This window comes from Musca domestica, unplaced genomic scaffold (genome assembly GCF_030504385.1).
Source record: "Musca domestica strain aabys unplaced genomic scaffold, Musca_domestica.polishedcontigs.V.1.1 172, whole genome shotgun sequence".
Taxonomy (NCBI): domain Eukaryota; kingdom Metazoa; phylum Arthropoda; class Insecta; order Diptera; family Muscidae; genus Musca; species Musca domestica.
In genome coordinates this window covers 297800-369888 of record NW_026712232.1, presented here as the reverse complement: position 1 = coordinate 369888, position 72089 = coordinate 297800, and the positions used below count along the sequence as shown (strand labels likewise).

The 72089-nt window shown below is 37.4% G+C and overlaps 2 protein-coding genes and 1 long non-coding RNA gene across 3 annotated transcripts in view; 1 reads left to right on the top strand and 2 right to left on the bottom strand.

The window, feature by feature from the left end:
* Positions 1-775, bottom strand: part of LOC131801785 (bestrophin-4-like) — a 1958-nt gene extending 1183 nt beyond the window's left edge. The window contains exons 1-3 of the mRNA XM_059120729.1: positions 617-775; positions 453-563; positions 1-390 (exon numbers count right to left, since the gene is read on the bottom strand). The exon at positions 1-390 is cut by the window's left edge and continues 361 nt beyond it. Of these exons, the coding sequence (XP_058976712.1) occupies positions 1-390; positions 453-563; positions 617-687 (572 nt within the window). The 5' untranslated portion in view covers positions 688-775. The remainder of the gene's footprint in view (positions 391-452; positions 564-616) is intronic.
* A 36436-nt stretch (positions 776-37211) lies between these two features.
* On the bottom strand, positions 37212-39561 carry LOC101889910 (uncharacterized). The gene is made up of 7 exons (XM_005177209.3): positions 39460-39561; positions 39224-39397; positions 38594-39161; positions 38279-38523; positions 37892-38063; positions 37433-37836; positions 37212-37362 (listed from the first exon to the last, which is right to left on the bottom strand). Exons 1-7 carry the CDS (start codon positions 39526-39528, stop codon positions 37255-37257), a joined length of 1740 nt encoding a protein of 579 aa, XP_005177266.1. The 5' UTR covers positions 39529-39561; the 3' UTR covers positions 37212-37254.
* A 22513-nt stretch (positions 39562-62074) lies between these two features.
* LOC109614516 (uncharacterized) lies at positions 62075-63392 on the top strand. The gene is made up of 4 exons (XR_002195589.1): positions 62075-62314; positions 62414-62528; positions 62587-63073; positions 63159-63392. It is a non-coding gene; the product is annotated as an uncharacterized LOC109614516 (long non-coding RNA).
* The last annotated feature ends 8697 nt before the right edge of the window (positions 63393-72089 follow it).

Sequence of the window (72089 nt, the reverse complement as noted above, 5' to 3'; positions counted from 1 at the left end):
CAGACAATGGGCATCCAGTGCTTTGGATGTTTGGCAAATTTTTCATTCATAGATTTTAAGATTTGTTTCTCGTTCTCCACCAAAAGACCGGCATCGACCAAATGGTCCAGGGTTGGAAAGCGTTTCTTGACACGCGGTGATATTCTCGTCAGTACCATGGTGAGACTCAGGCACACATAACGCATTATAGTGCGGCGCATCTTACGACCATTATCATCCTGGCCCCTAATCAGCGATGAGACATAGACGGCAGTACTGTCTGGCCAGGGCAGGGTCATATATTGTTCCCACCAACGTTTTACAACGACAGAGACATAGAATCCCAACACAAACATAATGGGAATCAACGATATGCTGCTGTAGCAATAAACGACAATTGTTTCAAAAAATCTGGAAAGAAGTCGATACACAATATATTGAGAACTCTATCGTGATAGAGTCATTGCACTTACTGCTTTTGTGATTCATTCATGTAGAAGCGATAGGTGAAATTGAGGGCATAGTAAATGCTTAGATATATGCATAGGTCCAGCCATATAAGTTTATAGATGCTGGCACGCCACCTAAAGAAAGAAATAACAACTGTATTTGGAGAACCTCCATCCACAGAGCTTACCTGAGTAGAAGTTTTGGGAAACACCCAAATCCAGTACACTGGGCCACTTCAGCTGCATAGGAGACTGTCATTTGGCTCGCCCTCCTTGACTATTGCTCGAGTATAGAATTTCCAGACATCGACTCAATTTACTGCAATTTCCCAGCCTATTATGTTAGACAATAAAACACAACTCCACTGGAATTGCCAACAACTTTAAATTTAATATGCAAAGTGTTGATGCGGCAACTTCACCGTTGTTCTGTGCTGGTTGCGTCGTTGTTTTTGTCGTTGTTGTTGTTGGTAATTATTTAAATAACATCAGTTGTAGTAGTACTCTTGACTTCCGCATTCTACATATGCCAGGAAACCACAACGCACACATCCTCAGACTAAACACAGGTGTAACATTATGCGGCTTTTAGCCTCTTCAAGACATCTGCATGTCTGCCGCTCGCTTCGAGTTCTCGGCTGGAAAATGAGAAGACAAAACAGAAACAAGTCGAATGGAAGGTATTTTTGTTATATTGCTGTTCTGAAAGCCACAACAAAAATTAATTTGGTTTTTCCTCTACCATCCAATGGCGGGGTGTGGAATGGTGGAAATAAAATTTACTGCTCCACAACCGACCACGTGCCTTGGCCACAAGTATGCAAGTGCTGAGACGAATATGTGGTAAGATTGGTGCAAAAGCAGCAGCAAAGATTTGTTGCCATTACAGAACACATCCTGACTGTTGTATACGGATGTACGCATATGCACCTCTAAGGGCGCTTGAAGTAAAGAAATAGTGTTGTGATGATGACTTTGCCACTTTTCTAATTTTTAAACTCTGGCTATGAAAAATACTCAAATAATTACAGTAATTTTTCCTGAGTCGGTATTCTTAGCAAGTTCCCCTTTAAAGGGCTATTCTGTTGCCCCTACAGGGTCCTTTCAATGATTACTTTAATTGTGTATTAGTATCCTTTCTGAGCCTAGCTGTACTCTGGCAGATGGTCTTGTGGTTTTCCATACATAATAAGGAGGTCTATTTGCATTTCCTGTTATTGGATCCCTTTTGCCATGGATGCCTGTCTAGGTGTGTGTGTGCGTGTATGTGTGTGTGTGTTTCTGCCTTCTAATGTGTAAAACAAGTACATAAATTACTTATGCCTAAAGTTAATTGACAAAAACCACAATCGAAGAGAGTGAGTAATTGAGATTTTGTATTAACAGAATACATTATATCAATACAAGCAAATATCGACCTTTACAATACACAGATACATTTTGAAAAGCCAAGACAAGTCGGTGTGTTGTTAGAAGGAGCAGGGCAAAAAAATATTGGTTTTTGGAATTTGTTAACATTTGTATGGAAATTTCTATGCAGGGACAATATGAGTCATTATTCTAATTCACCTTTAGTTTTTGGTTGAAATTTTAGTGACAAATAAAAAAACTAATTTGCAGAAACTAAAAATTTAATATGAAAAGTCATTATCTTTTATTTCGTATTTAACAATATCTGAAAGCTACGAAACTAAAAAACTCCGACCGAGTGCAATAAAGGCAAGTGGGTATGCTCGAAGAGTGGGAGTATTATGTGGAGTCCACTCTTCACTCCTTTGTTTTGTGAGGGAGCTCTCCCAAATCACTACTGTTTGCAAAAATTAGAGTGGGAGTCGAATTGCTCGAAATGGAGTAAGAGTTTGTTCTAAGAGCGAAATAGATATAAAATCTCACTATCCCTTGAAATCGACATTCCAAATTTCAATCGACTACGTTCGGAAACCCCTACTTCTACTTGTAAAGAAATGAAGCCTCAACAAATTCTCTGACAGATCCAGCCTACCACCTGAAATTTACCCCACACCTCAGTTTTGTTGAAAAGAAACATAAAAAAACGCTCGTCTTAATTAGAAGCTAATCATTAATTTCCATTTGATTACAGTGACCGACCAATCACCGGATCCCTGTAATCAATTCCGTTCTTTAGACAAATATCCTTTCCATTGTCAAGTAACGACAGTTCCCAGCAGTGTTTGTGCATCTTCTTCTTCCCCGTATTTTTCAGTTGTTGCCACCGGCAATTTGGCTTTGTGGTGGCAGTAAGTATTAAGTGACAGCCGGAAAAGTTTTCCAACGGATAGCCGATTGTGGAATTTTAACTTTTTAACGGTTCCTTGTGCAAATTAATATTGACACAATTCTCCGCGTCCTGTGCAACTTGTACAGTAATAATAATGAAGTTTGCTTTCTTCTCCGCTTCGTGAAATGTTGTAGCGGCCAAGCAAAGCAAAGCCTCTGCCAAGCAAGCAAGCAAGCAAACAAACGAAAGAAAATGTGTCAATATCCATTACCACTTTAGGCAGTGTTACTTTTTTTCTTTCGCTTCTTTTCGCATTAATTTTCTTACTTCGACATGAAAGTCAAACTTTGAAGTGAATAATTAAAACATGCTACAGCGAAATTGAAATGAATTCATTCAGTTAGAGCTTGCCATTGGATTGTAATTGTGAGCGTTTTTTCTTGCGAGCTGCTTTCCGCTTGAGCGGACATGTCCGTGTCGTAATTTTATTATTTGCCCAAGGAAATTGATCAATTCTTATTCTCGTTGAAATGTCAAGTAGGTATAAGTTTTCAATGCAAAATAAATGACGGATCTAGAAAAAGGCTGTGGAATGGAATCGAGTCGAGAGCGAGAGAAAAGGAGAAGTAGCTGTACACACCGGAAGTCTTGCGTTTTGTGCAAAACCACTTTCATGTGCTCTATGATATTTATGAGTCATAAATGTATTCCCACTGCCACTAATCATGTGACACTTTATAACACTCAGCTAATTTGCATACATTTACACGTTCGCTTCTTTATGGCATTGTTTCAACGGCAACGACACCCAAACTAATGGAATTTCACGTTAATTTGCACGCACCTAACTGAGCCAGCCACCTTTGAAATGTGTGCTGTGTCAAAGTTAGCAGCTCTCGTTTGTTTATTTGCGTTGTGTCTGTAGTTGTGGCTGGGGATGTGGCTGTGGTTGTTGAAGAACATTAGAACCCTTTTATTTGCATTTGTAATTAATACGTGTTAAACAACATCATAAAACACTACATTCAAGCCATAGTCACACAGCCAAACAGAAATCACACTCACACACTCTTGTATTCTAACACCAACAACTATAAAACACACTATTGCCAACACATTAAAATAACAATATGATGTAAAATATTAATATAAATATATGTAGGTATGTATGAGAATAGGATTAGAGTAGGAACAGAAACATGGGGTGTAACGATCCAAAGCTTGAATATCTTTCTAATTCCACAATAGGAGAGTAACAGCTCCAATGAAGGTACCTTATTCGTTCAATGAAGAAGTTAAAACAGGGGAGCTATAATTGGATTAAAACAACTTTAACTTATTTAACTGTTTTTCTTTGAAATTTTTGTTCCTTAAACTAATTCGGCAAATGACTTTGTAGGATAGGCAATTTATGCTTGTAAATATTACGTTACGTTTAAATCTAAATTTTTTTACACTTGTGAAAACTTGATTTATAGCCCAATCACCTAATCTGAAATCCCTAAAATGTGGAAATTACGTTATATAAGGGCCATACCATACCTGTATAGAATATGCAGAATTTGAACTACCCGCCGCTGCTTCAAACTCACAAAATAACTATTATTCTAATATTCGTTACAACCTAACTTAGATTTATGCTGATGATAGTTGCCTTATTTAACTACGAAATTTTCATTTCCATATTAATAATTATGCACACAAGCCCCCAAAGGACAACCACATTTAAAGGATCACCCAGTCATGGATATACAATTTCCAGTAGAGCTAGTATGTGCTCACATTCATCTATATCATACTACTTCACCTTTGCATATATTAACATAAAATCTGTTTTATTAACAACCTCATAAAATAGACTTTTAATACAATTTCTGTAATAAAATCAAAATGATATGTTTCTCTTTCTTCATAGCTGTGAGGAAGTTTGCCAGGCAAGACAAAACTCTCACAGGAATAACCTTTACATTCATCCATAAAGGTCCTTCATTTATGTTGGTCTGGGGATTCAAAAACTTGTTTATAATTTAAATACAAATTTTTATTTTAATTTAAGAGCATTTTTATGGACACTTCAGGGATTTTTCAGTTTTGATGGATAACATTGTCTACAGGCATTTGTATGGAATTTCTATGAGACACGTCAGATTTGTAAACTCAAGCTCAAATATGCAATAGCACAAAAATATGTAAAGGGAATTGACATGAGTTGTTTTTCAAAATCTTTTTGCATATCGAAGGACATCATAATGGAAGATTTATCAAGGTATCTGCAATCTCATATTTACGACTTTTTTCAAAATTATACCTTCGACAACATCTCATTGTCAAAATGTATATACATAAATCCAAAGGTTAAATAACTTATGAAGTAAATTTACTATGAAATAATTCCAGTTCGATTTTTATGCGTGGAACAATTAACGTTCACTAACGTACAACCTCCATGCTTCTTCACTGATATAAACTTGATCTATTTATTTACCCAACCGCAATTCCTGAATATTCTAATCAATTAAAAATATATTCACATTTCAATGGACCGGCCCGAGGCAGACATTGTTTGGTGAATAAACATTTGTTGGCAGTGTTGTTAACAAAACTAGAAAAACTGCCCAAGTATGACCTGAGGGGAGGCGAGGGGGCAAAAACAATACTAATACTCATTTGAATATTTGAAACTCCAACTCGAGTCCATAAAATATATCAAAAATTTGCAAAGCCTATTCATAGATATGAACTAATTTCAGTAACAATACGTGTATGGCAAATTGCTTTACATGCTTGGTATCGTTGCCCGTTCTCCTCGATACTGCCATTACCATTTATGTAGAACAGCAATAACATTATTTTGGGCCATTCACAAAGAACAAGGATGTTTTCCAATTTTACATGCTCGCATTTGCATTTCAGTGATGCCGCTCTTGCCCTACTTGCCAAAGAGTTTCAGTTGAAGTGTGTGCGTGTGTGTGTGTGTTGGTTCTACTTTTGCAATTGCAACGAAATGATGCTGATGAGGCCATGAAACGCTCGCAGCAACAATCAACAGAAAACGGCAATATCCTTCGTTAACTGATCTATACCTTTAGCAGTTTAACCTCTGATACCTCAGAACGACTGATATGAGCTGCAGGTCATCTTAACGGGGAAACATTTTTTTCATGCTTCCATCTTCTTCTTCTTCTCCACATCCACGAACTGGACATATGAACACACTTGCATTTTGGCCAATATCGGTTATCGTGTACAAATCATCATCATCATCGTTGTCGTCGTCGTCATCTGAAACCATGTTGGATGGGATATGTCCCTGTATCCGTGTGGAAAGTTTGCTGTTTAGGTTTGTTTAGGCAAAGCGTTGTGATGTTGTTGCGGTATTGCATGTTCCGTGGTTGATGCTTGTGGCAAGGCCACTGCATGCATCCTGTAGGCTAGGGTCATTTGTACATCCTTGTCGTTGTCGTTGTCGTTGTTATTATTGTTGTTGCTATTTCCATTTCAGTTTTTCAATCAAAAAACTGATGCCTACATCTCACACATACGAGCTACAGAGTTCAGAACTCAGTGTGTGTTTGGTTAACCCTTGTCAAATGAAAATTTGCATAAAATTTTGCATAGGCCTCCTCTGCTGTCATAGTTGAACATTCTCCCAGTAAATGATGACATTAGGGTGGGTGAGTGTTCATTTGAACACAATTTTTCTGGGTCATTTTAAGGGCCACATTTTTTAAATTTTTGTATTATTCAAAAAAATTAAGAACATTTTCTTTGTAAACATTTTCATTTAATTTAAAGAATTCCTTCATATTTTTAATTTCTATGCTTTATAGAAAAGGAATAGAGCCCCAGGTCTGAATTTTTAAAAATACTGATTCCAATTTCTAATTTCAGCATATTCAGGCATATACATGGCTACCTTGATAATTGTACCAATGCCTCATTACCTTTTCTACAGACATAAACAGGCCTCAAATTACTGGATATTTATTTATGAGAATGTCCACGCAACCTCTGAAGATTCTGGACCTTGGTGATAATTTGGTCTGTCGAGTACTAACACAATTTTACTTGATAGAAATGAAAAATTCTCCCTGATTTTCCTCTGGAAGCACCTTAATAAACATGCCTTTGTCCCATTTGCTGTCACATCAGAGTCGTTGGCAATTTTGCCAGGGTATGTGTGCTAGTGTGAAAGCCTATGAGCGCCAACGTCGTATGTGTAAATAAAGTGACTGTAATGCATGCTGCATGCATGCATTCTCTCATTCACTAAAACCCAACCCACATCTTCCTGATGTGTTTTGACTGATCGACTTGTATTTTAGCAAAATATTTCGACAGAAAATTCTCTTTTAATTTCCCCCCTGCCCCCCACACACACACCCACCCAAAACTCTCACTGCCACATCACATGTCTCGCCATGGGGTGGCCGACCAAGCTATCCGCACACTGACATACCCAAAGTCAGAGCCTATTGCCAGAGAGACGAGGAGTGTGTCAGAGACCAGGAGGGGAGGCAGGGATATGGTAATTTTATGCAAGTATTGTAAGTTTCAAATCATCGTCCAGTTAGTTTTGCAGCAGGCAAGGATGGTGGCAAATTGTTTCTAACTTGTTTGTGTTGTGTTTACATTGCTGTTTTTGAAAATGTTTACAGAAGTTGTGGCAATATTTTTTGTTGTTTTTTTTTTTTGCCTCATCATCACTACCCTGGTCCATGTGCAACGCATAACATTGAATATGAAAATAACATTGATTATGAAGTAAAAGTAAAGGGAGAATGGACGAAGGGTTGGAGTTTTAATGCGGTCTGAGGTAGTCAAAAGAAAGCCACAGAAGGTGGGTGGGTGAGTTACCGAATATTAAACGCCACCCTGTCCATGCAGTCCGGCAATTGATTAACAAATTTCTTTACGGCCAAGTGCAATACCAACAGCAACAGATTGTTTAGCTGTGCCTGTTTTGGCATTCGCATAAAATGTTGTTGGGCAATTGTTTATGTTGTTGGTTGGTTGGCTGGCTGGCTGGCATCGAAGTGAAAATCCCCCCTCTTCCATTATATGTCCACCCCCACACCCAAAATGTAATGTGGGAAGGCAACGGCAGAAATAGTTTGTTTACTCGGTTTGTGGCATGTTGTTGACATATAACAACAGACCAAGCAACCAATCGACCGACCGACGACCAACAACAGCAGCAACATTTAACCACCAGAATACCGAACCCACATACATTATATACTTACATCAACGCATGCCATTTGACTATGAGTGTGTGTGTGTGTGTCTCTGTGCACATGTGTGTGTGCTGGTTTGCGGATATTCAAACATGCATGTGTACTTGTTGTAAATACATTTCTTTTGGCCAACCCTACCAATAACAACAAGGAAGATAACAATGTTTTTTCTGGTCAGTGGTAAAACGAGCAACAGCAGCAACTGTAATTTCCATCAGCAACAACAGCAGCAGCAACAACAACAACAACAACATTAATTTCTTTATTCTGGATATGTGTATTTGCCACTCTTTGGTTCTCCCCCTGTTCTGGCCCATAGTCGGCATTTTCGTTTCTCTTAACAATTGATTTTATCACAGACCCACCACACTTTTAACACAGTGGTATTTTAATTGAAAGGACATAACGGCCGGAGAGTCACTTCTGCTTAATTGAAAGCAATTAAGTGTAAAATTGCAAACTTTGATTGCAGCTGTTGCAAGTTGCAACTCAAAAAATGGCGGCCATGTGATGCCCATCTCGCTTTGCTTTAGACGTTTCTTTTGTCAATGTGATGCTGCGTTTGCCGATGCGTAGTTGGTCGATTTTTAAGAAAGGCCCGTGGAGGGATTGCAGCTGTACATATCAATCAATGTCCGCATATGACATTAAGTTGGTTGGAAAGTTATTTTGGAATGGGGGCGGAAAATGAGATTTATTAGCAGGGAACTTTACATAAAAGCAATGGATACACAGCCAAGCAAGCTAAAGATTGAAAGAGGTTGTGAGCAGAGCATGAATTACCAGAAAGTCGAAAATTATGAGTAATGTCATAACTTGGAATTTACATAATGCATTTTTATGAACCTCAAACCGCGAATTACAGCTATTTTTGTTGGAAAATGGAGAGAGAGCCTTACAAATATCAATTAAGGTTAGGGGCGAGTAGGAAAATGTGAAAACTTTTTGCAATTAGGTTAGGTACCAATAATGAATCCCAAAGGCTGTATTCCATTGAAATTTTGGAAAAATCATTCAACATATAAGCAATGAATTTCCATTCATTGAGTCTATTCCAACATTTGGAGTCATTCTTACCACATATGGACAACATTTCAGTTCCCCACCTAATGGACAGCTAGACAAAGCTAAATCGTCGTAAAATGCTAATCTTACATACACATTGAAGAGCTTAACATATAAGATTTTATTTGACGATTAGGATAAGTAAAATTTAACAGAAAATTATTTAATTTTTGTTCAATATTGACCTATATTAACCTAGAACTATGGACATTCTCTTCCAAAGCTACTTTGAATTCAAAGGGCGATGAAGATTAAAAAAGAAATATAATTTAAATAAAAATTGACTTTTTTCTTGAATATATCATTTCATTTTATTTATTTATTTATTTTTTTTTTTTTTTGCAAATGAAAATTTAAAAAATAGCAAAAAAATTGAATATCACTTCCCACATGGCAATGCGAATGAAAATAAAACAATTTCACCATGGCCAAGTACAAAAGGCACGCACGCACACGCACACAAATATTATAACAAGCTCCAATAATAGAACAAAGGCATTAATGCTTTAATAAAAACTGCATTGAAGAACACAAATGTAAAGGCCATTTCCATTTTTTGCACTCTTAAATGGAATTTTTATAAAATATTGGAATTTATTTGGAAAATATGAAAAACGTTCTGGCTCGTGTTGCGGCCCACAGAATGCTCTTTAATCACAAACGAATGTTGGGAGTATTGCGGGAATTGAGTCAATATTGGTAGACAGTGCTACCCTGAAACAGGCGTACGTACCAGCTGATTGGTAACAGAAGCAAATAAGTTCACATTTAGCCCCTTCATTTAATGGGCTTTAATAGACGCATAAATTACCCACTGAATCTGTATGTAGGTGTATGCATATTTTTAAAATTTTATTTTAATGGCTGTGTTCTTGAAATATATTTGTGCGTGTGTGTTTGTGGGTAATGGAACAATCTACTCTTTATTAATTTATTTCTGTGCATAAATTCAATACAATTCCAAAAACACAACCCTCACTCTGACTCATCGTCCATTCGGCGATATTCTACCGCCACGATTGTCCTGTACAATCTATGCACTCTCATATTCTTTCAAATATTCCCTTTCATATGTACATATTTTGTATACATTTGAATGCAAATAAATACGTTTATAGACTTTTATTAACGTTTTGCAAAAGCATTTTTTGTAGAGAACAATATTTTTTGATATTTATTGAATAATTCATTTCCATTATGGCTGGCTAAAATTACAATTTGCAGAGCGTTTTTGGGAAGAACGTATAAGCGAACATGTTAGATAACATTTTTGTCAAAATTATATTCATGATTTAAAAATTGAAAGTAATAAAATTGTACTGTATGTTAAAATAAGCAGGTGCAACTCAAAGGACTCTGAACTAACTACATTATTCTCTGCCATTATCAAATCGTTAATTTGTACATAGCGCCACCTGTTGAGAACATCGGAAATGAATTATTTTATTTTGGAATATCATACTTTTTCTACAGCTTTGCTCATTTTATAAAATTTATCGCCGACACACACCAATAATGTGATCCTTAAACCATGCTAACATCAATTTTAATAATTTAATGTGTGACAAATGATGCTAACAGTCTGAAACTATGCTTTGAATTTTTAAATGTAACATCAAACTGTTCCTATCTTGTATTATCAGTTTCTCTTGATTACCAGTGTCTTGGCTATTGTTAGCCCAATTTTACAACCATATTTTTCGGTGGTTCATAACCAAGATAATCTCTGATGATTTATATGATTCATTTTGTCGACAGGAGATGGCGTTAGTATGATAAATATACAATTTATAGAGCATAATTACAAGCACGGTATTATTGTGCAGCGAAAAAAAAAAAACAAAAAAATTAGTTAGTGTGTAACTCATCGATATAATAATTTTAGACCAAACAAAGTATATATATTCTTGATCAGCTTAAAATTCTAAGACGATTTAGCCCTATCCGTCTGTTTAATCACGCTACAGCCACAACAAATAAATATAGGGCGCTAAAATTTTGCACAGATTTGTCTTTTGTCTGCACGCAGTTCAAGTTCAAAGATGGGCTATATCGGTCCACGATATCGTATAGCCCCCATATATCCGTACCCCCCGATATTCGGTATCTTGATGATTTTAGCAACATTTTTCAATGGAATTGTCTGAAATTCCACACAAGGAGTTTCTTGTGAGTAATTTAGCCCCTAAAAGAGGATTGTTTAAATAGGTCCACAATATCGTATAGTCCCCAAATAACGGTACCCCCAATATTCGGTATTTTGATGATTTTAGACCCATTTTTCAATGGAATTCTCTGAAATTCTACACAAGGAGATCTTTATGATTACTTTACCCCCTATAGGTTCACAATATCGTATATCTCCCATATATCGGCATATTCCGATATTCGGTATTTTAAAGATTTTAACAGAATTTTTAATGGATTTTATTTATTTTTTTTTTTTGAAAATTTACTAATTCGTTCCAAATGGTGGAGGGTATTCAAAGTTCGGCTCGGCCAAACTTACTACTTTTTTACTTGTTAGTCATGTTACTGATAAGAATTTGAGGACTATTTTAGTCGAAAATTTTAAACGCCAAGCGAGTTACCAACGCGGCCACCATTGGGTGGATAATGCAGTTAAACTTTAAAAGAAAAAACCATAAAGTGGGTAAGACCGTTAAATAGGGGCTATACCACAACGAGAACCTATTAAGACAATATTAAACTGCAAGGATTGTTATTTATTGTGAATCTTAAATACCAAATTTGAAACAATTTCGTGGGTAAATGGAACTAGATTTATCAAAATACCGAATATCGGGAGGTACGGTTATATGGGGGCTATATAAACAGGTTAATTTTCAGTTTCAACCCTCCTAGGTACAACACATATTGTTGTGCCAAATTTTGAAGCTCTGCGTCAAATAATGTGGGCTGCATGGTGATTTCAATACACAGACAGACAGGTAGACTAACATCGTTAAATCAACTTAAAACTTTATTCTGAATATGAATATTTATACTTTATACCCCTTTTTTTAAAGGTATAAAAACACACCTTCGTTCCCATAGATTTTTTTCGGATGTTTACTTACACGAATTTTTCAACTCTGTAAAAAAATAACTTTTTTGTATTCAAGTTAAAATCTTTAACTAAATTTGAAAGAGTAGTTCAACAAATTAATTGTAAATAAAAAATACCAAAAAAATGTCCAAACTCTTAAATTTTTAGTCAGATAAGTCCATGTTTACACCATAATATCCCAAAACTTAAAACACACTTCTGATATAATAGTTTGGAATCTATAAACGCATGAATTCCACCCAAAGACACACACATTCATATTTCGGTTGAAAAATATATTTAAATTGCTAATTAAATATTTGTTATAACTAATGACATTACAATTATTGAAAATAGCCAGCAATTAATTTGAAAAAAAATATATCGCCACTTGTTTTGAACGAACTTGTTACGATTTACGAAAAAAATCATTGACATAGTTGCGCCTCAAGGGGCCAAAACTTAGACCTCAATGTATGATGAGGTTAATAATAACTTTGCCTGCCACTCCCCATGAAAAAAAACCCCTCGTGGACCAGCCATCCTGCGTTCCTGCTGGCATCAATTTCAAATTCAATAATCCCCAGCAAATATTTAAACTATTGTCTGTCACTACCACCATTGTTTGCTTAATTAAAAAGCATAATTTTATAATTTTCTCATGTTGATTTTAAAACGATCAAATGATACTCTCAAATTGAAATTGAATTAAAAATCAATGAATAAATACATCGTAATTGTAAATAATTCATGCAGCGAACAAATAAAATGTTGCAGCGGGGTGGGGGTGGGGCGAGTAAACAGGAATCAATTCAATTCAATACAAACATTTCCAGTGTAACCACTATCTTGAAATGGCATAACACCACTTTGGTCGGTTTGCATAGAATTTTGGGCAAAAAACAAATATTCATTCTTTGGCGATGGCGCCCAATCGAAGATTGAAACAAATGCCCTCATTCTAACCGTGATGATATTTTTATCAATTGGGTAAAAACATAGAATTAGAAACGGTGACACTAATCACCACCAGCTCCCCTCAGGATCCCTGCAAAGTGACAACAACAAAAATTGTTTTGCGTTAAACCATTTACACATAGTTGTATGCATCATTCGTTCGTTCGTCCATTCATTCATTTATTTATCCATACTTTCAACATAAATAATTTCGTTTTCCAAATGATGATTGAGCCTTGACTGTTCCTGTTTTTGTTATTGTTGATGTGGTTTATTGTTGTTGGCACCCGTATCTCCAAAGTAAATATTATCACTGCGTCTATGAATATTGTTAAATTGTACAATTTAAACTCATTACCTAAATAGATAATGACACTGATGAAGCTGGCAGGCTGACTGGTTGGCAGGCCTAACGACTGACTAAACGGCAATGGGAAACAAAATCAATCGGAAGTGCCACTGCCGCTGCTGCTGCGGCTGGGGTGAATAGGTGTGCTGCGAGGCCTCATGGAACGTGTCCATTATTGTGACATGTATTTCTGTTTTTCTTTTTATTCGCATTCGAGACATAATTTATGGCAATTTTTCAATTTCCCAGCATATAATTTAAAATCTATGGAGACAACAAAACATAAATATATAAATTGCCAATCAATGACACCCACCCGGCATTGGGGTCCCAGGATGGCCGTGGAATTGGAAGGAGTATGCATTTGAGAGGGAGGGAGAGGGGGAGAGAGATTGTATAAATGAATGGCGGAATGGAATGGAAACGAGCGAACATTCAAACGAATGTCCTTTTCAAACGGAAATTGGTGATTCAATCACAGGAAGTGTCAACGGTTATGGCGGTTGTAAATGATGTTCATTCGAGTTCAATACAAATACTGGCGAGTGAGTATTGTATGTATGTATGTGTGGGTGGGTGTGTGTGTGTGAGTTTGTTTGTTTGTCCGTTCATCTCTGGCTCCCTTCCGATTGCCATGTCCTTTCCGAGTGAGTAAGTGGATGGGTGGGTGCGAATGTTTGTGTGATAAACAGATTTAACAGAGACACTTTTTAACGATAAATTATGCATAGAGAGAGACGGAGAGATGGCAGTGGCAATGACTATGCCGATGGAATTGACGATAGCAATGCGCTGATGTCGTTGTCGATTTCGCTGTCGCTGTTATTGATGCCAACACTGCTGATGATTAAATGATACACTTTCATCGACAACAAAACAAAAAAACGCAATAAAAAATGAATAAAATCGAAACATCCGTATAATTTAAATTGGAAAATTAAATGAATTTTTAACGAACTAAAAGTTCTCACTGCCCTCGTCGTTCATCCGGTCTGAACTTAAGAACTTTCAGTTTTAAATTAAATGTTATGGACAATCAATTAATTATCGTTTTTAAGCGTGTGACTGATAACGCTGGCACTCAAGTGGCTGGCCCTTCGATCCTCTCGATACTCTGCCGTATGACGTTAAAGTGACAACTGCTCCATTTTGGAAAACAAAATAATGACCAAAGCGCGTGAATCTTATCACTCAATAAGTTTAATTAAACAAACACTTAAAACGGCGCTGGGCTTTACTCGGGCATTGGGATTGCAGGAATGCCTGATACGCATGCACTCCATCAACGACTGGAAGCTTCACCCAAACAAGTTGGACATGAGTGTCACATAAACTGCGGACTTTATGAAACTTCAAAAATCCAAACCGAACAAAACACAATATTAAATAAAAATGTTTATTTATTCGGTTAAATCTTACAGCTTTATGACGCATATGGATCGGTAACAGGAAGAGATGCTGCTCTGTAAAATGTAGATTATATTGCCCTTTTTAGAACGCGCCGTTTCAGACAATTCATTTCCTTCTAAATGGACATAAAACTACACGAGTTAGCAATTGATGTGCGTATAAAATTGATTATTTTATGTGAGTTTATTTGGCGTAAATCAGAACGAAGGAACGTGCACGATGAGGCAACGGTGTGTGCAGGACAAGAGGCAGACTCCACGCTCTTTATCCACTGCTCCATTCAACCAATCATCCATCCATCCACACTCCATTGCAGAATAATATAATAATAAAGCCAATGAAGCGTGGTGCTCAGTCATAAAAATCTGAAATTTTATTGAAATGCAAAAACATTGCAGAACGAGAACCAGACAGTGTTGAGCGTTCAAAACAAATATTTTCAAAAGTTATTTGTATTTACAACAAATTATCCCCCAAAACGAGCATTGTTGTTGATGAGCAGCGGTGCAGAACAATGGAATGGAATGTTTTGCTCAGTCTTGGCTCAATCAGGGGTTATGTTGCTAATATTCTGCAATAATACAGAGAAACAACAAAAATTATTACAATCCAGTGCCAATTTGTTCGAAGTAATGGGGAATATTGGATGTTATTCTTTAATCGTGTAATTTTGTGGGATATTTAAAAATAGGGTGAGGTGCAGTAGAAATTATTAAAAAATAACTTTAAGATATTCGTTTTTATGGCATTGAATGAAATGACGGTTTAGTAAATTAAATTCGGATACAACATTCTTTGGATAAGAAGCTCTCCAAATGAAGACATCAAATGTGGTCATGAATGGATATTGAAACATTTTCGGAGTCTGGCGCTGGAATAAAATTATATTCCATTTAACATTCCATTTTTAAAGGTTTACTATCACAATCGCTCTTTACCGTGATACTGGTAGCATAGCCCGACGTCAAGGAAGTGGACGGAAGAAAACAGCAACATCAGCAGAAATGGTTGGAAAAGTAAAGAAGCGAAACCCACGTTCCAGTGGCCGAAAAATGGCTCGTGAGCTGAATATATCGCAATATTCCATTCGGCAAATATTGACAAATGAGCTCGGGGTAAAGTCATTGCAATTCCAAAAAGTGGAAGAACTTTCACCACAAAAGAAAGAAAGTAGATGCAAGGCCGAAGGTGGTGAACTGCCGAATTTGGTTTTCTCCGATGAGAAATCATTCCCTGTCCAGCAGTTTGCAAACAAACAAAATGATCGTGTTTACTTGCCAAAGAGGTCAGCTGAAAATGTTCACTTTCGGTGGACCACCAGAACTCAAGCGCAGACCATGGTGATGATGTGGGCCGCCATAACAGCCGATGGTCGCTCTCCGCTTCTATTTATCGACCGTGGCATTAGAATAAATGCCGAATATTATTGCGAATATATTCTGGAGGGTGTATTAAAGTCTTGGGCACGAAAACATTTTGGCTGCAGACCTTGGACATTCCAACAGGACACAACACCATCGCACTCAGCATGAGCCACCCAAGAATGGTTACAAAATGAGGTTCATCGCTTCATTTCCAGCGCACAATGACCACCAACATCTCCGGATACCAATTATGGCGCCTATATAAGTCCACGATTCCCTATAGAACCCATATATCCCACTTTTCAGCATAGGTGTAGACCGCTACAACGTTTTTTTTTTAATTTCGAGGATAGAAGATTTGATCATAAGTCATATTTATAAATAAAAAGAACCAAACTGATTTTATGAATCCAAATGTAGAATAATACTAAATTTTCTCAATATTTTTTATATCACTACTCACTTTATTACTTCAAATCATAAATTTGTATTCACTCCTCCATAAATCTTCCTTCCATACTGATACTTAGAGGAAATATGTCATCCCTATTTTCTAAAAACAATGCCCTTTTGTCTTGTATCCATATTGCAGTTCCCACACACACCCATCCTTTACATACAAATATGCTTTTCCAATTTTTCCAATAAATTTATATACTCACATATATGTTTGTACATACATCCGCATACATTTTAGCTTTCCACTGCCTTGGTAGCCTTTCAACATCATCAATTTAATGGTTTACCAATATTTGCTTTGGTCCAAGTGTCGATTACCGTTGGTCGGTCGGTAACCGTCGATCAATGAAATTTCCTTTTTGATCTGGACGCGACTGTGCAGATGACAGACTCTCGGTACCAAAGTCTAGTAATGAGTGTTGCCTGCCTGCCTGCCTGCCTGCCAATGGGAAATGTGGACATGGAGTGTGCTTACTGCGGACCATGTTGGACTGGCTTTTGCTCTATGTTTGTCTAGCTGTCTGCTCTCTGTCTGCACTTCATGGTTAATGAATAACAAATAAACTCTTGGATGAGCAAAAACAAAAAAAAATGTTCAGCCGTTAATTAAATTAATTTTAAATGAGTATCTTTTGCACTGCGCACACAAGCACACACACACACACACACTTACAAATAATGCAGAAACGAAAAAAAGCATGCAAACATCATACAAGTATGTATGTAGGAATATTTACACGGCTGAATACACACTGATATTTCGACCATAATTGGTTGTTGTTGTTGTTTCCAGCATCATCCGGCATTTACCCATAACGAGATGGATGGATGGGGAAATGTGAACCAAACTTAGCTGGGAACAAGTTAAAAAGCAGTAAGTTCGGCCGGGCCGAACTTTTAATACCCTCCACCATTTGCAACGAATTTGGAAATTTTCAAAAAATAAAATCCTTAAAAAATTCTGTTAAAATTTTAAAAATACCGAATATAGCCGTTATTTTGGGGTCTATACGACGTGGACATACATAGGCATTGTTTGTCATAAGCCATTACCATATTCAAATTCGAAACTTGAAATAAACGGTGAATAATGTAGCTAAAATCATCAAAATACCGAATATAGGGAGGTACCGTTATATGGGGGCTATCCGAAGACCTGGACCCGCACAGACAATTTTCTGTCACAGACTGTAGTTCCCATAACGAACTTCAAATACCAATTTTAAAACAATTCCGGTGAATAATGTCGCTAAAATCATCAAAATACCGAATATCGGGAGGTACCGTTATATGGGGGCTATATGAAGACGTGGACCTGCACAGACAATTTTCTGTCTTAGGGTGTAGTATCCATTTTGAACTTCAAATACCAAATTTGAAACAATTCCCGTGAATAATGTCGCTAAAATCATCAAAATACCGAATATCGGGAGGTACCGTTATATGGGGGCTATACGAAGACGTGAACCTGCACGGATAATTTTCCGTCTTAGGGTGTAGTATCCATTTTGAACTTCAAATACCAAATTTGAAACAATTCCCGTGAATAATGTCGCTAAAATCATCAAAATACCGAATATAGGGAGGTACCGTTATATGGGGGCTATATGAAAACGTGGACCTACATGGCCCATTTACGAACTTAACCTGCCTACTGGAAAAATAAACATGTGTGCAAAATTTTAGCCACCTATCTCAATTCATTCGAAAGATAGCGTGATTACAACAGACAGACAGACGGACAGACAGACGGACAGACAGACAGACAGACGGACATCGCTAAATCGACTTAGAATTTTACGCTGATCAAGAATATATATACTTTGTTGGGTCTGATATGAGTATTTCGAGGAGTTACAAACGGAATGACAAAGTTAATATACCCTCCATAGTATGGTGGAGGGTATAAAAAAGAAGGGGTATGAGCAATATCAACAACAATAATAATCGTACAATCAATTGAATTGATTTCATCACCGTATCAGGCAGGCTGGCAGGCTGATAAGTGGACTGGCGGGCTGGTTGGCTGACTGGTAGAATGGAAAGCCAATACGACTGGAGTGGCGGCAGTGCGTGAGATGTTTGCATTCGATATTTAATAAATGCTCAACCGATTGCTTATCTGCCACTTACGCACATCATGATGACAACGATGATTACGCCGCCGATGCTACCGATGATGCTGGCTGTGGTGCGTAAGCTTGAGCCTACCAGCCCGCCAGCCTGCAAATGCGAAACAAAATCCAAATGATAAGTTCCAATTCCTATGCTGCAATGGCTCGTCGGACTGACTCACAAAGTAGCATGTTTGTTTTCCGTCGCACTGTCATCCAGCGACAGCATAGCGGGCATGAAAGGAATTGCGGCGTTGGCGGTGGCATCAATTGATTCGATGCAGATGGCTCTCGGCAATCAATACACTTTAAATTAAATGGTATTAATGGCATTTTAATATTTTGTTTCTTTCAAATATTAAGCGCGCCAATCAATCGAGCGAGTGTGTGTTTAATTAGCACTTAAGTGAGCTTTCAGTGTGACGCAATCACGCCCGGAACGCTTGACAAAGGGCCAAATGAGACGAAAACATTACACTTTAGTGAGCGTGTGTATGCCTGTGTGCTGTGGAACTGAACGCCTAGCTAGTTGAGAATGTTCTTTACATTTTTGTGTGCGCTCGTGTGCTCTTCAAATAATTGTGAAAATTGTTTGATCTTAATGTGGGCAAAAATAAACTCACTGGTGATAGGAGGCCAAATACCACCGAATGTGTGTGTGTGTGTGTGCGCGCGCGTTTGTTTGTTTGTCTGTCATCTTTGCTTGCTGTGTGCTTCAATTCTCGAGAGTGAACCCTTTAATTGTGCTTATAATTACTTCTCATGGCCCTAAATTGGCTTCTGGCGCGACCATGATGCATATTCTATACACACACAGTCATTTTTATTTTATATGTGGTAGTGTATGTGACATCTCATGATCCATGAAGCTTCTAGTGAATGTCATATGAAACATATTCGCTATTTTCAATGGGGAAAAACATCGCTCGGAACCCCTTTGTTCCATTACAGATTGTGAAGCCGAAAGAGCTGGGAAAAACAATCATCCCCAACACTTATATATTTATCTTGATATAGTACGGATGTATTAGACTGGGTCGAATAATTTCTATACATTCCTAATGGGAGTGGGGAAATTCAGAATATACAGGAATTTTTGCAGTTCCAAAAAATAAAAAAAAATGTTGTGTATTCTTAAAGAATGAGAGTAAAAAGGAAAAATTTATTTTATTTTAATGGCCCCTGTTGTTATGAAGAAGTTTCACCAAATTCGAAGGAAGTACGGAGTGGGGCCTTTGGGGCTACTTTTTACCAATTTTTCTAAAGTTAACACATGAAAGTTAATTTGTTGCTATTTGGATACACCATCATCCATTCAAAATGATCACGTCCAAGCCATAGTTGTATTTCGTAGATTCTTTCCATAAAAAAGGGAGATAAATGAATATTCTCTCATGAGTATAAACATTAACTTCGACCCCATCTAATGTACAGTATGACGAAAGTCAAAAAATGGATAAAAATTAAATACTATGGTATGGTGTGCTTGCATTGTTGTGTTGCACATGCGGCATGTCTGAGATACATTCAAAAGAAGTCTTTTCGAATTTGTCAAGCATTAAATAAGTATGTGGAAAGAAACTTTTTGTTTGAATATTTTTTATTTATTTGATTTGACTTCTGAGACGAAGGAAATAATTACCCAACAAAAATCGGGTGCAATGCAGATGAGCATAATCTTGAAAAATCGGACTATTTTCAAATTTTTAGTAATTGACCCCTTAGGGAGGTACCAGAAACAGTGGTCCGACAAAATTTAAAGGACATTTTTCTCTGGTTTAGCATATTATGGGAGATAAATTTATTTATAATTTTGATCTTTCAACAGAAATGGTACGATTTTCACAACTTTCCCATCTATCTAAAGACTGGTTATTAATATATGCATGCAAAGTTTGAACAGAATCGGGTATCCCCTTGCTTTTTATATGAAAACTATTTTCTTTGATATTTTTGAAAATTTTGGAGAAGGCAGGAGTGGCCCGACTTTGTATATCTTCGAATTCGACGTATGTTTGATGGAAGATGTTAGTATGGTATGCCAAATATGGGTATGGATTCTCCCTTTGAGAGTGTTCGTGCGCATATACAGACTGGCATACAGATGGACGGACACAATTTTTGACGTATAAAATCATATATATACCCTCTTTATCCATATGACTGAGTGTATAGAAATATTTAATAATACTATATTTACTCGAATCCGATGCCCTACACCACTACATCTGTGAGTAATAATGAAATGTAAAGAATCATTTTGCTATAATATCTGTTTTTGTCAAAGAAATCCCTAGCATTATGGAGGATAATCCATGAGCAAAAAGGCTTTTTTTTATTATCCTGACTATCCGTTTATAATTGGAATTTCTACTCTTAAAACTATTCCGTTTTTTTATTCATAAGATAAAAACTCTTTAAATATCAACTTTTGACCATTATTTTTATATAGCTACATCTCTGAGATATGTTAAACCGTTGTTGACTTAAAGCAGGATTGTTCTTATTTTATAGTTTGAAATAGGTCTTATAAAAGCCGAGGTATTCGGTATTTGTCCTTTTTCACACAAATATTGGAAGCAGATTTCAGACTTTTTTACGACATTAATTTACCTATGTCACAATTTTTTGAGTCAAACTCGAGTTACATTACCATAGAGGAATGGAACATGAAAGCCATATTAATATTCAATATATAATTATAACTTGGGTATTGTATGTATTGAATAGAGAACTTTCCTTGTGACATTTCTTTTTTTTCGGTTAGGTTACCAATTCTCTTTACATTTACAATTTTTTTTCCAATTATCTTATAAATATTTGCATTCTGAGTGCCACTTTTATTCGCCAACAAATATGTGCGCTGGGTATGAGTTCTTTTTATTTTCTCCAATTAAAGTTGCTGAAGGCACTCATTTGTCCTTTGAAGAATGCGTTTATTATTAAAAATGTGATGTATATGGCCATGTTCGAGTTCGAAAGTGCGCATCAAAAATAGTTCTTTTACACGTCGCTGATTGTTGGTATTCCTCTCGAAGGAATGTGTTAATGTGAGGCCGCTTTTATGTCAGTGAATTTTTCAGTCCTCAACTCTTAAATCCCCGCTGATTTAGTTCCCCCCTTTTCATTTGCCACTTGATTTATATGTGCATTTGTCAGCATCATACACTCTAACATATGTTACTGCACACACATACATGCATACATAAATAAATGTCCCCATCAAGTCGGAGTCGATGCTTCAGTTTTATGCTCAAGGGCACAGCACAGTCTGGTTATAGGAGATCTTTAAATAATTGAAAACAAATGACAAAAAGTAAATGCATTCTTTCTTGTTTGTCATGCATGCATTCGAAATTAAATCAAGATTCATTACTGTCATTGCCATTCAGCGGAATTACATAGTGAAGCATGCATCCAGCTCTAGTTTGGGCCCCAAGTTTGTTCCACTGTTGCCATTTCCCATTTAATTGGCCTTATGAAGGCAATTCGAAAAAGTTTTGACTCTGCTCATTTTACTGTTGAACATTTTCAGGGCGACAAGTTTTTTGTTCTTTCTCTCTATTTACACAATTCCGCCAATACTTATTGGTGTAGCATAAAATTCGCAAACATACCACAAAGTGTGGCAATGATGCTCATAGCTATGCATCAGTAGTGTCAGGAAATTTATGATGAACATTTTCACTGACTATTCCGATTTCAGCCAAGAGACGGTAATGGAATGAGAGTAAGTTTGTTGCCTTACCAAGAGTTCATCATGTTGCTTCCTGCCCGCCCCTTACTTGAATATGTACAGCAGTGGAAATGATAGAGGCATTTAAGGGACCTCCAATTTGTGGCAACCATACGTATGTTTGTACCCCCTCTCCCTCTTTTCTGGTCCCAGAGATTTATTTTATTTTCTACAAATATCTATTGCCTTTGATGATTATAATAACTTTACTCAGATTGGACTCCCTTGCTGGCATATACCCACCCTCCCACACACTCACACCATCACAAGAGGAAGGAAAACAAACATGAAAAGGGGATAATTCGAAAGTGAAGTGAAACATTTGTAATGCAGAACAGCATTTTCCCGCCACATCACATTACGACAAACACTTTGTCACTGTTGCGCGGCGAAGTGCTTGGAGACATCCATACATCCCCAAACTTGTGTAGCAATCGAAAAAAACCGACAATCAAATCCCCCCTCTAGTCACACTCTTTCGTCTGCCCGCATCGTCTTGCCTCGCCTCTCCCCACTGGTCCAACGAACGAAGATGTCGTCGTCATTGATATCGTCTTCGAATGCAGTTGCCATTTGCCGGCGTAGATGATTATTTATTCCTCCAAGTTGTGTCACTGGAAATGGTAAAAATAGGAAAATTTATGCCGGATGTTTTCGGTTTGAAATTGGAGCTCATTAGTGGATGTTAAGTATATTTTCTCGATGGAATGTCAGGAGATGTGTTGTGTGTCGTCTTCATAACCGAGTCGGGGCGAAATTAATGGTAAACAAATTGTTAAGCATGGCTGGCATTGAATTGGATTGAACATAATTCTCCTGTTTTTTATTTTCATTTTCGTTTTCGTTTCTATTTTCATTTGTTGTTTAACTTGTCACTGTTCTTTGCCATGCTACTGCTGCTGCTACTTCTGTTGATGTTGTTGTTGTTGTTATTCCTGTCTTTTGTAAGGAATTTCGGGAGACACTATTTTGAAAACAAATTTGTTTAACATCCATTATAAATTACAAAAATAAAAAAGACAACAAATGAATATAACAAAATAAATCAATCAAATGCTAAATAAAAGTGGATTGGAGAGATTTGGTGCGGGCAACAAAACCATGACAAAGGGAAAGAAGCCAAATCTTAGGGAAGGGAACGAGCATAGATTAGCCTCAAATAAAAATCTCATTACAACAAATATGGTCTCTTTTTAGTTGTTAGAGATTATCAGGATAAGTAAATATCGGACGATCATTTCAGGATTCACAGCTTTTGTAGTTTCCGATAAAGTTTCGACTTTTATTCATTTTCGATATTGCAATTTTAACATAAATAAGTAAGAGCATATCAGTCGGTTTGCCAAAATATGCATACACTCAGAATATGACCATTTATACATAATACCCTCTGTGTCATCTTCACAGTAGATCCAATGTTTCCAAATGCACTAAGTTTGAGAGAGAATCATTTCGCATCTGATGAGAGTTAGGACTATTACAAATTTGGGATCTACGAAGAGTTTTCAGAAGGAAAGGCTGCTCACCTTACCCAAGACTGATACAAATGAGTTACCTTAATGAGTTTTAATTTAATGAAATCCATCTTCCGTTTTCTTTGGAATATATGATGTTTTTTTCTTACCATTGGTGAGGGAGGTACCAAAAGGAGGAGACCAGTCCCCTCGGTTTAAGTGAGCAATGATTAAATTTTAAATATTTGTCAGAGAGGAAGGATATTGCGCATTTGATCGAAAATTAGACTAGACACTAGTCGGCCAGATAGACTAACGGACGTGGTTAGATCGGCCCCAAAAGTCCTGAAATGGATTTTCCCAAAGTGACCAAGGATTTTAATCCGTTATTTCCATGAGACACATTTTGGTTGTATCAAATTGTATATAATCTCTTAACCATAATGCTGAGCGAACATATATTCACTTTGATCACATCTTTTTGATACGTCTAGCAACCAAACGTCTTCTCATCCCCAGCTTAGTTCATATGAATGCAAGAATATGCGTCTCAAAGCTCTACAATTCGTAATTCTCAACTATTATTGCACTAAAATATTAACACAGGGTCATAAATTTTGTTACACAATGCCGGGCATATGGCCAATTTATTTGCGCCCGCGCAAATACTTTTAGGGCTGCTGCACACAAAGGTGCTACCTTCTTTCAATCACAGCTTTGGTCGGCAACACCTTTCACAAAAGATCATCCGAATAAACTCGTAGTGAATTGTCTTCGGTAATTTATGGGTAGAAATTCTCATTAAGATCCAGCAAAGGTAAGGGGCGGACAAAGCACGGCTGCAAGTTGCCACCATCCAGCAGTCAGTAAAAGTTAAGGCCTGACTGATACCCAGACGTGGAGACTGCAGTCGTTTTTTTTTTCTTCGAAACAAGTTGAGGCTGTTTGAAAGCAATTTTCATTTCTTATATCTGCTGTCGGTCGCTTCGAGGTGGACTACGGCTGTCTGGCCAGGCCATTGTAGATCTGGCAGTGTTGTGGTTGGATATGGTCATTTGCTTATTAAATGTCACATGTGCTAAATATGCAGCCAGCCGGCTAAGCAAAAGGTTGTGTAAATTTTATTAATCGCAATTTATGGTCTCATAAATATTCGGGCAAAAGTAAAAAATTTTACTTTTCATACAATGCTGGCTGGCTGGCAGACTGCTGGCACTGGCTATTATGGTGGTGTTGGAAGTGATATTTGTTGTAGTCGTCGTTGTAGCTTCATTTTGGAAATGCAAATAAAGGCGATCTTTTGCACCGAAACGACGATGGACGACCCCCTATTGTGTCAAATTAACACAAATCACTAAATGAGCCTCTGAGATGGCTGGCGTGCAATAAAAAAAAAAACTGGCAGTGCCATGCAACAATTTCAGAATTTGTTTGCGAATTTTAAATTTTATAATCATAAAGATATGAACGGGTCGAGCGTGTGTGGAATGGAGGGAGAATATTATCCCTATTTAACGGCGTTGCTCTCATTTATAACACTTTGAAATGAAAACGAATGTAATCAGGTCACAGTGAAAATGTGTCCGACTTACATTTGGGCGCAACGAGGATCAGTTCTGCGAGCTTTAATGGATTTATAGACTACATAGTAGATTTTATTACTTTTCGAGAGCCAATAGATATTTATATTTTGAAATGTATATTATTTTTGTAATAAGTCTATGAGAGAACCACCTTTTTGTTTTACAAAACATGAAGTTAACAGAAAAATATCTAAAGTATTCGGATATACATATGTATTTCCTTCTAAACATGTATGCCATACCAAGAATACATTTTCCAAAGTACTGCTAAAATAGTTTGCTCTTGCCAATTGTAAAATAAATTTATTTTATATTCATTCGAATGGTAGTTGTTTTCGAAGGATAGGAAGCAATTTTCATCCAACATTTTTTCCTCTCTCTCTCTGTTCTGGATCAATAAAACACAACAAAGCAAGTGGGACTTGTTGCATTCACCATACGATCGTCGGATCATAAAATTGGAATCGTTTCTCTTTTCTCTCGTTGCCTAGTGGGTTTTGTTAGCGAGGGCGTTAATGGTGCAAAAGAACGTCTGGCAGAGCTGGAGGAGCTCAACTCCACATCCATGGAAGCTTATTTGATTTAATGGCGAAATGTATTTTTTGTGGTTAGACAAAAGCGAAAAAGCTGTCAAATGTTATTGAAAATGGAAAATAGATGTGTTATTTATAGAAATGAAATTGCATTGCATGACAATGTGTGCGGAGCCTGTCTTTTAGAATAAAATGCATTCTCGAAAATAAAGTTAAATTGAAATTGCAACATTTTTATATTTTTAGAAGGCAAGACCAATATTATAATTCAAATTCATGTTTAACAAAGTGAATGTTAGAGATGTACATATATAGAAGATCTAGGTGGTGAGTAGGTGACTAGTGGATATGTTAATGCCCAGGCAAAACCGCCAAAGCTAAATTATAGTGTGATTTTTTTATATTTGGCTGGAAAACCACAAGTGGCTATCGTTAGAGCACTCCAGCATTTAAATGTGAATTAATCTTTTGTGTCTCGTACCATCGCTCGTTACCGTGATACTGGTAGCGTAGCCCGAAGTCAAGGAAGTGGACGGAAGAAAACAGCAACATCAGCAGAAATGGTTCGAAAACTAAACAAGCGACTTGATCGAAACAATCGTCGCAGTGGCCGAAAAATGGCTCATGAGATGAACATATAGCAATATATTAAAAAAATGAGCTCGGGGTAAAGCCATTGAAATTCCAAAAAGTGGAAGAACTTACACTGCAACGGAAAGAAAATAGACCCATAAGAGGTAAAGAGAGAGAGAGCCTTGGGCAAGCAAACATTTTGGCGCAGACTTTGGACATTTCAGCAGGACTCAACACCATCTCACTCAGCACGCGCCACAAAAGAATGTTTACAAAATGAGGTTCCTCGCTTCATTTCCAGCGTACAATGGTCACCAAAATCTCCGGATACCAATCCGTTGGACTATTGTGTCTGGAGTATTTTGGAAAGCAAGGTTGTCACTAAAAAATACCAAGGTGTCGATTACCTCAAGCAAGCGCTTCGCCGGGAATGGGCCAAAATACCGGAGAGCAACATTAGGGCAGCGTGTGACTGTTTCATTGGTCGTTTGAAGGCCACAATTCGTGCCAAAATTGACCAATTCGAACAAATCAAAACTTATTCTCAAATTTGCTATGGCTTTTGATTTTGTTGCAGTGCAGAGGGTATGTTGTTGTAATTACTAGTAATGCCAAATGTGGCATATGTGCTTACCAATTTTTCAGAATGCCAAACTCCAAAAATTGCACTTAGTTTTGAATATGGAATCGAATTCCTTTTCCAGCGGAGTTTTTGAAACAATTGTGAACATACGATGTTTCAATGAGTTCTTTATGAACGTATCAATGCACAAAATAAGTCCTTAAGTTCTCATTTAGGCAATTTTTTGTTGTGAATTTTATAGTTTGACTTGAAAAGGAACCTTTCTCTTCGACTTTAGGCAAACATTCCCTTTTTTACTATGATTTAGCAAATGCTTTTTACAATAAAAATCTTTATTTCAAATCTCATGTGGTTTATTGCTGATAAGCGCATGACTCTTGGATATTCCATATGAAACTTGAATTTACTAATGATGGCCTGAAGTTCTCACGAATTTGTCACGAATCTCAACTACTCACGCACTACAGACACACTGGCCAGCAAAGTTCGCAGTCCAAATGAGATGTCTGAAAACAAACAAGTCTGTTGCGTTTTAATTATTTTTGTTCAAGTTCAGCAAAAATTTACGAGCCGGGCACTTTGTCATTATTCGATATGCTTTCTGTCTAGAATTTGTGCTTCCTTCAGGCTACTAATAATAGTAATGGCCAAAGAGTATCTTATGTTACCATTCATTCATTCCTCCAAACACACATACACCCAATGTAATGGAAGACACACAAATACATATCTCAACACTACCATGAAAATAGTAGCTGCATCATTTTATAGCTTGTAATTTGGTAGCTCGGCACATGGTGCTAATTAACTTTGGCTCTATTTATTATATATTTCGGTGGCATTGCAATGTGAAATGCTGTTGGCCAATAAGTCCAGTTATAACTGTTATCCTGTTAGCTCGACGAACGTAAATCGGACATCTTGTCACGTTTCCGAGCTTAAGGTAAACGCGCAATTTTTAAATTACCACAAACTGCTGACGATTCTATCGCCTCAACATTTCAGTTTCGCTGGCTGTAGCTATGGCCATGTCATACACGTTGTCGGTTCGGAGGTTGGAAAAGGACACACATAAAACAACAACGTGCGGTTATAGCTGGTAATCTGAAGTAATTCGGTACCTGTTTCTATTGCATTTTTTCTGAATATGTCGTTTCTGTTATTTTCACGAAATTTGTAATTAAAACGTAATTAAACGTTAATATGAAACGTGTTACTGCGCGGGACTTTGGTTACAATTCCATTATTTGTTAAATATTTTTAATTGAAGAGTTTTTAATGTCTTATCTTTACAAAAAATCAAATGCATTTGAATAGAGATGAGTGTGAAATGAGGAAGAAATATTTGAAGGGAGCACGTGGAGTAACTCGGATCAAAAGCTGGCAGGGTTATTTTATTTTTTTATACCCATGGCTAGCTACAAAGGATATAGCATCAGTTTGCTAAATGTTCCATAAGCCATATTTGAGTTTTTGAAACATGTTATTTCTTTCGGATATTTTTCGGTATTTTTAGCAGTCTTCAAATATCTGCTCTAATTTTCGAGTTATTTATATACATTTATTTTTGTAGTCAAATTTCCTAAAGTTTCCACTATTTATATGAATATTTATATTAAATAACAAATTAAAACTCTTTTCAAAAGAGGTAAATGGCATATAGAACACTTAAACATGACACCAAGATAGTTATAATATAAAATACATTAAAATGGTCTTATTTGAAATTATGGCTGGTATTTCTGCTACAAAAGGTTTACAAGGAAAGGAAAACTTTAGGTGGATCCAAACTATCCATATCATATCAGTGCAAGGATACACTCCGTTTATTAGCACCTTTAGTTAATTTTAGAGCTTTGTGGTTCGATTCCTTCATGCCGTAAAGTTCCTTTTTCTGGATGGTATAGGTATAATACTTATATTTATGCCAAATCATGCTGGGAAACAGACTAAGTTAATCTCTGGTGAGTTAAACACGAATCGAATTAATTAAAAAAAAATTAAATTTCCATATGAAATAGTTCAAATTTTACTTAAAATTATTTTCTCTACTCTTCCCTTCCACTATTCAGGGCCTTTTAAAATTCAAAAGGTTACACTCATTCGCCGTTTTTCATTGCATGCCTTCCAAGCCATAAACTTTCTTGTGGCAAATTGTTAAGATTTTTAGCTTTTGTGAAATAAAAAAATGGCTGAATGTTTCTTAATTAAAAATCAGTTGGTACGGATTCAGTTATAATTCTCTGTAGTACGCAATAAATCTATTTTTTTGGTTTTGTTCTTGCTGTTCTGCATTGCTAGCCAGACTTGCTACGACAGACACAGTCATACTTTCCGAATGGTGCGCCTTAGAGTTGGTTCTCTACAACGCTTCCATGCGCATCTCTACCTGGCTGTGGAGCCAGCCAACCAAGCAGCCAACCACCAACAATGGCCACTCGCTCGCAAAAAAGGAATGCTAATAAATTTCCGTTACTAATCCTTTGGTATTGTTAGGAAAGGTGTACGACGGCTGTTGCACTGTGTCCAGCATGACATCAAGTATCAGCCAGCCAGCCAGCCAGCAAATGATTATGATGGCCAATGTTTGTCCATGGGCCGGAAGAAAGGTGCGCGGTAGAAATATATGGGTTAAATTTATACCTCCAGAGGTTAAAGGAATAAAGCGTATTCGAAAGATCGCACAAACACCATTCCAACCCAGGCAGACAGGCTTTGTGTTATTCAAATATGGCAACAACTACTGTGGCATTATTCATGTCGTTGTTCGGCAATTATTGTTGGTCCTGGCCAATGACATTTTACCAATACATTAGCCCGGCTTTGGTAGCCAGCCGGGCCCATAACTCGGTATTGACTCAGTTGAATTATTGGCTTGCTAAAATAAATTTGTCTACAATCGTTATTTATAACCGGTTGCAGTGGGTTCCTTGGGCTGCTGCAAATTAAATTTAGTATATTTTTAACCCGGTTAATCCCTAATTCCGCCATACCCCTCCCCTCAAATAACAATTCATTGTATGATTCTTTGAATTTCAAGATTTACTTGGCTTGCATTTCTTGCACTTCAGGCCGTGGTATATTTTTTTTATTTAATAACTGCCCCATATCCATATGGTATGGCTGTGTAATCCGCATGCGAGATTTAATGACATTTTCTTGTGCGACAAAGGCCAAGTAAGATAAATCCGCAACATTGTTGTCCATTTGTACACAATTTTTTTCTGGCTTGTTATCCCTCGACCCCATTATACAGTTATGACTCTTTTGCATTTCGAGGGTTTCCATGCCAACATGTTTGTTGTGTGTGCGTGTGTGTGTTGGCGAAAATCGCCAGCTTAAAAACCTGTATCGTTGGGTAAACATAAATATTTTGCAGTCATTCGCACTCTGAGAATCGAATTACGAATTACGTATTTGTTGTTATGATGAATTCAAAGAAATCCATTGATTAAAATCGTCCGGCAGTCAAGGTGTTATCGAAAATGTAGGTGCGTAGATGCAAATGACCTTAAACTGCGAAGATGATTGGATTGTTAAAAAAAAATGATGTGGATGGGTATATTTTTATTATTTTCGTTGCAATGCCAATAAAAACGGATTTATTTTCATTTGTTCATGGAAAATATAATCCCAAAATGATTGAGTGTTGTCGTTAATAAAGAAATATCGAAAATTTACATTGAAAAATCGAAGCGGATAACTCAAATAATCCTAATGCAAAGGACTTTGCAAGTGACCTTGAGGGGCAACCTATAATGTACTGAAACAATTTTTAAACTGCCTAGATAGCCTTAAAAACGCTTACTATGATAGCAAAAGCGAGAATTGCGATGAAAGTTAAACACTCATCTCAATATTGCTGTGAATAACAGCGAAATAGGCTGAGAGAAGGTTGGACTACAAACAAGTGATTTTGGTGAGAAGGCGAAAGTGATGCAAGACTGATACAATTATTGAGAAACTCTCACTATGACCTGAACATAATTCTACAAAGAAGTTATAGGAGAACTCTCAAGGGAACGATATCTTCCTCCACACCGATTAAATTTAACGAATCGATCTCTAGAGTATAGAATTTATCCCAAAGGGCCAAACTGGGCCTGGGAAGTTGAAATAAATTGATTATATGTCGGAGCTTTGATTTAAGTCGGGTTCTTCTTTGCGCACTAAGTACGACATGTACTTCGTTTATAGAATCTCAAATCACAGACACTTGGACGGTCAGACATGTATGAGCCCAGCTAACAATTTTTGCCGAGGACTTTGAAATTCGATTATTTTCTATGATTCCAAATATATATATTTTTTTAGAAAATTTAACGATTTTTAAACTATCTTTAGTAATTGAAACGGTTTTTTAGAAATTTTGAAAAAAGGGTATTAAATTTATTGTGAAGGCAAATCTCCCAAAGGACCAAACTGGACGATACATTCCGGGAAGTTGAAATAAATTTAATATAAATCGGAGTTTTGATTTAAGTCGGGTTCTTCTTTGCGCACTAAGTACGACATGTACTTCGTTTATAGAATCCTTAGTCACAGACGCTTGGACGGTCAGTTATGTATGAGCCCAGCTAACAATTTTTGCCGAGGACTTTGAAATTCGATTATTTTCAATGATTTTTTTTTTTGTAGAAAATTCAACGATTTTTGAAACTAGTGTAGAACTTTGCAAACATTTAACATTTTTGCGAAATTTTCTGAAAAAAGTTTCGACTTTATTAAGAAATTCAAATATTTGTATAATGTTCCTTAAGAGTTTTCTACGATTTTTTTTCTTGGTCTGAAAAGTTCGAGTTTTTAACCGAATTCCTCAAAAATGCTAATATTTTTTTTTTCCAAATTTCCTTCGGCAAATCTATTTAATATCGGCGGGCTTGGCCTTACAACTTGTGTAGCTATTTGAATCCTAACTCGGAATCAACCGCAGAAACAGAATGAAGTCGGAATGGCCTCGATGGCCTGAGCTTGTATTTCTATCTCAAAGAAATAAAATCCTTTCTAACCATGTGAATAAAAAATTACAATCAATACATCGCCGTTTCGACTATTCGACAAATTTTTAACAAAAATATTTACTCCGTTTTTCATTCTTATTAATTCGATTTTATTTGTATTGTATTTGGATTTGCATCAATTGTCCTGGAGGCTTTGTCGTCCAGAACTAATCCAAATCGAATCAGAATTATTTCCACCATTTAGAGAATGCATAAAAATTCGTACGGCAAACGTTGGCCATTGTATGTTGTCTTTGTCGTTGTGTGAATGTGTGTGTGTGTGCGCATTGTTTTTTGGCATTGTCATCTTCGTTATTGCCGAGTGACTGAAAACCAATTAAGTCAACACGTTCAAAATGCCCGTGGCCATATTATCAGATACATATGTGGACTTGTTACTGTGCAATAGATTCATATCTTTGCAATTTTCTTTAAGTTTTCGAGATGCCGTAATAGATATGGAAAGAAATACGAACAACAAGAACAACAATTTTCACAAACATGGTAACAAGCATGTTGGACATGGGTGTGTGTGTGTGTGTGTCTCGCTCTCTGTGTACGTACACATTTATACAATGCGCCCCAAGTAACAATTGAGCAATTAAAATTCAAAACAAACGATTTCTTAAGTTTGCACCCATCCACTCTCTCTCCCTCGCAGCTCTCTCTTCCCAGGGGCCAGGGAGACAGACAACTATGCAAAAATGCACAATTTTCCAACATTTCCATTTGAGAACGCCACCCACTGTGGTGTGTCCTTTCACATCGTTTATGTGGCAATTTATGGCATCACCAGCATCCCTGGCTTGTAGCAATTGCAACGAGCGAGATGAGCATATGTTTGGCAGGAATACTTGCTAGCGTTGACAACACTCAATGTTGCCCTGTCTACATCGACGATCACACCATAATGATGAAGGTGATGTGAGCCATCGGACATACATGCATGCATACTCATACGAAGAGATATATGTTGTGGGCTCTCTTGGCTGTGGCACGAAGCAGAAGAAGAAGCGTTGTATACATATTAGATGTGCTGGTGGCGGAATTTGTCCGTCCGATGTCCGCCGTTGTGCTCTCCATCAACATTGCCTGCCTGCCAGCCTGTCTGCTTCCATCAACATACATTGCTTGTTGCCCGAAAGACACGATGACAATTTTCAGCACCGATCGCGCTAACGTAACATGAAATCGTACATGTAGTTTGTATGAGAAGGAAAATTTATGATCTAAATGATGCGGTTACATGATGCCACAATCACGATTCTTGTCCGGCTTGCTGGCTGGCTGGCTGGCTAGCTGGATGGGTCCTTTCATCCTTTGTTTGTCCATTTGTTGGTGGTGCATCGCAACATTTGCCCAATCGATCTTTCTATCGCCAAAGTATGTTCAAGTCACATCCATACATCAGAGCTCAGACCTCTGATGGTCGGCATGGGGACTCCCTTCAGCTTGTTTCCGGGCTGCAATATTTGTTGTGTCCGTCAACAGCTCAAAGAGGCACAAGATTAATAGATGCCATTGATTGCCAATAAATGAATAAAGTTATCGATGAGTTGTTAGTCATAAAAAGACCATTTGGCGCATTTGGGAAAGTTCTGCAACATTCAAACAGTTATTCACCACCACCACATCCATCCAACTAGCTGGCCAGCCATCCATCGTCTCATTTTGTCCTGAATTGCTCGATCAGTAACCATTGGCATCACTGGTCGGTCCAGAAGTGATGATGTTTCCTACGTCTTCTCACGACCACACGTAAAGTGTCCGGCATGGCTGACAGTGCAGAACTCTCGTTGAAGTTGTTGTAACCGGATACCTATGAACAGATTCGATGGCGGCAGGAATTACTCGCTCGCCGACTTCAACGGGTATCGCAACGTACATACGTGTGTACGGATGTAGTGCCAAATGCAATGGGACACTTAACGTGTTAAATTCGGATTGAATTAATTGACTTAACACGCGGTTTCATTCGATGGACTATGACGAGGATGTTGAAATGAGTGTCAGGCTGGCAGGCAGGCAGGCATATGGGCTCCGAATGCTCAGTCCATTCCTCTGCCTCACTGTGAACATTAAAGGAAACAAATTAAGATTCTCATTTATGTGGTTTGTGCGATTGGACGGCGGCAGAAGAAACCGAGCATTCTAGGCGAGGAGTAAGAAACACACCAAGGATCCATCCGGTGGCAAAAGCCGGCGAAGGAGGTACACGGGGAAACTTGTTTTATCATATTTAACAACTACCAACGCCTATTTAGCACATAAAACATTCAACACGCTCACTCGCCAACTCTGTCACAAACAATTGCCTGCAGCTGTTTGCGATTCATTTACTCAATCATCGGCTGTGTGGTGGCAGGAACAACAGACATGGACACAATTCAAAACGAAACCAGCCAGTCAGCCAGCCAGCCCAAGCCGCTCCGTCGATTGAGTCTCGAGACTGTTTTGGTTGGCATGGCTCAGACGAACGCTATACCGTTTATCGTTCTCTTTGAGAGCCTCTGCTCCAGTTCCCCGTCGTAGAGCCAGGAATTGATTTGAAATGATTATAAATTTTCGCCCCCTTAAATGTAAACAACGCGCAAATTTTTATAAGCTTGTCCAGTGTCACTAGTAATTCATTTGTTATGCTGCCTGACTGCATAAGTCCGCCTGGATGGACATCAAACACTCACTCACACACACACACACTCACGTGGTCTTACAAGAAACATACATTGTTGTATGAGGTTGGGTGACAATGCTCCTCCTCTGCCCGCCCTGCTTTTATCAACATGCTCTATACATATGGTATATACATATATATATACCATCGGCTTTGTCATCCTCTTGGTGTGTCTTCATTGTGGCATGGAATTTACAGCTCAGCGGCTCAGCGCAGCTAAGGCTAAGTTCGGTTCAATTTACGTTACATGTTCCTTTAAGAAGCAACAACATGCACACAATTTTCTAAGGAATTTGTTACTTCGACGACGGTATGCGAATGGGGTCTGCGGCATCGTCGTCGCCATGGTCGTCATAGAGCATCGACCGCTCCACAGCGTCCTCTGAAGCTTTTTGTGCCTTAATAAACCTGCTATGGTTCATTAATTGATTTATTACTTGCATGTTTGCCTTGTAAATTTACCTTAAAACAGCATTAATTTCTCATGCAATGTAGCAAACGATCGGCCATAGTGCCCGCCACAGAGCCAAGAAGATGACGATGACGACGACGACGACAAAAACGGCACCACCCCCTCTTCCAGGTTTGTAGGGAACTAACCGCATGCATGGCAAAGAATAGCCATGTTAAAGACAAAAGAGTGGCCAATATTTTCAGTCAATCTGCATAGCTGAATGAGGCGAGCGACAGGCCGTGGACCTTCTATGAATGCCATTCTTTCATGCATGTCACCAAGCGGGAGGAGCTGCAAGCAAGCCAGCCATCCAGGCATAGAAATAGAATCGGCTAACTAATGCGCTATGACAACAGTTGTGGGAGTGTGAATAGGGGTGGGGGTGGGAAGTGGTTGTCCACTGCCATTGATGTTGACCATTTAAGGATATCATTGTTATATAAGCCGCACGTAAATGTAAGCTACGTAATTGTCTTTGCCTGCACACACACACTCACACACATCGTTTCACAACCATACGGCGACTGGGAGGAGGATACACATGAAATGTTTCAATCGGCCATTGTTACCGCAAGGAATTGAATGTGGAGTTTAGTTCGGAAAGACAAAAACCACATCGAACTATATCTAGGTAGGATAAACAATAGTGGAGAACATTGCCAGACTGTTGTGGACGAACAAACTGTTTGTCGTCGATGTTGTGCTACTGCAACAATTCTCTCAGTGTAGGAGGTGAGGTGGTTGATAACAATGGCTACCATGTTACGTTGGTTGGATTAACAAGTCTGTTTTTGTGCCACTACAACTTACGTGCTTTCATAACACCAGCTAAATAATTCGTTTTGTTTGCTCTTTGCATGCTGCGTTACGGGCGGGGGGTGGGTGTTGGAAAAATGGCAATTTTTTCCATCGTGTGAGTTTTTCATTCAAAATCACGTAAGAAGCAATTTTCTCTTAATCATCGTGGTTGGTTAGTGATATTTTACATATGGACATGTTTGTTTTTTATTCCAAGAGTCTTTCATCACCATAGCTGTGTTCCTTAAGGTGCAAGAATCCGCAACTTTTATCAATTTTCGAAACATTTTAAAATCAAATTGTAAAACTTGCAGTCAAATTTAGGAGAACGCAAATAAACAAGACTTTCTATTTCACGACTTTTTACTAGAAAAATATGGGGTGTGTTCCCGTATTCTTTTTGAATGGGTAAACGCGTAAAAGAAACAAAACTTTTTACCCAGTAAGTACGGAACCGACAACTATTAAAAATGTAAAAAAATGTAATCTTTCAAAATTAACTCGTCAGAGAATCAGAAGCTGGCAATAATGCAGTTATCTTTACTCGGACGAATTTGTGTGTTCTTTTCATTTTGCTCGCTAAAATTAAAAAAAGGAAAAAACACATGAGTTATGCCGCGTCGAACTTTTCCATTTGGAAGGAACTGAAACAAAAAACATGGTGGCTATACGAAGACGTGGACCTGCATAAATAAGTTTTTGCCATGAGTTGAAGTACCCATTAAGATCTTCCAAAACGGAATTGCAAACAATTCCGGTCTGTAATGTCGCTAAAATCATCGGGAGCTTTACGAAAACGTGGAACGACATGACCCTTTTAGAACTTAACCTTCATACTGGCAAAATACACATGTGTGCAAAATTTTAGCTATCTCAATTCGTCCGAATGATAATTACAGCAGACATACGTACGTCGCAAAATTGCCAGATTCTGATCGGCTGACATGTTGATGTACAAAATATTTTGATAATTTCAGTAGATTTCCGTTACCGTATTATATGCATCTCTTTTTAAAAAACAAAAATTGTTATGCAAAAACTACGAAAATATCTGAGAATAATAACCTTTTTAAAGAGCAGGCCAGGGTCCCAATGCGCCTCCTGAATAATTTATATAGTCTTATTAATTATTTAATTTTTCAAAGTTCGAAGTTGTATAGGCTTTAGTTTATTTTTACTTCAATTCCACTTTGTCTCATGCTTTATGGGCATTTCTAACAATATCGAAAACTTTTCGCAAATCCGAAGGAACTTTAAAGTTTTGGATGCGGGATTCCATGCTGTTGAAGTCGGCGCGTTCCAGCTGCAAAAAACACCCAAATAAATCTATAGCTTTCACATTTCAATATACCATTCAATGTATTTTTACCAACCTCATCACACGAATCTGTTCCACTGGGATCATCCAATGCTAGACGCTCTGCAAAGGCCACCAAGCCACACCAAGTGCGAAAATTTAGCATCTTGCCATCGTCTTCTTTTAGCTTCTCATAGCTGATAATGTCAAGAACTCTATTTATAGTTTTCTCTGTTCCATAAAATTCCAAAACTTCTTCCAGAGCCTGATACAAATATTTCATATTCATTGCACGCTCAACATATTCGGGCAATGGAAATTGTACTTCGGTATCACCCGTCTTGAATTGTTGCTCCTGCTGCTCAGGTCCCGATTCTTGGGACATGGGTTTTAGATGCTTCAAAAATATTCTTTTGTATATTTGTTTTCTCTGCCGCGACACCCACACATAGCTACTGAGATATTCACACACACTCATTGCTGAAATTATGTCAATGTTGTCATTTATTTTATTTCCGGAAATCGCAGAACTTACTTTCAAGTGACTTCAAATTCATTGGAACATTAAATCTGGTAGCTGATTTGGAGAACTTTCTTGGCATTTTCTCACAAATTAAATTTAGTTTTTCCAATTCATGAGAAACATCATTTGGATCCGAGGGCTTTTGTGGCATATACTTGTACGCCTCCCGGTAGGCTCTATTGAGCTGTAGAGGAATAAAGTACAATTTTTTTCGTTAGTCACAAAAATAGCTGTATAATTTCTATCCGGCTGTTGACAATTAAAACAAAGTATTCCTCTAGGGAATCCTTACTCTTACAACTCAATCTTCTTTATGGGTTTAAACTTCTTAAAACTAGGATTTGTAACAAATCTACTCTTCTCTTCGACTAGCTCATTGCCTTGGCTTCATGTACTCACATATTTATCGAAAGTGTTTTCAATAACATCTATGCTCAATTTTATTTTCAGTGTTTGAAAGGCTTCGTCCGTTAAGAAACTGCCCTTCAATAGGACATGCTCTGCTTGACTTTTATCATGGCTAGGCAACAGGCTCATTGAATTTGGTATCAGACTGGGCCTTGTACTGGGATTCAATGAATCTGGACCCAAAGCTGCCACCTGAGTTTCAGGATCTTGGCTCAAATGGAAAGTGGTGGCAGTAGCTGAAACAGAAATCATTAATTAGTGAATTGTAATAGGAGGATATATACATAATCGAAGTAAAATACGCACTGGCCACCGTTTTCATTTTCTTGCGCTTTTTCCCCCGGCGAATGTCTTCATCTCCATAGTCCTGTTCATTGATGCACGTCTGTGATGTTTTTTTACTATCATCAAGCGTTTCTTCCTCCAGTATAGTTGTGGTGGCCGCCAACGATGATTTCGGTCTTTGCTCATCGGACTTCTGTTTCTTGGCTTTTTTGTCTTCATTTGCTCCGGCACTGCGAGTCTTTAGCTCCTGATCTGTGAGTCCGCTGGATAAGTCTGAGGCCGGTTTCCAGTATAGAGTCTCCTGTGAGTGGGATTTCCGTAGGTCGAGTATGATCTTTTTGCGTTTGATAATGTCAGTTTTGCCCAGTTCGGGTGTTATGCATCGTCTATTGTTGAGAAAAGATCCAGCACTGGTGCGGGTGTGAATACTGGTAACAGTTGGAGTGGGTGTAAATGGTCGGGAATCTGTATCCGTGTAACGACGAAACAAATCCTCGGGTATGTTGTCGGTGGTATGATCCACATCCTGTGCAGATTTTTCAGGTCGTGATGAATTCTGCAGCGACTGTATGTTTTTTCCTTCTATGGTCTGTAGATAACACAAAACATAACTCAGTACAAGAATTACAGAAAGGTAATATTGAGAATTACCAGTGATTGTTTGCATTTGTTGATGACTTTTTTAACTTCTGCCGGAGCTGGGTGGTTGCACAAAACCGAACAGCCTTTGGAAAATGGGTTGTAGATACCACCAAAAGGGCGCAAGGACAAAGCAATTGGAAAGGCTTCAAACTTTTTCGGCAATTCTTCATTGTTGCAAAATTTCTGGAGTCCATGGCAAAGGGAAAGAAATTATTCAATTTTCTTCGAAAATTTAGAGTCCCTACCTTGCGCAAAATTTTTCGAGATTTTTTTGGTGTCGGAACCAGACCGGATCTGCTTGTGTTGCTGCTCATGATTTGGCTTTGTCTCTGTTAAACTGAAATTTGGGACTGTTTTCCACGCTGCGATATAAAAACTTGTCCTGCAATAACAAATGCACCTTGCAATGTAACCATGGCAACGATTGTTTTGTTTTTTGGAAACGCCGGTTCATTAGCTTATTGACAGTTCTAAGTTTTATAATTTTAAAATGTTTACCCCCCCCCATTGCAAATTATTGCTTGCCAGGACTTCCAACTAAAAATAGATTCTGCAGTGTAATGTCCTTCGGAAATTATATTCCGATTTCAAGAGGACAAACTATAAACAACAATGACTCATTTAATTCTGGGTCAGCTTTCAATCACAGTGACTTCATCCTGTCGTCTTAATATTTTCTTCTCATATCCTGCAGCAGATCAGATAATGAAAATCATAAAATGAAACAACCGAAGGATTTCAGTTTTTATTTTCATTTATCTCTTTTAGATGGGCCGGGGGTAGAACAAACTATCAGATATCAAAACAACATAAATTTCATGGACAAAATATATGGTTGTGAACACAAACCAGGACACCCCATCAATCCTTCGCAAGTAAGAGAAGCGAAAAACAAATATATTTATAAAGAATATATGGGTCGTTCCATGGCTATGTCTTTGTTTTTTTTTCTGTGGTGTGTAATTTTGCTACCAACTGGTTTTATTTCTCTTCTTTACGTTGAAGTTGAAAAATTGACTTCCAGAAAAGCGAAGTTTCCCCTGAACGAGATCTGAATGAAATATCAGGACTTTTCCTGAATTTTCTTTTTTCTTACACTACATGAGACATGATGTACCCCGTATGATATTTCCGTCTGGTTGTATCATTCGTATAACAACAAACATATTTATATCTCAATAGCAACAAATAACCAAAAACAACAACTACTCCATGGGAGATGTCTAAAAACTTTTATTACTTTTGTTACACAATGGTCACAAAATGAAACAAATCGTGAACAGGAGAGGGCACTTTCCTCCCCTGACATCCCCAAACAAACACCCAATGCTAACCATTTGGTCAAGCAAATAAAACAAATGACAACGACAACAGCAGCAAACTAGTTCAAATAAATTACTGGACTCTGAACGGACTACCAGCCGGCTGGTCCTCCATCTACCGAAGTCGTCATTCCAAGAAGAAAGTCTACACTGGCATCAGCTAGCCTATTGTTTCTTCTCTTCAAGTGGGGGAAGAACAAGTGACAAAAACAAGTAGAACAAATTACTTAAAGGGGTATCTGACCAACATCGAGTCGGACAGTCAAAGTGCCACATGGCTGCTCTGCTCACCCCTCCAGAAAATGTTTTTCATATAATAAAACATGGCCGGAAACATATTACTCTTTGGACTGTCACAAACAAGCACACATACAATCACAGTTTCGCACATACAAAAACGAATATATGTGTGCGTGTATGTATGCATGTTTTTGGCGACACCACTTTATTGCCCCCAAAATATACCACCGAAACGAACTTTGCCGCTCCTAAATTGAGAGTGTATGGAGGAGCTGAAATAAAAATGTTATATCGTACGTGATTTCATTAAAAAAGCGAATACGGGAAAACTTGCAATCGAATGCAAAAATTTGATTTCAACCTAAACTCATGCGAACACGCGCAACGACCGACCAACCGCACACACACACGCACACTCGCGCGCTTTTTCCCAGCCATGGCAAGGACATGAAAACAATTTGTTGTATAGATTTGACATTGTGTACGTGCAACCGCACAAACACAACTATTAAAAGTACGTCAGTGGCCCCTCTTCCGCCACCCAGCCACCGGTGGAGTCTGGAACTAGTAAACTTTTGCAAATGTTTTCATACACACACAGCCACTCAGACACACACACACACGTAATGGACTTTAATTGTGTGCTGGTATTTGTTTGTGTATTAAGTTTTATTGTGTGTACGCTCGTCTATGCATCTCTTTCTCTGCGTTTGTGTGTGTGTGTGTTTCAATAGAATTTACAGTTTATTATTATTGTTGTTATTGTTTCCAATAAAATTTTGTGTTTCCAAAGCAATCAAAGTTTAATTATAAGATCTATTATTACTCGTTCAATGTGCGGCCAAAAATAGCTCACACGAACACGTATGTGTGCATGTATGTACACATCTGCCGATAGTTTTTCTGCCCGGTTTACCTGAATTTTGCAGCTATTTGCATATTTGTTATTATACCCTCCACCATACTATGGAGGGTATATTAATTTTGTCATTCCGTTTGTAACTCCTCGAAATATTCATGTCAGACCCAACAAAGTATATATATTCTTGATCAGCGTAAAATTCTAAGACGATTTAGCCATGTCCGTCTGTCTGTCTGTGTGTCTGTCTGTGTGTCTGTCTGTCTGTCCGTCTGTCTGTCTGTTGTAATCACGCTATCTTTCGAACAAATTGAGATAGAAGGCTAAAATTTTGCACACATGTATTTTTTCCCAGTAGGCAGGTTAAGTTCGTAAATGGGCCATGTAGGTCCAAGTTATCATATAGCCCCCATATAACGGTACCTCCCGATATTCGGTATTTTGATGATTTTAGCGACATTATTCACCGGAATTATTTCAAATTTGGCATTTGAAGTTTGTAATGGATGCTACAGCCTAAGACAGAAAATTATCTGTGCAGGTCCACGTCTTCCTGTAGCCCCCATATAACGGTACCCCCGATATTCGGTTTTTTGATGATTTTAGTGACATTGTTTACCGAAATCGTTTCAAATTTGGTATTTGAAGTTCGTAATGGATACTACATCCTAAATCAAAAAATGAGCCATGTAGGTCCACGTCTTCATATAGCCCCCATATAACGGTACCCCCCGATATTCGGTATTTTGATGATTTTAGCGACATTGTTTACCGGAATCGTTTCAAATGGTATTTGAAGTTCGTAATGGATACTTCATCCAAAGTCAAAGAATGAGCCATGTAGGTCCACGTCTTCATATAGCCCCCATATAACGGTACCCCCCGATATTCGGTATTTTAATGATTTTAGCGACATTATTTACAGGGATTGTTTCAAATTTCGTATGTGAAGTTCGTAATGGATACTTCAGCCCATGCCAGAAAATTGTCTGTGCAGGTCCACGTCTTCGTATAGCCCCCATATAACGGTACCCCCCATATTCGGTATTTTGACGATTTTAGCTACATTATAAACAGATTTTTCTTCAAGTTTCGCATTTAAATATTGTAATAATTTATGACAAAAGTTGCCTATGCAGGCCCACGTCGTCGTATAAGCATTCGGTATTTAAGATTTTAACAGAATTTTTAACGGGTTTTATTTTTTGGAAATTGCCAAATTTGTACCAAATGGTGGAGGGTATTAAAAGTTCGGCCCGGTCGAACTTACAGCTTTTTTACTTGTTTTTTTTCTCATTTATAACAACAAAAGGAAATATACACAGGCATTTATGGCCATTTGTTTATAAATACAGATTTCGCTTAGCGCAAATAATAATCAATTCGAACTGTAAATTATTGTGGAATATACCGAAACACAAAATTTAGCGGTTCGTCTACGGCATATGAGTGGGTTTTGTGAGACAAAGAGGAAGGGGTTTGAACTTTCAGTATTGGCATTGTCACTTTGAATCGAGATTTTCCACTCATAATAAGTTCGGAAAATCTCTTTTGTTGATTACTACCGAAGAACCGGAAGAGAATAACTACCAGACGACCATGGTGAGTAACAAATAGACGAAATATCTCATGCGATTTACTCGAGTTGTTACAATCATAATTCAATGAATCATTTGTCACAAACATGTCAGACTTGTGTTTTATGGAGATATAACATTCCATTTTTATTCTGAGGCCCCACAAAAATTGGCAAAAATTTGGTAACAACATGTAATCAGATCTGCCGAAAATTCGATCCAATTAAAGAAGGAGAACTTCTGGGAGTATACATAGATGCTCGAGTAAGAGCGAACATGATTGGCTTGTTATTGAGTGGGAGCAAAATTGGCTCGAAATCTAGTAGATTCTACTCTTGCCAAGCACTCATTTTGTTTTTGTCAAGCTCTTACTGTATTTTGAGCGATCCTACTTCCACTCTGATATGAATTGACTCGGGAATGCTTCCACTTAAAACACTCTGTTTAAAACTGCCACTCTTCGAATACTCCCGCTTGCGAGCAGATTGAAAACGAACAAATAATTTCTTTTCTTTCAGAGTGTTCTGATACCTTCAGAGTGTTCAAAAACTATAATGACTGATTATGTGATTTGTTGGATTTTGATTATAGTAATAGTGGCATGTCCATGTAAAATGAAGGGGTTATGAGGGTAAAGGTCAGTTTTTGAAGAACATAAATAATAAATCCATTATTTGGTAATGAGATTTTTTTCTGGTTGACTGAACCCACTAAAAGTTTGGTGCCACTTCCAGCATTACCGGTACTGACAACAATCAAGCTAAAAAAAGGGTCAATAAAATATCTTCTTCATTTCCAGAAAGCCAAAAATTGACAAAAAAAAAAAATCCATTGAAATTGTGACCAATGTTCTCGTGTTCGTAAAAATATAACAAATGTTTTTTTAAAACTTGAGTGAGGTTTGGCGTCTCCATAATGAAATAAGGGGTTAGTAGACAATTTTTAAGTAGTTAGTGTAGTAGTAATAATATGTTTTCGGTCCTGTTCAATTGTGTCATTTGGAACAGTAAAACTCGGGATATTGTGATTAGATGGTAAATTTTCCAATTTCATCTAAATTATTGCCAAAGTAAAACGCATAATTTAATTGAATTCTTCCCAATGTAGTCAATTTCTTTATTATGTTTTTTTTTTCTAATATCCAATAAATTTGAAAACATAATTTTTGGAATTCATTACTTAGAATGCTAATACTGTTACTCTTCCAGGATTTGAAATGGGTTAGCTTTATTATCTTATTTATTTTATGGCCAAAATCATTTTTTCTAGACAATTATGTCTTACAAAGATATTAGAAAATAAAAGTGGCTGCACGTACCGAATGCTAATAAATTTGAATTCTATTAACATTTGTCTTAACGCCTCGGTGTCTAACCCCGTCGTTTCCATGACGGTAAACAATTAACCACATAGCCAGCTGAAGAGGCCGAAACTCTCGCTCTCCCATTATCTCGGTTGTTGTAATCGAGCTCAAACCCAGTTGTTTGATAAACTCCCCATATAAAAGTACATAAATTCAAAAAGGAAACATGAAATAACCCTTTTTTACTCACCAAACGAAATAGTAATAAATTAAAAGCGCAGGTTCCATATAACCCCAAAAAACGCTAAGAAAAAAACGGCTAAACCGTGTAGAGTAACGCACCACAAAAGTGAAGGGTAGAGTAAACCACTTGGCACAGGAAAACGCACAATCCTCAGGAGCAGCAACAGTCGAAACAAACACAGAAAAAAAAGAAACCTGAGAAACGGATGAACAGATGAATACAACACACACACACGCACGCACTCACAACCGCCCGACATGGAGTTGAAAAATGAATAAAATGTCGAGTTAAATAATTACGAAAGGGTTCAAAATGCTAACGTTAAATTGTATATAAAAATGGGTTTTAATGGCTCTTTGATCTTTTGACGATTTAATTTTATTTAAGTCTTGTTATACGCACCGATGACACTTGTATAAGTTGCACCTTGTGTCAGCCAGCGTTTTAGTGTATGGGTAACGTGTTCGAATACCATAGAGTGGGTAAGATAAAATATGTGAATTAATAATGTAACTATTTTGGTGAACACTTACAAATACGGTAAATTTTTGACGAAAAACCGGTGCCGATACCCTTTACCTATTTTTTTTCTCATAGTTTCGTTGCAAATAGTTCTCTCAGAAGACATTTGATGTTTTTAATAGTCTTATAGTAGAACAAATAAAAAAGCAGCTAAGTTCGACCTGGCCATTTAAAAAAACTTGAAAATTTTTCAAAAACTTCCAGAAACTACCACTTAAATGAAAACTGTTATATGGAGACTATACGAAGACGTGGACCTGCATAAGAAAAATTTTTCATAGGCTGTAGTAACCTTTACGAACTTCAAATGCCTAATTTGAAACAATTCCGGTGAAGAATGACGCACAAATCATAAAAATACCTAGTATTGGGAGGTACCGTCATATGGGCGCTATACGAAAACGTAGAACTGCATTTTGCATTTTTTGTCATAGGCTGTATCACCCATTTCGAACTTTAAATACGAAATTTGAAACGATTCCGGTGAATGATGTTGCTGAAATCAGAAAAATACCGAATATTTGAGCTACCGTTATATTGGGGCTATACGAGGACGTGGACTTGCATACAAACATTTTTGTCATAGGCCGCAGTACATATTACGAACTTCAAATACGAAATTTGAAATAATTCCGGTAAATAACGTCGCTGAAATCAGAAAAATACCGAATATCGGGAGGAAGGGGTCTATTATAAATATTTCGAGGAGTTACAAACGAAATTACAAATATCCTCCATAGAATGACGGAGGGTATAAAAAGGCAAAGAAGTGACGTTTATGTTTTTACTATCTGAAATTCAATCTATCTGCATGGCAAAAAATGCATTGATGCTTAGATTTTAAAGACAATCTATGGGTATGTCAAAACTCCATTTGTGGTTAATATCCAAAAAAAGTCTGTATAACTGATTATGTACAATGTTGGACGGTGGACTATACTTCCATACCGCCGAACTGAACATAGAAATATTAATGTTACAATTTTTGTTTTTCGAATCTATGACCATAATATCTAACTTTTTAACAATCTTCCCCCACCTTAATATACGTACCATCCAATACGTATGCGTATGTTTATACATTGTTGGAATATGTTTGCATACAAATTCATATTAACATACACATTCGTATTATAACAAATGTATCTCTGTGAGAGTATTGTATATTTCTCTGTTATCAGTTTATTGTGAGAATTATTTAAAAACTGGCATTTTCCAAACGATAAAGGTCGGAAAAGGGTTAAAAGCAACATTAAGATGGGGGGGAACCCAGCCAGCAAATGTGGCAGGCAGGCAGATATAGAGAGGGAGCAAGCGAGTGAAGAGGAAAAGAAAAATTAATTAGACTTGTAATCTGTCAGGTGCTAATGTATGCGCTTTACATTAGCATAGATACATATTAACCCTTCATTATGTTTGCTCCAGTGCTGCCCTCAAAACAACGGACCAGAACACAGCGCTATCGCTGTGAAAGTGAGAAAATGATAACTTCAAATCATAAACTCTATTGATAGAAAACAACATTCACAAGAGCATGGCCGTCCACTGACCATGAACAGATGTAACAATGAAAAGTGGATAAGATGGTGTTTTACATTAATCATTGCATTCCGAGAGTGCGGAGTGGAACGCGTGCTTCGCTTCCCAAATTTGATGTAACTCTAAGAGCCAACACTACTACATCAAATCTCTGGACAAACAATTTACGACCAATTTTTTAGTGCCACAACATTTTTGAGGGAAAAATAGCATGCGCTTTTGTGTGTAAGTGGATTTTTACAGCCATAAAATCTGAACTACATACATAAACTTAATTCGGAGGAAAGATGAAGATTTTCTTTGCATTTAATGAGGTTGTCGAATGTAAATCAAAATACTATAAAATAGATTATTTGTTGTTAGACATTTTGCTTGGCATGTGAAGGAAGAAATATATTTTTGAGTTTTATTGCTGTTCGTGGAAAAACAAATCATTATCTGATCCGATTGAAAAAACTTAAGCTACATAGCGTTTTTTTTTTTTTTTTTTATTTGATCCATGAGATTGATAAGTATTTTATGTGTGTTGTTTAAAATAAGTTTTTGATTTTATACAATTATGGGACTTTATGTTCATTAACTCTCCTTATTAACAAGGGCTGAATTGGACAAAGATGTCGACTTAAAAAAATGTGGGAAAAACAGACATATGTTTACAAACAAAAATTGCTTTACATTTTTCTATTTTTCTTTCACCGTTTTCGCTCAGACTCGCAGATTTCGATCTCAAAAATCTATTGTTTTTCGTATATTTGTCTAGGATCAAGGCCTCAATCCTGGTTCGATGAAAATTAAAGTTAAAAAACACAATAAAATAGTGTTTTTCTTCACATTTTCTTAGAACAAAAATCCAACCGCAGTACACATTACATAATTTATATATCTCTTCAAATTAACTCCTAAGAAAAATCCTTATGAAAAAAGCAGTAAGAAAAAGTCAAAAGTCGGCCAGAGCCAATTAGATGATATCCACTATGCATATTTAGTAGAGCTCTCGTAACCAAAAAAATTATATTGGGAATTTATTTGAAGCAGATCATAGCATTTGTCAACCTTTGGCTTTAGAGCATTCATAATTTGGTTTCAGAGGGAGCAAAATTATGGGAGGCATATCCAATTCCAACTCGATTATCACCAAATTTGACAGAAACATTTTTAATTTTGTACCAAATAGCATTGCTTTAGAGTACATGATATGAATTCGATAAGGATTATATTGCAAACAAATATATATCGGAGCCGAGTTCCACCAAATGAAAACTTACATCCCAAAATTCACTCCATTTGGGCTGATATTAGCCATTATTTGCACCCTTAATAAGGCTATATATGGGAGATATATCCAAATCAGAACCGATCTCGATAACATTTGGCAAAGGTATTTCCCAGCTCTATAAGATATCTGATACCAAATATCATTCTTTTGGAGTGCATATTACGAATGTGAGGGACTTAAAACCCCAAAATGGATGAAAAATATATGTGGGAACTATAGCTATATCTGAACCGATTTTCACCAAATTCGACGTACTTGCTTCTAGACTGAATTCGGGCGGGTGTACCAAAATGCAGATCATTTGGACTGATATTGGTTGAAGATATATATTGGATCTATATCTAAATTTGATACGATTGTCACTAATTTGAATAGGGTTCGTCCTTGGGCCACCTAGTTTTCATCTGCTTTAAATGTCTACATCAAATCATTCAGTATTCATTTTATATCCAGATTCACTTCGAAGAATGAGAACATCATTTTTCGTGGCCTCATCTACGGCTAGGCGGAAATTATGGGTACTTTTAGCCTCTACTACAATCTCTACAACTTGAATGTTCCCCATCACTTTGTACAATTTGCACTTAACAAGATTGTATGAATATTCCCCCCTCAAAGTATATAATTCATAATAGTTCTTAACCTAAGTCAAATTAAATTTGATTTGCTCCTTTGCCTTTGGGTTCAACACTTGCATTCAAATATATCAAAATTCCACTGATGCAAGTTATCCTTAAAGAATCACACATTTATTAACTTGATCGTATATATTTCACTGGTATATGATTTTCAAATACCAAATAAATCTACATATTTTTTTTCTGAGAATATACTTTGTATGTATGTATGTATGTATGTATGTCAAGCATACATTTATTTACCCGAAATAATAGTAATAATAATAATATCTAGTATGTTGTATGTGAAAATGAATATCAATGCAGAAGATGGGTGTCTATATGTTCTCATGTGTGTGTGTCTGTGTGTAGTTGTATAGAAGAAATTTATGATTATTGCCCTGTCAAGCTTCTTCTACGCTGCGAACATACGAATCACCCTGGTACTGTGTGTGTGTGTGGACCAAACCATTTCCCACTCACTTACTCACTCATACACACCCACTGTGAGTTGGTCTCTTTGGCCCCCACAAAACCGAGAGAAAGAAAATTGAAATGTACACCCAGACACACCACACACCACCAGCAAAATCAATGCGATTTTTGGCCTTTTCTTTGTCCCGCTTTTTTAAGCAGAGTTATAAAAATTGGATTTTTGCGCCGCGCAACTTAATCACATTTATTCTTACGGCGGCGGTTTCAATTTTATTGCCTTCGTGTGATTGTTGCTGGCCTCACTCGCCGGCTCGCTGCTCGCATTAAAGTTGTGAATGTGTGGACGAAATGGGACTCTAGCTAGTTTGTTCTTTGGCCTGCTCCTTGGCTTGGAAATTTACGATTATATGTGGAATCTGCAATCGACGAAGACGACGAATGGACTCCGCCGACTTGGTGAGCGAGAGATCTTCACTTGGAATGCCAATGTTTGGGTAGATGTGTATATGTATGTGTGTGTGAGTATGAATAATGTGGCTCATGTGTCAGGAAGTCTTGGCGGATTTACAATAAGATTAATAGTAGATTAACTGCCAAAGGGCAAAATGGTCTTCTTTCTGCGATTTTGCTGTTGCTTTTGTTGTTGTTACTGCTGCTGCAGTTGCTCCTACTTCTTGAGCAACATCGTCTGCAAGCAATGCTTGCAAGTGGCAATGAGAATGACACTCTGAACACATTCAATAAAACAAAAAGTGATTTCAATAAATTTAAATGCCAATCTGTATGAAATTAAAAGGATTACATTTCCAATGCAATCATGATAGAATGCTCACATGTATGCTTGGATGTATGCGGATCAAGTAGTTTACCTGTTAAGCCTGCGTTTTTATAAATCAAATGTGTTAAAAAGTAGAATGGTAACTAGCCCGCATATCACCTATCTTTTCGACCACCCCACGAACGGTGCTCGAATTAAACTGCTGATAACCACACCCTCCAATTAAATTTAAATAATTTTGCATCGGATTATAAGGGCTTTTGGGGAAAACGGATAATGGGTCCTTGTTTAATCCTAATCTATAGATATTCACAGCCGTGTTGCTGGCACTGCCGCAAATACAAATAAAAATAATAAAATAAATGAATGCCATTCTGTTTGGCAATTTGGGCATACAATTGCCGGATACTGGCATTGCGGTCCTCTGCCATACTTCAAATTTACTGAAACATCAACTACAGATAAAAACACACCATTTTGGTTTTCTATTTTTTTTTTTTTTTGTTGAATTCGCAGGCAATACTCAAATGTTAACACAAAATTAAAGTGAATTTGCCACTACAGTAACCAACTGACCAGCCATCAAGGATTCGCATCCGTTTTTCGCTTTTCAAGAGTGATGTGCATGTGTTGGTGTGGGTGTTTGTGTGTGTGTGTGTGTGTGTGCAAATGTACCTGTGACCAAATATGTCAAATTCTATGCCAAATGATCCGAACCAGCAACCTGCCCCGCCACCAACCAGGCAACCAACCAAACGGCGGGGCAACGCTTATTATTATATTTTTGCAGTGTTCTCCGCAGTACACGTGGTTTGTTGGTAAAAATTGTGGTAATTTATAATAAATTTTAATTTGTGCAACTTTTCATCAGCATTTCATTGTATAACGGCCATGGAGTATTTTCCAGCATATAATCGGATATTCGAATTATGATATGAGTTCGGAACGAAGCGAAATTAATAAAATCCCACAATTTCGTGAATAATTGTGGACGAATATGATGGACGTAATTCCTCAAAGCCTCAAAGTCTCCAATGAAGTGATTTGGTAGAATCACAGATTTGACTAAAAAACGTCAGCTATAGAGAATTTTGTGTGATGCTGACATATCCCAGGAGTATCCTGTTCAGACGTCTTCTGCTGAATTAATTGAACACCTTCTGCATGTATCTGACTGATTTTTTCGTATAAGACTTCTGCTGAATTAATTCAATAACTTGTTGGTTTAATCTCCCGGTTTGTGACCCGCATTGCTATCTATTGCGAAATCATTTTCTACATCACTAAACGTTTTCATATAAGTTTAATCTATAGAAAGCAATTTGTTAAATAATGTGGCTTTAAGTAGTGTATATTTAAAATATCCTCACCTACACGCATACACCAACACACACACACATTCGCATACATTCGCATGCAAATTTTCACATGGCATACAAAACCACAAATGTAAAACATGAATATGAAATTACAACGTGCCTGGTTGATGTGTTTGTTCGGTTGGTTACTCTATTTCTTTTGGTGTTTGTTTTGTTGTCGTTGTTGTTTTATATCATCCTGGTTGCATCACATGCAGTTAGGCATTGTGGTAATGATGCAATTGATTTCATTGGTCACATATTAAATTTAAACAAAATATTCGCACTATTTGTTCGCGTGCAGGATCGCGTGGTCGGGCAAACATAACAAATCATCACCAATTCCTATTACCACTACTGGCGTTATGGAATTAAATTTATTAGAGTAGGGCACTGAGAGAGGGTGGTAAATACGATAAATAAATGGCAAAGCAGAACATTTTTGATGGCATAACAATACGGAGTACTAGGAAACATTAATATTCCGGACTAACATTGGATCCCTGAAGACTATTTCCATTGAAATAAAATGAGTGTATAAATTTCAACTGAGGGTGTCTCGATAGCTGTTCAGTGCTTTTAAATCCTGTAACAGGCATCGATATGATATTTGATAAGAGAGATAGAGTAAAATTCGTAAAAAGAAGATTCAAAAAAGACAATTGTGTAAGTTCCTGGTTCCCACTATTCGGAGATAAAATTCTACCATTTCATCATACCCAAGAACAACAAGGTTTGAAAGATAGATCCATAGTTCCTTTTGATGATCTGCATATAATCACATTCTGACACAATTTATGCATGTCCTTCCGTCTGTCTGTCCATGTATTTTTGTAAACAAAGTACAGGTCGCATTTATTGCTCGATCCAGATGAAATTTGGCACAAGTCATTTGTTTAACCCAAGGACGAACCCTATTGAAATTGGATATAACTGCTACATCTAAATGTAGCACCAAACGTCTAATATTAGCCCAAATGGGATGGAATTTGGCACTTACGACCAAGTATGTCAAATTTAGTGAAAATCGGATCAGATATAGCCATAGCACCCATACAGGGTGATATGAAAAAACTGCAACTAAATTCAGACTACTGTAATTTCAAAGTCACTCGCCTGACAGCTGTTAAAAATATTTCTGTGACAGATCATTATATTTTTTTACAAGAATTTTCCAGATAAAAAGTTATTCGTGATGGAATTCAAGCGTGATAGTGTGATTTCTTTATATTTGGCTGGAAAACCACAAGTGGCTATCGTCAGAGCACTCCAGCATTTAAATGTGAAATAGATCATCGTGATACTGGTAGTGTAGCCCGACGTCAAGGAAATGGACGAAAGAAAACAGCAACATCGGCAGAAATGGTTCGAAAAGTAAAAAAGCGACTTGAATGAAACCCGCGTCACAGGGGCTGAAAAATGGCTCGTGAGCTGAACATATCGCGATATTCCATTCGCAAATATTGAAAAATGATCTCGGGGTAAAGCCATTGAAATTCCAAAAAGTGCAAGAACTTTCACCGCAACGGAAAGAAAACAGACTCAAAAGAGCTAAAGAGTTGCTTTTCTTGGCCAAAAGTGATGAACTGCCGAATTTGGTTTTCTCCGTTGAGAAAACATTCGTTGTCCAGCAGTTTGTAAACAAACAAAATGATCGTGTTTACTTGCCAAAGATGTCAGCTGAAAATGTGCAACTTCGCTTGGCCACCAGAACTCAAGAGCCAGCCATAGTGATGGTGTGGGCCGCCATAACAGCCGATGGTCGCTCTCCGCTCGTATTTATCGATCGTGACATCGGAATAAATGCGGATTTTTATCGTGAAAATATTCTGGAGGTGTAAACACTTTGACCGCAAACCTTTCATTCCAACTTCACACAGCACGCACCACCCAAGAATGGTTACAAAATGAGGTTCCTCGCTCCAATTCCAGCGCACAATGGCCACCAAAATCTCCGGATCCCAAACCGTTGGACTTTTGTGTCTGGAGTATTTTGGAAAGTAAGGTTGGCACTAAAAAATACCAAAGTGTCGATCACCTAAAGAAGCGCTTCGCCGGGAATGTGCCAAAATACCGCAGAGCAACATACGGGCAGCTTGTGACGGTTTCATTGACCGGCCATAATTTGTGCCAAAGGTGACCAATTTCAACAAATCTAAAATTATTCTGGAATTTGATGATATTCCCGACATTTTTTGCTCTCATTCAATAAAATTTAAAAAAAAATTAAAAATTATGGCTTTTTACTTTGTTGCAGTCTTTTTATTTCACCCTGTAGAATACTAGGAAACAATTTTATTCCGGACTAACATTGGATCCCTGAAAACTATGCGTATTCAATTCTCAATCTTTTTGTAAACCAAATTTTCAAAAAATTCTCAATAATCCCACCTACACTCCCCCATTCTCTATGCATTCATTCCCTTTATTGATATCTATTCGTTCCATTCTAATATCGATATAATATTTGCATAGATTTTAATATAGACACAATAAAATATCATTATATGTAAATTTAAATAGAATGGACAGGTTTATACGTTTCTCCATCGAACAAATGGACGACTGACTGCCTGCCTGCACGAATAATAAATGAATTCAAAACAACGCGTTCGCGGTGTATGAGTATCTGCAGGACATCAGGGAAAATCATTGATGGAAACGATTCGGTTGTGAAAAAGAACAACAACGACAACTGTAGATAGATACCATGGCTCTGGTTACGGTTCTGGCCAATGTCATCTGGGAAGGATGGCAATTTACAATTGCTGTGTTAATTTGATTTTATCTAATTTCAAATACCTGCTGGTTTCACACACAAAAACATCGATCGCACCACTCCGGTCCGCAAGTTTGCACTCCCTCATACATGGACTTGTATTTACGTTCTTTTGCACACACACACACCCATACATACATATGTGAATACATGCACCTCATCCTTAGAAAGTCTAAATTGGGGAGACTGTAACCCGGTATTGCTGCAGCTGGGACTAGCAACCTCATACAGATTTATAGCTCCATCGGCCAACAGTATCAACGCCGCTGTGTGCGGTTGATGCCGTTGATACGGGTATTATTTGCGTGCAGCGTTTTTGTTTGCCACGCACGGTCCTTTTTAATTGAGCCGCTTTCGTTTGCATCAAAGGATCTAATTACAATTTTAATTTATTTTTTAAATAGACTCGAACGCATTGACACTGCAGACTCGTGCGAATGGGGAAGGCCATGTAAAACACCTTGCTTTTTTATATCACACCAACAAACCAACCGGACGGCCGGCCTGTCGGCTATCTATGCGATTACAGTTATACAAAATTTATTTAAATTGTACAATTCGATTATGCTGCTCAGATTGAAAATTGTTTTGTCGCACCATTCAATCTTCAATAAGCTCGGGCGACGACAATTAATTGTAATTGCTTTGTTTCGATTAAATGCAATTTCACGCCATACAAAAGCCAACGCCAACTCCATTGTCTGTCGTGCAGTTGAATTTTCCACATTTAAAAATGAATTTAATTCAAAACACCGCGTCGCATTATTGTCTCATAAAAATTTAATAAAACTAAGAACCCAAAGCTAGACAGTCAATTAGAACTTTAGAGGGGGTGGGAGGATAGACAAAGTCGTAGCAACACAACTAATTAAATTAATGTTTTTTGATCACGTGTAATAATTCTTGGTTGTCTACTACCTGGCTGGCGTAGGGGCTAGGTGTCCGCTCCGTACCCGTAGAAAATTTAACATTGCAATCAAAATGCAGGTTGTTACTTTTTACCAGACGTCGATGGTATTTTTATGTGTGTGTGTGTGTGAGCGCGTTCTTTGTGGCATTGTTACTGTCTTTTATTTTGGAAATGTGTGTTTTTGTTCTTTTTTTTGGAAAATTTCCCGACACTAAATTGAGTCCCGCATAATTAAAATGGAAAAAGTGCATTTTAGCCATTGTTGGCCAGACAAAAGACGCAATGCTCCAGTCGGTTGGGGTATAAGCTGCATGTGTGTGTGGGTTTATGTTTCTTAGACTCATTAACGTTTAGATAAATTCATTTGGCCATTGTTAGGCGGCGTTTGTGGCATTCTTTTTCGTTAACCTGGCTGCCACGCTGCCCTTGATGAGGTTGTTGTTTAAATTAATTAATTTTTTACGCTTACAGAATATAATTTGAAACGCTTGCAGTTAGCTCTGGACGAAACAAAAAACGTCAAATCATTCAAAATAAACGCCGAAAGAGACCTCCCCCGATATGGGTGGTTGTTCTCAGCAGAAATCATAATTCCACAATGATGGGAGAACTTTATCTTATCGTGGAGATCTTTTCTTTAATAAATATGGGAAATTTTTCAAATATTTGTTGTCTATCTACCTAACCAATTTGACTGACAAAGGACAGTTGTTGGCCAATTACTAAAATTGTCTCACCACCCCTGCCAACGAAGCATTTTATTAACCATTCTCAGTTCATTTTCAATTATGTAGAGCTGTTATCAATTGGTTGGTTCTCCGCCATCCAATATATCATTTGTCAACCTTCTGTTTGGTTTTGCTCCACATACGCAATAGTTCTTTTTGTCTGTGTTTTTGGTTTTGTTAGCTAATAAAAAAATGTTAGTACTACATTACAATTTGACACAAATAAATCATTGAGCCGGAGTTGAGAGAAGAGAAAACCATAATTTATGGCCAAAATTAAAGGTTGAGTTAGCAGGGACATTGTTGGTTTTTCTCCTTTATTTCTTTTGATAATGAAATGAAATAAATGTCAGTGCTAGTTTTGAAATATGCAGATGTAGGAAATGTTAAATTGCTATAATTCAAATGAAGATCAAAACTGGGATACGCAGAGTATAGACAGAAAGTGGAGGCCAATAAAGCTAAAAAAAACTGTTAGGAAGGCTCACAAATTACCCTTGACAAAGAAAAAGAAACTCTCATAATAATAAAGGTCTAGCTTTTCTTGGACATTAGAAATCTTCAAAAAGACGAAAATCAGGAGATATCGTTATAGCGGCACAACAGCAAATACTAAACCCCATAGACATCTTTGCTAGGAGAAATCTACCCAAAACTCAAGAATATATTAAAACCCAGCTAGCAGTTGATTCAGCTAGCAATTGCGGATAAAAACTTCAATATACGTAGAATCGGGCCCATGAACTGATATGGCCCATTTTCTAGAAACAACACAAACAACTTTCTAGACACATAGTTTTACATAAACTAATGTGGAAAGAAATTCCATATATCACCGCTGATTATTTGCTCAAAAGTAATCTGCTTAAATTTTTTTGTGAAGTGGTTCAACAATGTCGTTGCAGCAAACGCTGTAATGCAAATTGCGAACGGTAATCTAGTATTTAACATACCTTTAACGACGAGTCTGGCACCTTAAGAGAATAATTTTAAAATATTTTCAAATCTTTAATTTGTACTCAATTCAAATGCTAAATTAGCCACAGTTACAGTGGGTGATGTATTACAAAAAATTGGTAGCGCCGACTTACAGCTGTTGTAAATATCTCTTGCCTAATTCTATGGCGGGCGAGCTTTCAATAATTCAACCAAGTTGTCAGTTTGATTAACGCAACAATTCGGAATTTTTGACGCGTGGATGACAAGCACATGCGAAAAAAGTGAACTCCAAAACAAAGAGCCGACAAAGACCCCAACCAAACATCCCACCAACTAAGCCATAATAACTGCCTTTGCCCATGGCAAATGTCGAACCTCGGCACCGGGGCTGGTGGTGACAGGATGACATGACATGCCAAGCCATAGTTTGACCATCACAGTGGCTACGACATTCCCCCCCTAGTGACTAAGGTGTTGTTGAATTCTCTATTCTTGTTAGATGGATTTTCTGCCTTTTTTTTGGCAATGGCACGTCTCCCTCTTCCATTTCCATGGGACAAACGCACCAACAACGATAACGAATGGCAACAAATCATTTCTCATCATACGTAGGAGATTTGATATACTTAACATTTGAAATAGTTGCTTATTAAAGCTTACAATACAAATACACACACGCACCCGTATACGCCCATACCCACAAGTCCTCGAGATACATAAACGGAATATCAACTGCCTGGACCTACACGCACAACATATTATTTATGATTGTTATTGTGCGGCATTACGGGTGACACATGGAAGTTTATAATGGTCGGTAAAATCACAACAAACACCACACAATGCCATGGTGTAATACGTAATCCATTAGCTTAGGGCCTGGTCAACTGTGACGGCCATGAGTGCGTGTATAGGTATATAATTGCAAATTACTGTTCCGTATTTGACCAAAGTTCTTGCTGAATTATTCGCTTTTTTTAATCACTGAAGTTGTACTTGATTTTGTTTTGATGAAAGGTTTGTCCCTAGAGGGTCCCTATGAGAAATACCACCGGGGTCCCTACGGGAAATACCTCCGAGGTCCCTAGGAGGAATACCACGGGAATTCTTCCTACAGCTCGTCTGTCTAAACTCTCTGGCCTACAGCTCGTCTAAATAGACTCCTTAGCCTACAACTTGTCTATAAGGACTTCATGACCTACGGCTTGCCATATGGACTACCTGGTCTATAGCTCGTTTTTATGGACTGCCTGGCTTCAACCTAGTCAATATTGATTCTCTGACCTGCAACTTGTCTATATAGAATCCCTGGCCTCCGCAGCTCATCTGTGTGGTCTTCCTTATTTCCAGTGGGTCTATATTGACTCCCTGACCTCACGCTCTGTTATTTGAAGTCCATATAACTGGCTTCATTTATATGGACTTCCGTACTTCCATCTTGGCCATATGAACTTCCTGATACCCAGCTCGTCTAACTTTTACTTGCTTTAAATCAAGAGTCTTCAACTTTTTTCCTCCACTGTATCACCTCGTTGTATGACGCTGCTTTGACGTTGAGCGTTGGGTGCCTGTATTTCATATTTGTAGGCCACAACGGCTAAACTACAATTCAAACATTGATTGTGTTCTAAATAGGCACGAGTTGATGTTTGGGTGGCCAAAATTGAACTGCAATGGACTGGTTCGAAGTGGTCGCTCTGTTTTGCCTGGTGGTATGTATACGGTTATGGTGGCTTCCGTTGGGAAGTTGTGAGCTTTTTGTCGTCGTATACTGGCACTGGGTGACAACATACCCAGTGTGAAGGTCATGTTGTTGTGTTACCAAAATGGTCACGCATGCATGCGTTAAATAGAACGTGTCTAATGCATGCCCTGGCCCTTGCTGTCCCCGTAATCCCATGGTCTTCGTGAGCTTTGCTTTCTGCCATTTGACTTCATAAATATGAATGGAAATTTCCTCTTTCAAATCATCATTATCACCGCAAACAGCATTTGCAAGTGTTGATGATGTTGACAGAGTGTGCGTGTGTGTGTGTATTTGCATGTGTGTTTGAGTCTCTGTATGTGAACAAAAACAAGAAGAAGTGTCTACTAGAAATACAAACACTCATTGATAATGGTTTTAGGCAAAGAAGTTATTAAAAATGGTCTTTTCTTACGAAACAAAGAGCCGAACATTGTGAGGAGCAGCAATCCGCACACACAATCGTCCTCATGTGACCGGTGTGAGGCATATATAAATGTCAAATAAATGATTAAAGGACTTCATTAAGAATTATGAGTGTGTTCTCTGTGGCCTTTTGTCACTTGGCCACCAGGGCGGCCAGCTACAAAGCCTAAAAGGTGAATAAAACCTCGAATGGCAAATATTTAATAAAGTCTGAATGGATTTAATGTTGGATTTTGATGAGAGCTTATTGCATTTGGCCACACAATTCAAGATTGTTAGTCTTTTGTGATTGCAGGCCATATTCGGCTCATCAATGCTCATGGCGAATGTATGGCGTTTATGTTGGGATTTGTAATTTCACACTACACCACAACGCTGCGTCTCCCATCCTCCACAATCTTTGCTTCGGGCGAAACATTTTCGTACATTGACGAATAAATATTGACGACCCATTTCCAATTTATGCGATTTCATAGAAACTGAGATCTGCGAAAGTAATTCACTTGCAAACCGCCAAGGGAGGCAATGCGATATTTTGCTAAGCGTATGCTTCCACCCGATTGACTGGTACTGATAAGTGCACGAAAGCGCCTTTTAATTGGAAAAGATGATTATGTGATTCCACAAGAACAGGTGAGTGTTGTGTATTTAGTGGCAATGTGTGCGCCATACCACGCCACACCACGCACACAAGGACTAAATGTAATTCGTCTGGTTTTGATTTCAATAATGTGCCAAGTTTGTGTTATAATGAATGCGCATATTGGAGATTACCGGTCATTGTCTCCGTTTGTGTTCGGTATGAGGAGATCAGAAAGTAATTCGACTTAAGCATAATTAGAAAAAAATTTGCAAAAGAGTTTAGCTAACAAATCCTGACGAGAGATATAGACCTCGGCGAGTAGTGAGATTTGGAAATAGAACTTCTCTCTCATTAAATAATTGAATTACTCACTTTCAATTGCACTCACATTGACTTTCCTAACCATTCCAATTTTCCTATGGGAAATCGTCTGCCCGCATGTCTGCCAAAAATAAAAAAATACTATTGGTGATTCCTGTGGCACTGCAAGACATTGGGGCGCCTGAAATGGATTGGATCGCCGTATCACCCCTATAACTCTACCTGGCACTTGTTAATCACAAAGAAATTATCTCAAAGTGCTGCTATACTTGAGATAAAACTGTAATTCATTGGAAAACTTATTAATTTTGAATGCAAATGATGTTAGTGGCGTTGAGAAGAATCTTATCGACGGCAAAGTGTGCGCACACACACTGTGCAGTGCCCCGATGAGGATGAGGGAAATGAGGAACGAGAGGCAGAGAGAATGAATCAATTTATTCACATTCTTTGATAAGGACGCCACCATTTGGAATGTGTCACAAAGCCATACACACATACACACTAGGCTAGCTCCTTTGTGAGAACCAGACTGGACGGCATTCGATTTCTTTCTTTTTTTTTTTTTTTTTGTTATACAGCACCGCACCTATCTGTAGGTGGTCCCCTCCTGATAAGCCAAATGTAAAACAACTTCTTTCATTCAATGCCACGATAAGAACATCAGAACCCTGGCTGTGTTCTTATTTTAATTGTATTCAAATAAAATCTGAACGAGTTTTAATTAAAAATATAAAACGAAGAGAACAACACAAACAAAAAAAATAATGATATGAAATGAAATGGAGGCAGTTAAAAAAATAACAACAACAACAATGATGTCGTTTGACATTGGACATGGACTTGACATGGCCACGATACTCCATGGACGTGAAACGGACAAATGGTCAGACTGGATTTATGGTGTATCATTCAAACAACATTCGAAAGGACATAAATGTGCCCGTTTTCTTTTTTGCTTTTATTGTAGATTTCGTTTTCATTACCATTTTTCTTGTTTTGTTTTCCGGCCATAAATACCTCAAACCTGGACAATATTGAAATAGAATAGAAAAGTACTTTGTAGACTCGTTGGAGTCGTTGTGATTTTATTATTATTTTGTTTGGTTTTTAGTTGATTTTCATTTCAGCTCGATGACCATAAAACCCTTCCTGCCCTCCTGACAACTGCCAAAGAACATTACAAAATTTTAAAACAACGTTCTGGCCATCGATTTAGCTTTAATGAGGCGAAGGCATGTTGATTAAAAATCTTTCACGTACAATGCGAACGCCAAGGGAATGTCACAAATCTAACAATTAGAGATGTCATGACGGAAATTTAACAAATAAAATTATTTTTGGTGAAACTCATATCTTTTGTGAACTTAACCTGCCTACCGTGCAAACATTTTACATCTATCTTAAACCGTTGGAAAGCTGGCGTAACTTCAACATACGGATTGACAGATACATAGACAGACGGACATCGCTTCAAATTTAGGACTTCCGAAGAATAAAACCATTTAAAATGCAGCTAAATTTTTAGGCTTGAAAATTTTTAACAAATTCCATCGAAAAATACAACTTAAATGGAGAGATGGGTCTGCATAAGCAAGTTTTAGTCAAAGGTTATAGTACCCATTAATATCTTCAAATACAAAATTTGAAACAATTTTGGTAAATAATGTCGCTAAAATCATTAAAATACCGAATATCGTTAGGTACTGTTACATGGAGCTAAAAGGGTATATAAATAGTGAAGGGAACAAAAATTCGAATGAAATTGTAGCATGTAAAGTACAGAGTTGTCCATATCGACGAGGCTTGTCCGCAAGCGACATTCTTTGCGTCAATTGATTTTTGTACGGGAACAAATGCAAAACAATGTGAATAATCCGTTGTATAGTGGACCGAGCCATGCCCAACTGCTGAGAACGGCGTTTTTGGGATGTTCTTGGGGACCTCTCAACACTGGCTCGTACGGCAGCGATATTCTCGGCCGATCGCCTTGGTCGACTTTTATATGGCCTCTTCGGATTAGAAAGCGCCTTACCAGTCGAAAATTGTTCGTATAAACGCTTAATGGTGTTCTTAGAAGGCGCACTTCTCACATTTTTTTTCACAATTGACTTCTTCTGTTGAATGTAAATTTCAGAGCGCTCGCGTGGCGTGTATTGGTTCATGGTAAAAATCTGCTTGGACTGACGCTTCAAACGCGGTATGTTATTAAGCGATGTGACATCTCTGTCAAAAGTTATGGCGTTGCCAGATGGGTCCGTCGAATATGGGCAACCCTGTACTTCATATAATCTTTATGGGAAAATTATATTTTTGACAATTTAAATATAATATTTTCGAACTTATATTACTCACTAATAGATACTACGTTTTTCTCAATAGAACCAACTCAGAATACTTTTGTTAAGCAACTAAATAGTTACGCATGCGCCTATATCCCCCCGATCAAAATTAACCAGCTGCTTTGAAAAGAATTCCCTTTTGTGCCCAATTTAGTATGGTGGAACGTAGCCAGTGTCATTGTTGAACGCTCCAATGGCTACGTAGCCTATTGACTAGAAAATGTTAACATAAATTCAATAATTTTTGACATTTTATAGGTATTTTATATTCTGTGTGACATCATTAAATGTGTTTTTATTGTTTTTCATTTGTCCGTTCCGTTCTCCTTCGTTTCATGGTCAATACCATGCGAACAGGGCCCAGAACAACAACACACGGAATGGAGCCAGCAGACGAAATGGCTGACAGACTGACTGCATACCCTTTGCATTTGTTTTGTGCCGGCCTGAGAATTATGAAATGGAATGTTTTGTAAATTTCCACTTTTGTTTCGTTGTTCTTCTCGACAGTCTTTTATTCTCCATTTCAGTGTGGCGTTTTGTGTTTTGTTCTTCTTCTCATCAGAATAAAAGAAAACCAGAGCATTAGTCGTATTGAAAAGTAAAACAATATGCGTGGAGAACTACCTCCTTGGCAATAAAGCTATGTCATAGCTCTGGACTGCGGCCCAGATGGCTGGACTAGGACGACGCTGCTATGAAGATGGACTAACGCCCAGCACTTGTTTTAATGGCCATGAAATTAAACAACAACCTAACGAACCGAACACACACGCCGTAACAAAAGAGTTGCTCCGACCGTTGGAGTTGCAAACGGAAAAACTTCTCATTTCCAAAAGGGTTAAAAGGTCAAGTGATTAACATAAGAACCATAAAAATAAATTAAAATTCTCTTGAAATGCATTAAAAAAAAAAAACAAAGAAACAAACGAACATCTATAGAATCGAAGCACATTGTATTTATTGTCGGTATTCGTGTTCCTCTTTTGTCGTTCTTGTCGTGCTCTCTGAATGCAGGTGAGTGAGTGAGTGTTTAGGCTGATTTTATTGGAAAAATAGTTAGTATGCCATATCCTAATTAAAAATTCTAATTTTCATTTAGTTCAAGGGCCATCTGGAAGAGCGGCGAAAGAAACTCGTCTTTGCTTCAAGGGTCAAACGAGGTTGAAGTCAAGAGTCTGACTTAGAAAAGTTTTCGATGTTTGATTTAACTATGGAATTTCAGATCTATTTCTAAGATACTTAATGGAATTTATGACAATTCAATGTATATTTTAAAATAATTTAATGAGCGAGAACTAATGACAAGACCATAAGGCTAAAATGAAAAAAAGTGTTGAACCTAAATATACAATGTTCTTCTACCCTAGCAAAAACCCATTACAAACTATAACTAAAAAATTTTAGGCAAATCCTTTAGAAAATGTGACTCGTCAAAATATTGAAAATCGGGAGGTGTCGTTATATGGGGGCTATACCAATTAGTGGACCTGAATCGAACATTTTGTTCATGGAGAAAACAGACCTACAGAGAATCCCAATTCTGAATTTTCAGCTAATTTGATTGACAATTTTGGCAGAAACTTTAAACATGCTGAATATCTGCAGGTAACGTTATATGGGGTCTATACTTAAACGTGAACCTATGTGCCATATTTCCAAGCCCTAGATTGAATAATGTGGATTCGATCATGATTTCAACGGACATCGCTATATACTCTTTTGGGGTCCCCGACAAATATTTCGTGGTGTTCTAAACGGAGTGATAAATTTAATATACTATATATATATATTATAAATTTAATATACTATATATATATTATATTTATAAAAATAGGTACTATTTCAGAACTTAATAATGTCCTTCACCATATTAACTCGTACCACTCAAAAAATCAACCAAATGACTCAATTATAATTATATTTAATTATACTGTCACAATAAATTCGAGTAGCGTCCACAAATATTAAAAAGTCCTGTATCTGCTTCAATTCTTTATCTACAATTCTGTATTGGAAATGCTGTACAACGTGTTGGCTTTATTAGCCATTAAAATCCATGCTGATTGTAAAGTCATCTAAATGCCAATAAACAATAATATTTTCGAAGTACTTAGTCAGCATCTTTTACTGCTCCAATTCCGTGGTTGGCAGCTGGCGGGCAATGCTATTACCCACTGCCACTACCACTTTTTGGCAATTTCCGAATGGATTTTTATGGCTTGAATTGTAACACAAGTTGCTTATCAGTTCAATGACTGAGTGCTTGGATAGCTGAAGAGTAGAGTAACCATCGTCGGTCGGTCAGTCATTCAGTCCATAACTGTAAGTTATGATGACTGAACTTAATAAAAAAAATTACTTAATTTGTTAAGTTAATAATTGACTTTAATGGTGTGGCGCTCGGTCCACGGACCATGAGTTGTGGCCAAAATGTTAATAACTTGACTTGGTAGGCAAAAATTGTAATAAGTGCTTTGGCTCTGGAACCGTTACATTTGTTATTATGGCCACCAGTAAAACCACCACGAAAAAGGAAATGTGGCCACTTCCGACATTAACAGCTTCCATTCTTTGAGAGCGCACGCCACAAAATGCCAACGTCATCTTTGTAAATGAGTTTCAAATGGATGCCCTGCAATGAAATCAATTTTAAATTTTGTGAATTCGTTTGGAGCACGGCGATTATTAAAAAAAAGAATTTATGTTTTAAGAAAATTGAAATACTTCCTGTGCTGGCATTTCCCCAAATTTTCAAGAGAAACGAGGAAGTGCTGCTGCCCAGTATCGTTTGGAAGTTCTCCATCTCATGTTAATGGCCATCTGTTGTTAATAAGGTTGATAATTGTTGATGGCAAAAGAAGACCTCAAAACGCACAAGAATAGAAACAAACGCCTAACAAATTAACAGCCGAATAGATTTAGATCTCCAGCCATGGACATTTGGTTAACATGAATTCCTCCACTACATCTGAGAATGGTATGACATGCTTCGTCTAGAAGACGCCATTCTCATAATTGATTAATTACAACTGCCGCCTGCCTGCCAGCCAGCCTGCTTAACAGTACCAGCCTCTTTCGTGCGGACAACGTGGACCAGCAACATCACATTTTGCTATGGAGGGCCACCACGTTGGCTTTCTACGCTTTCTTTTCGGCCGCCCAGACAATTTTGCTCCAACAGTTTTGGAGTTCATAAAAGTCCCAGTTCGAAACACAGAACAATGAAAATCACTTTATATGGACGAAGTATTCAAAGAAATGTTGCGTGTCGAAAATGTCGCGATTTCATACCATATGAAACATATCATTTTATATTGTTGTCGATCCATATTTCCTTATTTAGTTCTCTGGTTGTTGTTCCGACGATCATGCCAAAAAGGTTGGCTGTGGCCATTGATTTAGTTTGGCCCTGTTGTTGTTTGGCATTTCAATCCATTGAAAAAATGTTTTTTGATACGTTCATGCAATTTTTTGTATTTTGTTGCAGAATTTTGTGTTTGGGATTATGAGAAGAATATGCTAAAAAAGAATAAAACAGTTATTGCGAGTAAAAAAATACGCTTACAAATGCAAGACGCTCATTTGTTGTGGGACAAGCTGCGTTTGGTGAAATCTCTGTCTGTAGCCAACTTCACATTTGTCAAAATCGCCAAGTTTTTGTTAATCCTTTTTGGGGTTAACATGAAATGACACTAACATGCAATAAAACAAATAAAAAAAGAAGAAGGGCTGATGATGTTCGGTATCAGTCATCATGATGGGAAGGGGGACAAACTCAGGATCGTGGAAAACATTTTGTTGGGGAAGGAATGATTTGGCCAGACTTTTGTAGAGCTGATTTCAGCTCATGTACTCAATGGTCTCCAACAATGAATTTATCACGCCATAACCCAGAAGTGGTAACTATGTGAACGCTTGCTTTTGATTTCTCAATAAACTCGTAAAGAACTTTCATACCAAACACATACATTTTATCTAAATAACTCATTATTTCTGTCATTACTCTAGTAATGATAAAAGTGCCTACCACATTTTTAATGGGTTTTTTCATATATTCGCGCAGCGCTATATATCAATAAAACCGATCAATAAAGTATTTTTTATTCTGCTTCCGAAACCAACCATCCGTCATTTGTAATCACGCGTCAAAACGAACGAAGATAGGAAGCTAAAATTTTTCATAGATCAGTGTTTTATCTGTAGGTAGGTCAAGTGGTCTATATCGGTCCACGATATCGTATAGCCGCCTTATAACGATACCCCCGATATTCGGTATTTTGATGATTTTAGACCCATTTTTCAATGGAATTGTCTTAAATTATACAAATTGTGACCCCTTGATTCTCCGGAAGAGAATTGTCTATATAGGTCCACGATATTGTATAACCCAGGTATCCGATATTCGCTATTGGAATGATTTTAGCGAGATTTTTTACCGGAACTACAGCCTATAAAAAGTTGTATATGCAGGACCACTTCTTATTATAGCCCCCATATTACGATACCTTCCGAATATTCGGTATTTTGATGATTTTAGGGACAATATTCACCGGAATTGTTTCAAAGATCGTATGTAAAGCTCGTAATGGGTACTACAACTTATGGCGCAATTCGGGGCTCGGTTTTCATAAAATTACTCATCATTTTTACATTTTCGCTATTTTCATTTGATTTCTTTATTAATTAGATATACAGCGATTCTGACGAATGCATTACACGACCATCATAGGACCCAATAAATGTTAACCTCCCTCTCACGCAACATAAATATCTTCATTGGCTGGAAATTCCTTATGAAATATAAATAATAAATATTACTTTCATTGTCATTCCCTGCGGTTTCCTTCAATTCAAAAATCGATTCATTGAAATTGATTTGTTTATGGCAAGGAAACCCATTGGCATTTACACGATAGGCTTTGTCCGATTTGTCTATTTTTAACAGCAATGCAGGATCCCTTTTCTCCGCCAGTCGCTATCGCTTCATAGCTTGGCATGTTGTTGTTAATCGCATTGTTGTTGTTGTTGTTCGGAGGCTCATCATCATTTGTATTTCAGCATAATCACTTTAGAATTTTCGACAAGTGTAATGACACCAAACATATCATTTTTCATTCGGACATCGGCTAAGCCAATGTTGTGGTGCTACCGATTCCATTATTATTGGCTATGCTTGCTATTGGTGTCTATCTGCGGCTATCCGTCCGTCGATCCAACCATCCATCCACTACTCGTTCGTCCATCCATCGTTCATCCTGCCATTTACTTTTGGCCAAAATACGTGGGCCAAAGTGAGTTAAAGTCGACATCATCGTTTATAAGCTTGTGAAATACTCCTGGCAATTTTTTTTACAATTCATCAATTAAATGCTAACTTTTGCTATTGAAAATGTGGAACCATAAAAACCATTACAAGTCATGTTAAGCTATCCAGCCAGCCACTGGTCGTTTGTTGTCCCTCCGCTCAACAGAGGGTTCTGTGCAATGTTCTTGATTCCTTTGCTCTCGCTCTTTTCCCCCGCCTGGATGGTTGGTTCGTTGCTTGTTTTGCTTTCGGATTCATTTCTATTTCGGTTTTCGGAGTTGCAACATAACATTGCCTGACACATACAACCACAATAGACATATAGGGAGAGTATTTTCTATTTATTAAATTGTATACTTTTGTGTGTTTCGGATGCGCCTCACGTATCTGTGGAACTTGGTTTCAATTGCCATTTATTTTTGCGGATTCCTCTGGCCACAGCTCTTGTTCTTGCCAGTTGCCGGGGTTGTGGTGTGTGTTGGGCTAGGCTAAGCAAAGCAAGGCAAGAACTACTGAATCATAGTGCCACCTCATGTGGCACAACTACTACCGGGTATTGCTACTGCTCTGGCAAACGACACACAAACGCACATGCACCCATACACTCAAGGCTGATGGCACTAGAAGTACTTAGCCGTTTCATAGCTTATTGGTTTCTTGAATGGTCATAGATTTAGTCGGGGATTCTGGGATCAGACAACGGGGCCAGGGGATGGGGGTGGAAAGCCAAGTTTATTTTGCCATTTGTTTTGAGCATTTTCAAAGATTTTTGTACAATATAAAGCGTGTTTCTGCTACATGAACTTTTATAATATTTCACCTTTGAGAACGCGGTTAAAAGATTTGAAAAAGTAACAGACGTTTTGGCTCTTATGGACGTGTTGCAAGTGCGAACATTCTCTAACATCACATATTTTTGTTTGCCTCCGATTCTTTGGTCGTCCTAGGGCATGCTGCCTGGCACTTTGGCTACTTCTTTGGAGGAAACCATAAAGCAAGATTTTGGTGGGAGATTCCAAAGAAATATGGTTGAGAGACTTTAATATGAATGTCATGTGTGTGTGTGTGGTATGTCGTGTGTATGGGTGGCTACATGTGCATGTGTAAGTTGGGTTAAGTTGGTAGTTGGTAAATTGATTATGTTGGCTTTCTTTTTATGGCCAGAAAAAGGTTGCCTTCTCTGCCGGAGCTCATAAATTTTCAATTCATGAAGATTACTATGGGGCGTTGTAGGTTGGCCCTTTGCAAAATTTAAGAAATTCATTAAAAAATTTATACGAACAGTTAAGCGATGAATTGCAGTGCTAAATATCCGTGCAAACGGAGCTCATTTTATTTTATTTCTCGGGCAAATGAAATGGGCATGGAAAATATTATTTGGGAGTGCAAAAGTTTTATGATGTTGATGGTCATGAAAAATGCCTTGTGTAAAGGCAAAAATAGGCATTATTATTAATTGATGACATTTGTTTTCATTCTGTGTGCCGTTCGAAATTAAATAAGTTATTAAGGATACTAGGTTAGCCGAACAATTTATATCCTCAACATATAGACATTTTAACTCCAAATTGCGATTTATATATGGAATAGCTGCCACTACTTCTTTACCGAAAATGTCTTAAACATATATAATGCTTTTCCAAAACACCGCACTGACTAAATTCTACACACCCACTGAGATGCTTTTCGTAAACGTTATAGTACTTATATGACAATTGACCTTACCCACACACTCACAGTGATCTTAATATCTAATTTTATATTTCCAGCTGTATTGCTACACACTCTACCAAGTTTAGTAATCTTCGTACGCTCACCCATTTCCAAAAACTGTCCCTTGTCTGGCCCATAGGCAAATTTGTAAGTTGAGCTCTCTGCATGCTATACATGTTATAGCAATTTTTTTTTAAATCACCCACTTTTCAAAAACGCTTCGCACTCGCAGTGATCCTAAAAGCAAAAATCATATTTCCAGTTATTTTCCTATACTATATGCCAAATTTAGTCCCGTTTGGTACTCTTCGTATCCTTACTGTACCCATTTCCCGAACGACATCTTTACATTCTTAATTTCAACTTTCCACCTTTATCACTCAAAATCATATTGTACCAAATTTAGTACATTTATTATAGTTAGTACAAGTTTCAAAAACCATCTCCTTACATTAACCTACCTGCCAAACTGAAACTTCTTATCAAATATCAAGATTTTATCTACCAAATTTAGTACATTTTAGATATTTCGGTACACTTACTGTTCGAATTTCCGAAAACCCTTCAGTTATTTTATCCTAGACGTTATCAAAGACTCTGATTTGAGATTTAATTATCCCTTTCCTAAATATTACCAGCCGAACTTTTTACAGTTTATTACTTTTCGTACTTTTTAGAATGTATCCAAATCCACCTCCAATTAAATCGCATAAGAAGTAATTTTAGAGCAAAATGTTAGACCTTATTTCGTTTCCAAATAGCAAAATCAGCACCATTAGTACTTATCATACTGTACATATTTCCAAACTCAACTCCACACACATTCTAAAGCCAAATATATAATTTCAATCCAATACCAATTTAGTACTTTTCGTATATTTGTAGTTCGCATTGCACCCTTTATCCCCTTCGTCTGACGGATTTTTCTCAAAACCGAAAGTCCTTTGATTTCAGGTCCGTTGCCTCCTTGACGGACACGTCGAATCAATGCCGAATGCCGTCGTTAATTTCGAACAAAGTACAATATCATAGTTATAAAATGAAACAGCCTTCAATGATTGTGGCCGGTCGATCTGTTCCTCTTTACTGTCATGCAATCAAAAATGGTGGCAACACAACCTCGGTCTTAGGAGAGGGATTGCCACTTAAACGAACATGGGATTTAGAATTTTATTAGTCTGTAATAAAGTGAGTGAAAAAAGTGTGCCAATAAAAAATTACAACACTTTTTCGACACATCCAAACACACACACACACACACAAATTCAACTGCCAGCAAAACATGAAGTTTTTAATGTGTGCTTTTGCATCCTGTCGAGGGAAGGCCATAGTGGTTGTATCAAACCTCAAACATTTCCAGTGCGAGTGAGTACTCGTACAAGTGAAAATCGTTGGGGTATTTCCAAACCAATTTCACTAAGTAAACAGGATCAATCACAATACACATTGCCAAAAAATAAAAGAACAAACACACACACATCAAAATGGGAAACCAGTTCATACTGCAGTTATGGGAATTGACTTTACTTTCCTCAATCGGAATTGGTAGCAGTTACAGTACAATTTAGTAAATAGCCATTTATTAGGGCCATTAACTTTTGCCATAAAATAACGTTTTATTTGTGAAACTAGCAACACTACTTCAAGACTTCTATTGCTTCTGAGAAATCGTTAAATTTCTTCGTCTTCGTGGTCTTCATCGACTTGGATGGGCATCGGAAAATGGTTAAGGCTCGGCCGCTTAGCCGTTCTCATAATTTCCAAATGCAAACATTCACACACCCCAAACAAAGTCATTTGATTAAAAATGAGTTTTTCTTTCTTCTTCTTCTTCGTCTTCTCTTCTGTTTTTCCAGCTACGCACACAAGGAGTGGATGGTGTAAATGAAGAGGGCCATAAAAGCGAGCGTAAATACCTTTAAATTCTGGTTAATAGATTCTTCACTTGTTGATTTTCTTGGCCCACAACTTAACGACAATCAACGTTCAACTAGCCCACATTAAGTGAGGCCGAGGCAAATTGTTCCATCAACCATGATGGACGACGACGACGACGCCGCTGGATGGGCCAGTACGGGACGCTCTGGTTGTAGCTGCTGTCGTCAGTGGCATATTTAAATATTCATAGGTAAGACTTGATAATCATATTCTCAGAATACTAATTAATTTGAAAGGCATTGCTAGGAATCAAAACTTCTCAAGAGTGAACCGAAGAAGAACAAACAAAAAACAACAACAAGACTTGCATTCATTTTCCATGTTTACTTCGTCAAATGATTGTTGGCAGTGGGAATAACTTTAATTCCAACATGAAATTGTTATGGGTTCTCAAGCGTTTGCGTTTTTACATTCGTTAATGTTTCGATAAAGATATTGAACGTGGTTATTTATTTAAGAAATAAAATGTTTTAGTTGTAACTATTTATTTCTGTTGCTGGATGGCTCATCGTAAAAAATTTGACCAACACATCATAGTTCGATTGGCAGATTTGGCTGTTTCATGTGAAATAAACACTTCACTGTTCAAAAGGCATGGGAAATATTAAAAATGTTTCCATTTTTCATAAATCTTTAATATGAAACATTGCTGGTAAGTTTTTATTTATTGTCAAACTATAGTGTCACCTTTCACATTTTAGAGTCTTGGGCATCAATTGTAATGAAACGTGCCTGGCAACATTAGATTAGTCGCAAACACAATTTAGGCAACTATCGTGAAACTTAGATTACATTTTCAAAACCATTTCTTCCCCCAAGCTTGATTCTCACACCAAAATTCAAGATTTTACCTATATCCGTTCACATATTCCAAATGGTACTAATTTTAGTGAATTTTAGTACAGTTCTAAAAACCCTTTAGTTATTTTTTCCTACGGAACATAAAAGACTCTCACTTGAAATTTCGGATTTATAGCTACATTCCTTCCCTAAATACTACAATTAGCACCTGTTACCATTTAGTAACTTATGTACTTTTCAGGACGTATTCCAAATCCTAGTGCCAAGTTCTAG

Excerpts from the sequence above, each read along its gene's own strand:
- LOC101889910 (XM_005177209.3), bottom strand. The coding sequence starts at position 39,528 with ATGAGCAGCAACACAAGCAGATCCGGTCTGGTTCCGACACCAAAAAAA. Across the intron at positions 38,524-38,593 it reads GAAAATGAAAACGGTGGCCA|CTACTGCCACCACTTTCCAT; the intron begins GTGCGTATTTTA and ends TTTCTGTTTCAG. Across the intron at positions 38,064-38,278 it reads AAAACACTTTCGATAAATAT|CTCAATAGAGCCTACCGGGA; the intron begins GTGAGTACATGA and ends ATTCCTCTACAG.